Raw genomic sequence first — 72089 nt, forward strand, 5'->3', positions numbered from 1 at the left:
CTTCCTGAATGTAATTTATAACAACGTAACATTTGTTTCATGAATGTTCTGTTGAATAAACTAAAAATCCTCAGTTTATTACAACTGCATAAGCTGATGAGATTCATAACACTCACCTAAAAGTTTATTTTTCACATAGAATGTCTTTTTAAAAATACTGGTAAATAAGAAAAGGGACTAAATTTCAGAAAGAAATAAACTTAAAGAATCCCAGTTACTTGAGTGTGTTCGTCTTCGTACATCACATTTCAGCGTTATTTTTGTTCGAGGAACATTTTTCTTATTATTTCGACAACATGGAAAATAGCGCTGAATCAATTTCACACAAGTATGAAATACCGACTGAGATCATATGGTATCAAAATCTTCTATCACAACTTATATATCTTCTACACTGACCGATTACCACGTCAAATTCCACGATTTAAGAATGGCCGTAGCCTATATCAATACCACGGTGTCCTTCATTTCATTTAACGTTACCGCGGCGCATAGTTTACGGACAACCTATTCTACTTATCAATAATATAATAATAATAACAAACGATTTATTTGTAGTCTATTTTTCTAATATTTCTCCAGAGCGAGAACATACCTAGTTTCTTTATTAAAAGGCAATTAATCAACGACCTTGCTTTTACAATCACCGTCTCGAGTAAAAATTAGACAATAATGTACGAAATATACTAATATTTATGTTGAGTAACCGTTTGAGTAATACTGAGAATGCTCATTTTTACAGTACTGTATGTTAGATTACTATTATTTTCTAGCGTGGAGAACACAAAAAAGAGGGATATACAAATCTGGAGCGGTCAACTGCTTTATCAACGTAGTGCAGGAATAAACCATAATGGCGGTAGAACATACCTAGTCTTTAGAGAGTCCTAGGTCTTACTTATGTCTTTCATATTTGATTTTTAGGGTGTTATTTTACATGTATTCGGTTATAAAGACTTAGTTCCGCTTAGTTAAAGGTATGTCCGGCTCCATGGCTAAATGGTTAGCGTGCTGGCCTTTGGTCACAGGGGTCCGGGGTTCGATTCCCGGCAGGGTCGGGAATTTTAACCTTCATCATCACTTCATCCTCATCACGACGCGCAGGTTGCCTACGGGAGTCACATCAAAAGACATGCATCTGGCGAGCCGAACTTTTCCTCGGACACTCCCGGCACTAAAAGTCATACGCCATTTCATTTCAGTTAAAGGTATGATGGGTGGAAGTGCTTGTATCCTCAGTCCCTTAACTCAGTTACTTTACTTGGAGTATAGGCGCCTTTGCAATGAAACGGTCAATTTAAGCAAGGAACTTAGGACACTCGTATTTACACATATGCATAAACTGAATGAGGTAGATCAGACAGAAGTCGTGGGTTTTTCAACGAAAAATCTCAGTCATTATCCCGGGAAGCAAACGAAGTAATGGAAAGAGACAAGAACTGACCATAATAGAGAAACTCTAAAAGAGAGTAGTAGAATTAAACACAAGGGTGCTGGAATGCAAAGATAAATCGGAAGATATACGGCGGGCGAGGGTGCAAGAGGAAGCACGGATGGAAAGATATATTTTACTGACTTCAATTAATACCAAAAACTCCACTCCATAGTATAGGATATAAAAGCGAATAGAGGACGGTCCGCCTTTTATCGGACTAGGCTGTGCTGTGAGGTTTTGTTGCGGTGGCTGGCTTACGTTGAAAGGGCCGGACGCCGCGGTACAGACATGAATGGGCGTCGGCCCTGCCCAGCCTAGCTCTCTTCGTCTGCAAAAAGCCCTCCCAGAAGAAATACGCCAGACCCAGCACAGCTCACAGATGTGCTTTAATTTAGACGAGTAGCAGCATTATCGGCCTTCCCAGATCCTACATCTCATGTGGACAACAATGAGAGAAGGGCTATATTACGAGTACTTTCATTAACAGGGTAATTTGTCAGTGACATGAGATAATTTAGTGTGCTTGTTTAGTTATGTGAAGTCCGTTTGTTTTTCATAGCATATACCACTCATCTATACTAATAAATGTAAGCCGAAGTGTAGCGGTGTATCAAACTAAATATGACTTCCTATGGAACTCCCAGGCATGCTAGAAACTGTAAAAACATTGTGCCTGAAAATCTGATAACTCAAATTTTCACAGAAAAATGGAAAATCCGTGGAACTGCCCGAACAGTCCCATTTGCGGAATTTTGAAACTGGAACCCATAAGCAAAACAGTATAAACACAAGGACGTAATCCGCCTGGTTGAGTAGCTCAGATGGCAGAGCTGAAGTTGGCAGGTTCGATCCCTGTTTAATCCGGTGGTAGAAGGTGCTCAAAACGCCAGCCTTGTGTCGGTAGATTTACTGCCAGGTAAACTAACTTCGGAAGGACAAAATTATGGCACCATTGCATCGCTGTGAATCTGTAAAATTAGTTTGTGTGACATACAAGCAGTAATATTGTGACAGTGAAGATCGAGAGGGCGAGGGGTTAGAGGCAGTGGAAGGCCACATTACCAGTGGAGCGGTGGCATTGTAAGTGGTGAGCAAAACAATAGCCGCGATGAACTGTAAGCCGAGCTCCTTAGAAGGAGCTAGAAGCTGGCTAGAAATGGAGAAGGTGCGAGAATAATCGGGATGTTGAATCTGTTAGAATCTTCCAATGGCCTATGTACAGTAAATAGCTATACCGGTGAGATTCAGTTTCTTATGGGGATCACAGTAAGTACCTATGTGGCACAAGGAAAGATCTTTATTGGAGTAATCACATAAACGGTATTATAAATAAATAGTCCAGATCACTGCACATGGTTATGCGGGTATTTAGGAGTTGTAGTAAGGATGTAAAGGAGAGGGCATATAAGTATCTGGTAAGACCCTTCCTAGAGTACGGTTCATGTGTATGGGACCCTCACAAGAATTACCTGATTCGAGAACTAGAAAAAAGCCATATGAAAACAGCTCGATTTGTTCTGGATGATTCCCGACAAAAGAGTATCGTTACGAAAATGTTGCAAAGTTTGTGCTGAGAAGACTTTTGAGAAATGACACGAGCTGCTCGACTAAGTGGTATGTTACGAGCTGTCAGTGGAGAGATGGCGTGGAATGGTATTAGTACACGAATAAGTTTGAATGATATTTTAAAGAGTAAGAAATATGACATTATGAAGATGAAGTTGGAATTCAAGAGGATAAATTGGGGCAAATTTTCGTTTATAGGAAGGGAAGTTAGGGACTGGAATAATTTACCAAGGGAGATGTTCAATAAATATCAAAATTCTTTGCGAATATTTTAGAAAAGACTAGGTAAGCAACAGATAGGGAATCTGCCACCTGGGTGACTGCCCTAAATGTAGGTCAGTGATTGATTGATTGATTGATTGATTGATTGATTGATTGATTGATTGATTGATTGATTGATTGATTGATTGATTGACTGATAATCAATCAGCCGCGAGTTGTTCGGGAGTGCGTCAGCGAGTAGCAAATCACTCGACTACGGCAAGTTCAGCGCGCGGGTGAGTCGAGATGTGAACTGCTGCGGGGATAATACTGGGCTGTGGGAGGCCATGTTGAATGGCAGGAGTGTGAAGCGCTGGAGTTAAATAAATTAAGTCGATGGTAAATACACGCGGCTTCTCTGAATACATATTTTAGTTTTAAGGAGTCTAAAATCATGCCACAATATTATTATTATTAACAATAATAACGATATAATGTTATCACTTTTTAATCCACTGGGAAACTCATTTTGAGAATCGATGGCTTACTATTTTAGTGGGTTGGATTGTTTCTTGAAATTCCAAATCAATTTTTAACATCAAACTTTGAGAAAATTTAGTGGGAAATTTTCGAACATTAAGGAAATGTATTTTTCAGTCTGCGTAACAATTACAGGTATATCATAGTGTTCCAAGTTATGTTACGACGGACTAGAAATCTTATAAGCCATATTGACTGGGTCGAAACTGAAAAGGAATTGCCTCCTTCTTTTAAAAAAATGTTAAGGGGGGTAAGGATAGAGAATTAATCAACAAAGGAAGCTTCGTTAAAGTGATCGCGTTGATCATCATTTGATGAGTTGTCCTGCTACACATTCAGTAGATCTAAAGATTCTTCTTTTCCTTCTTCTGCTTCTTATTTCTAATGCTTTCTCACAGGTGTAGGGTCCGTATCTGTTATCATCGAAGGCCACTTCGATCTATAAAAATCATAAGCCCAGTTGTAAGTTGACGCACTTTAGATCAGAATTTTATCCAACCATCGTTGCTTACGTCTTCACTGGGGCATGGACTGTCGAATTAAAATTTATAATTCTATACAGGCGACAGTTTCCATTCGCTGCATTTTGTGTGTAAATGCGGCATTGTCGTGTAATTTCCATGTTTCATCGAAGCAGTCACATGTCCATGACTTGGAAATGGTGTTCTATGCTTTTCAATTACTATTATTATTATTATTATTATTATTATTATTATTATTATTATTATTATTATTATTATTATTATTATTATTATTATTATTATTATTATTATTATTATTTACACAATTGGTTTTACGTCGCACAGATAGGTCTTATGGCGGCGATTGGATAGGAAATGACTAGGAATAGGAAGGAAGCTGCCGTGTCCTTACTGTACTTACGGCATAGCCCCAGCACTTGCTTAATGTGAATATAGGAAACCACGGTGAACCATCTTCAGGGCTGCCGACCGTGGGGTTCAATCTCACTCACTATCTCACGAATGCAAACTCTTAGCTGCGCGCTCCTATCCTCACGGCCATTTCGCTCGGTACGCTGTTCGTTGCTGGCCAAAATTCTGATGCATATAAGAAGGACTGGTATGTGGCAGTCACAGAGCACATTTATGAGTACAGTCTCTCTCTTCGTAGCAACTAAGTTGCGTTCATTCTAACCCGTACAAACGGCCATTTCTCTGCAAACGGGATCCCAGGTATCTGTAGGTAGAGCTGTAGAGCAAATCACTATCAATTACTACTGATTAGAGATCGTTGTTGTCTGGATCACTGATTGTCAGGATTAATTAAAAGAAAAGTGCTTGGTATAAAGTACATTACAATTTGGTATACGTCGCCCCTACACAGATAGGTCTTATGGCGACAAAGGAATAGGAAAGAGCTAGGAGTGGGAAGGATACAGCCGTGGCCTTAATTAAGGTACACACCGAGCTCGATACCTGCAGTCGCTTAAGTGCGGCCAGTATCCAGTATTCGGGAGATAGTAGGCTCGAACCCCACTGTCGACAGCCCTGAAGATGGTTTTCCGTGGTTTCCCATTTTTACACCAGGCAAATGCTGGGGCTGTACCTTAGTAACGGCCACGGCCGCTTCCTTCCCACTCCTAGCCCTTCCCTCTCCCATCGTCGCCATAAGACCTATCTGTGTCGGTGCTACGCAAATCCACCAGCAAAAAAAAAAAGAAATAAAAAATTAGGTACAGCCTGGTGTGAAAATGGGAAACCACGCAAAACAATTTTCAGGGCTGCCGACAGAGGGGTTCTAATCCACTACCTGAAATAATGTGATAGGGAACAAACCACATGTACCGGCACACTGCCAAATAAGTAAAAAACAAAGAAATAATACACAGTACAAGCACATTTTCATTAATACATTTTTGTTCTACTTTGAATAACATTGTGGAACTGGTTAATCTGTTTTAATATTATTATGTGACATGCCCTATTGCATTTGTAATTTTGTTTATAGTTGTATATTTTTTCTATAACTGGCAGCATAATAATCAATCGTTCAAACCTGACTTAGGAGGTTTCGGAACCTACTCCCACAATTGCGATGTATACGTGTTGTAAAGCACGAGGTACCGCTAGTATTTATTGTATGCTATGTTTTTAGCGTTCTTTGAACTGTAATTTGCAAAGTTATGTTCTACCCATGGATATATACGAAATTACGTAGATCCATTCACACGTTTAATAGAACATGTTAAACTACTGTATTTCTCCGGAAGGGTCAGGTAGTGATGTGAGTTATGATAAAGCTTTTACCAAATCGAGACAGAATGAGGACGATTACAAATTCGTGTGAAACTCCCTCTGCTCTTCAGTTGCACACTGTAAATCGTCTTACCGCGTGGCGCTGCCACTGAAAACTCACGAAGCCCATGTGACGTACCCACTTGGCCCACAGATGTTTGACAAAATTATAACGTGGCGGGTCACTTTAATATTAAAATAAATAAAAGATATCTCCTTTTTTCTCCATAAACAATATACCATGGGCGCCAGTCTTCAAGCTTATGGCTTGAAAACAAAAGTTGATAATTACTAATAATAATAATAATAATAATAATAATAATAATAATAATAATAATAATAATAATAATAATAATAATATTAATAATAATAATAATAATAATACGTAATGAGACTCAAAAACTCCCAGGGATAGGGTGACGGGACACAAATTCATTAAGTACACTAACTTGGAATTTAAGGATCATTAATAATAATTTCAGAACATACAAATTAAAACAGCTATTCATTAGGATGAAAAACGTGACGTAACGGCGTATTAACGAAATCTAAACTTACGGAAGCAAAAGAAAAATTGAATGAAATTAACTCCAAGAAAATTAACTGTTACGCGAAGACTTGCAGTAACTTATGCCATAAGCTCACCATATGTAGACTCTGTTGTCTTGAAGCTGATGATGGGTGGATACCTCGTACTGGCTGCCTCATCTGTTGTTTGATTCCAGTCCTACTTATGCATTCCTGCCTGTAACACTTCCTACTTTACTCCTTACATAAAGTCGTAATGAGTCCTACTTTTAAGTGCAAAACCACCATGGGTTTTGTTCATGGAGAGAATACACTTGTATTCTTCCGTATTACGGAACAGTAGCGTAGCTAAATTCATAATAAAAGCTCTCCTCCCCTAACTAGTCAAAACCGGTCTCCTGTTGACTACCTTTCGTCATTGAGTTAACAAGTCCCAATGAGAGTAACTTTTGAGTAGTATCCCACGGTACTACTGAGATGCGAAGTGAACTAATTAAAATCTTCTCCGATGTGCAGACGTAGAATCGTAGTAAGAGTGTCTTCCAAGAGTGTCTCAGTGTCTCAGAATGAGAATAAGAATGCTCTTCCCCAGCTCTTGTCTACGACGTATATAGGTTCAAAAGTCTCCTTCCATCAGCCATATCACATGGTCCAGTAAGATTCGAGGTCTCATCCCTGCTCCTATGTATTGCTGTGAATCCATCACGTTGCTTCATTACGTTCATTCACATAGGCTGAACTTTCCCGCTGAAATAAAGCGTTAGGTAGCGCAGTTTGAAAAGTGGGCCTTTATAATGTATCAACTGTCTCTTCATGAGGTGGAGAGGGTGAGGTCTCCCGTAACCTAGATGACGTACATTTCCAGGAAATGGGCTGAAATTAGCCTGCTGACTCTGGTCACCTCACAACGGCTACTGGAAAATTTACTGCAAGTTATTAATATGAATGATGTTGAAATACTTTACCCAATAATTTGTTCGTTCAGAATACGTTATAGCCGCGATACAAAGAAATTAAATGATGATTGAAATGGATGATAAAAACCCAATATATATACATAGTAATTTAAACATGACCTATCAGTGATTAAATATATACCTCTTATCAATTAATTATATAGTTCAATAATTGAAAACATGCAGTGATGTCCCAAACATCACACCCATTGTTGATAATAGTTTCCACCCATACACGTGGCAAAAGTGTGAAGTATGGCAAAGCTGAACCAAATACAGTCGTAATGAGTAAGATTTCTAAATGTATAGTAAGGTACAGTTTATTGTCCAGACTTGAGCGGAATTGCTTCTGCTTCTCACTTACAGAATGTAGTCTCAAGGGACTAAAAATACTATTTCGTAAATGTCTCCGTTATCCGTCGTAGAATAAATACGGCATAAACGATCATAAGTTTTATTCTAGCGCTTTAGTTACATGATCTATATATTTTGATGGGCCTATTATTGGCGAAGATATTTAAGAACAATCGTTTTGATATTATTTTAAATCTCTGCTCCAAGCGATAATTCAAGTCATACGTTCCTGACGAACACAACCCAGAATAGGTAGATTCCAAATGCAGAGTTTGGTTGGCATATTTTCAGCCGTTTTCCAGCAGTTTTGGGAACATAACCAGTCAAACAGACACCAAAGTGATCAGTATTATGTATGAAATGAATAATTGTCAAGACATTTTGCCGGAATTACAAATGTACAGACACACGACTCTTACCATTTTATTTATATGGTTACTGTATATCAGTTAAAGGCTAAAAGTGACTTCTTTCATTTATCCGTTTCGGATAGTTTTGTTTGACGTGAGCGAAGTTCTGCAACTACAAGTGAGGGAAGTAAAGTTAACTCTCCATGTCTGGATGTATGACAGTATATATCAAGTTCTTTTGACACTTATCAATCTTTATTTTCTTAATACTCACAGTTCTATTTTCCTCATTAATTCAGTACAGTATATTTTTTCAACCAGTCATATAAGACTTATTTGTAAATGAACTATAATATATTATTACTTCTCACAAAAGAAAGCAAGTTTTTCTTCACACCAAACGTCATTAAGCACCACTTTGCTCTCATCAAAGAGCATTGCGACATCTCTGGACAAAGCACCACAATGCTGTCCTCCACTAGGCTGACCTCGGCCCCATTTCATGTAGCCAGTCTCTGACAACGGCTGACCTAGAACAGAGATCGGAATATTATGCAGAAAAAAAACAGTTTAATTCTAGTAAAGTATTCCCTGAGAGAATGTGAAAGCAGAATCATTCACAGCGGCTCCATTATCAGTATCTTATTTTGAAGTGCAACTCTTTATGCTAATTTAACACTCAGACCAACTGGAAACATGGGGTCGCGTCTAAGGAAACAATGAATACAATGAACGTATGTTTCAATTTATTTCATACTAATCCTATAAACATTATATTAAATTAGTGGTTCCCAAAGGGTGCGCCGCAGCTCCAAAGGGCGTCGCCAAACTTTGGCAAGGACACCGCGTCTTAGAATACGCGTATAGTTTCGGAACAGTACTTGGATCGGTGAGCGTTACAAAATAAAATAACTTTTCTCTTTGCGTAAATCAATGATCATAACTATGTCTCTCGGTCATGGCCATCCATCAACCGTTATTAATTTAGGATGACCACCAACCTTAGAACACGGTTGCTAGGTAACCTTGTATGGCCGTCCATCCATACCTACCGTTGCTAGGGTTACACTACCGTCACACATTTTGTGACGCAAGCTTCCGCAACGCAAATTTTGAGATGAACCCAATAATAATATATATATTTATCTCTAAACATGAAAGTTTTCAAAACGAAGCCATTTCTAGACAACACAGCATTTTAAAGAGGAAGGGTCAATGCAGTTATCTAGCAACAAGAGTCTGACATCGGTATGCAATAGTGCTACCATCTTCAGGTACTAAAATCTCATGCCGCGCGAGAAATAGTGCAGGTATGCATTGCGGCGTAGTATGAGGTGTTGTTTGAATTGTCTCAGAAGGTTATACATATATACATAAAAATAAAAAAGAAATAGTGTAAATTTGAGATAATTGTGGTGCCATGAAGTGCGAAACAATTCTTTCTTTCGTAAAATGTCGTGACAAATGGATAACAAATAGCTTCAATATGATCGAAAGCGCACTAAGTGGGACAGAGCAGTTTGTCATAATTCTGAAGAGTCCAAAATCACCAATCTGTTGCGTCGTGACCGAGTGTCGTGAGGTGAGTTTCGCGCCGAGCACATCTACTCCCGGGCGGTGGAAAATAATTTAGAGCCAACGGCCGTGAACCTATGTAAATTTGTTTAAGAAATAACATGTCTACACCACCATTTCAAACACATACTATGCACCTTATTTCGACAATACCTTGCAGGTGGTACATATTGTACGTCAAAACTTACAATCGCAACCCCGATACAGCCCCTTTCGAATTGTGTCTTTTTGAATTATCGGGGTGGACACTCCATTAAGTCAAGTTTCAAGTATTGATGCCCTTCCTTACGCCAGCCCTCAGTGAAGGGATGCATTCGTCTTTGCGTGTTTCTGTGGTATTTGGTAGTGTAAAGTGTTTAATGTAAATGAAGAAGCGACATACTACGGGCCTCGAATGGATGACCCACGCATAAGAATGCCTCCACGTAACGGGATAAACACCTACGGATGAGATTGGATTGAAGAGCGGGGGCGCTCCCCTTCCTACTTTCTGTGCTTGCCCGGCAGCCTGAGCACTTGGGGAGTGGTACGTTCGAAAGAAAGAAGAAAAACAAATACTTAAGATGGAGCCTTATGTATATAATATGAAAGTAGGATCTCTGGGTTCAAATGCCTACTGGATACTGCTTAGCACTGCTACAAATGACAAGAATCATAAAATAGGGGTTACGAATACTAATTTATTCAAATATGACATATTAAAGAAATTGATACAGCTCTATACAATGAACTCTCCGCATATGGGAGGAAAAGAAAATAATGATCACTTTAAACAAATGAATCGCCCATGGGCGTCGTCTGCATAACGGTGTGATTGAGGTTTCGCGATTGCTATCGTTCATCTTTCCTCATTAGTTCAGACCGTTCATGACATTTTTATATTATTCTGTCGATCACACCGTGAGATGATCTGATGTCCCTACTCACATATTACTTCCTGTTCTTAGCACGAAAATAACCGGGGCCTACGCTACATAATTACCATATTAAAAGAAACATTTGCATGATACACAAACACACATACCATTTAGCTAAACCCCGGACTCCTTCATCTGTCACCAAGACCAGTCAACGCTGAACAAAGGTTCTGTTTGAACTTAAAAAAAAATATATACACATAATTACGAAACATACACAGATATATATATATATATATCTATATATATATAAAATAGCTTGTCCTGACTGACTGACTGATTCATCATCGCCGAGCCAAAACTACTGGACATAATGAAATGAATTTTTGGGGATATGTTCATATTAAGATGTAGGTGCTCGTAAGAGAGGATTTTTGGATATTCCTTTGCTAAGGGGGTGAAAAGGGGGGGTGAAATTTTAAAATGAGTGCACCTATATCTCAAAACTTTAAAAGTTTACAAATGTAAAAATTGGTATTTAGAATCATCTTTGAAAATAAGGAAACACGTATTTTTTTGTTTTCAGAAAATCCCAATAGGAGGGGTGAAAAAGGGTGAAAATGGGGGGAAAATGTGTTCAATGCCTTTAATCAGGATACCGGTAGTTATATCTAAGAAACTGAAGATATTACAGACCTGAATATTGGTACTTTTGATCTCTTTTAAAAATAAAGAAACACGTATTTTTTTGTTTTTGGAAAATCTAATTAATGGGAGGGTGAAAAGGGGGTGAATTTTTAAAATTAGTGAATCTATATCTCCAAACTTTTAAAGTTTGCAGATGTAAAAATTGGTATTTAGAATCTTCATTAAAAATAAAGAAACACGTATTTTTTTGTTTTCGGAAAATCGCAATAGGAGGTGTGAAAAGGGGTGAAAAAGGGGTTGAATGCCTTTAATGAGGCTACTTATATCTCAGAAACTGAAGATATTATAGACCTGAAAATTGGTGTTTGGGATCTCCTTTAAAAATAAAGAAACACGTATTTTTTTGTTTCTGGAAAACCCAATTAAGGGGGGTAAAAAAGGGGTAATATTTTAAAATGAGTGTATCTATATCTCAAAACTTTTAAAGGTTATAGGTGTAAAAATAGGTATTTAGAATCTCCATTAAAGATAAAGAAACACGTATATTTTGTTTTCGGAAAATCCTAATAGGAAGGGTGGAAAAGGTTGAAAAAGGGGTCGAATGCATTTCATAAGTCTACTTATATTTCAGAACCTGAAGATATTACAGACCTGAAAATTGGTGTTTGGGATCTCCTTTAAAAATAAACACGTATTTTTTGTTTGTGGAAAATACAATTATGGGGGGGGGGGTTGAAAAGGGGGTGATTTTTTTAAAATGAGTGTATCTATATCTCAAAACTTTTTAAGTTTATAGATGTAAAATTGGTATTTAGAATCTCCTTTAAAAATAAAGAAACACGTATTCTTTTGTTTTCGGAAAATCCCAATAGGAAGGGTGTAAAAGGGTGAATAATGGGTTGAATGCCTTTCATGAGGATACTTATATTTCAGAACCTGAAGATATTACAGACCTGAAAATTGGTATTTTGGATCTACTTTAAAAGTAAAGAAACAGGTATTTTTTCGTTTTTGGAAAATCCAAATATTGGGGGGTGAAAACGGGGGTGAATTTTTTAAAATGAGTGTGTCTACATCTTAAAACTTTAAAATTTACAGATGTAACAATTGGTGGTTAGAATCTCCTCTAAAAATATAGGAACACGTATTTTTTGTTTCCAGTAAGTCCTAATAGGAGGGGTGTAAAAGGGTGAAAAATGGGTTGAATGCCTTTAATGAGGATACACATACCTCAGAAACGAAAGATATTACAGAACTGATAATTCGCATATGGGATTACCTTTAAAAATAAAGAAACACGTATTTTTTAGTTTTTGGAAAAGCCAATTAATGGCGGTTAAACAGGAGTGACAAATTGGGGTGAATTTTTTGAAAGACTATATCTACAGAATATCTTGGAATCGTAAAATGTTACAGACGTAAAAAGTGGGTGTAAATCTCCTGTAAATGTAAAGAAATATAGGTTATTTGTTTTTGGAAACTCTACTTAAGGGGAACCCAAAAGGGGTGAAATTTTAAAATGAGAATTTTTACGGATATCTAAAAAACTTAACATGTTACAGAAGTGAAAAATGGCATTTTTTTATCTCTATTAAACATAAAGAAAAGCGTATTTTTAGTTTTCGGAAATACCACTTGGGTGGAGGGCGGGGGGGGGGGTAAAAGTGACTGAAAATGGTGATGAATTCTTTTAATTAGGCTACTGATATCTCAAAAATGAAGATGTTACAGACGTGAAATTTGATATTTGCAATCTGCTTTAAAAGTAAAGAAACACGTATTCTCGGAAAATCCAATGAAGGGGGGGGGGGAAGAATTGAAACATTAGTTGACTTAATTGTATGAGAATACATAAATCTAATACTAAAGTTATTACAGACGTGAAAATTCGTATTTGGTTCTCCTTTAAAAACAAAGAAAAAGGCGTTTTGGTGGGGAAACCATCTTGGAGGGCGGGAGTGTAAAGGAGTTGAATTCCTTTCATGAGGACACATAAATCAAAAACTGAAGAAGTTAGAGTCGTGATAATTTGTATTTAGAAGATCCTTTGCTATTAAAGAAACAAGTACTTTTTTGCGGGAAAATTCATTTAGGGGGAGGAGAGATTATTGTGAAATGAAATGAAAAAAAGTAAATTATTTTTATGTGGATACTTATATCTCAAAACTGAAGGTAATAGACGTGAACATTGGTGTTTGGAATCTCCCTTAAACATAAAGAAACAAGCATCCTTTTAATTCTTTTTCAGGGGGGGGGGGTGGCTGTAAATAAACTTAACGGCGGTTGGGTGTAGAAGGAGGTGAGACCAATTGATTTTACTGTTATTAATGTACTTATAAGGATCCTCCGTTGCTCAGGCGGCAGCGCGCCGGCCTCTCACAGCTGGGTTCCGTGGTTCAAATCTCGGTCACTCCATGTGGCATTCGTGCTGGACAAAACGGAGGCGGGACAGGTTTTTCTCCGGATACTCCGGTTTTCCCTGTCATCAGCCATTCCAGCAACACATAATAGTAATAATAATAATAATAATAATAATAATAATAATAATAATAATAATAATAATAATAATAATAATAATAATAATATTCCGGACCGTCGTCAAATTGCGGACCGCGATGGAAACGGCTCCTGGGCGGGTAATGACTAAGAATGCAGTCCGGTCGCGGGTTCAGTGCCGCCAAGGCACCCAGTATGACAGCACGCCGGATCTCCTGAAGGATTATATCCGTATTAAAAATATCATAGGAAAAGATGGCAAAGATGTACGGACCCAACTGACCTGGAGGAATACCTGAGCCTAACTCGGGAAGTACGAAATCGATTGCTGGAAAGGAAGATTTAAAAATGGGAGGAAACGTGCCGTAAAATAATAGATCGGGAATTTTGGTGGATTCTCGCAGAGAACGTGTCAGATCGCGAATTTCGGCGGATTATATATCTAAAACAATAAGCATTCAATTATAAATTTCAGTATAATACCGTAGCGAAGCACGGGTATCTTGCTAGTATATATATACACTTCATGCATAACGGAGAGCCATTCCTAGAAAGAAACAGCATGGTTATCACTGTCTCCGGCCCTAGGCACAAGCTTGGAGCAGCTCGCTCAAGGGCGCCATCATAATCCAGGGTCGAACTGGCCGACTCCCGACCGAGAGGTACTGTGGATTTCTGAAAATCCGTAGACTAACTACAGTCTCATATCACCGGATATCTGGGGGAGATCCCTACTCATTTATTAAATACCTTCAAAATCAGCGTGATAATATCATTATATAAGTATTCTTCGCTAAGCCATTTAAACCAAACAGAAGAGCACGGTGAAGACCCAGAGCCCCAAGTCTTAATACAATAGTACAGCGGGATCCCTCTGTCAGCAGGGCGAGAGCCAAACTCTCATACAAAAAAAGAAGGGCGGCCATTCACCTCGCACGACCATTTCTCATTCATTGGCCACGCCAGATTCTTCTCTCCCTCACACGTCCACCCTTCTCATCTCGGGGACATATATCCATGGCCCACTTCATTTGTTTATTCATTTTATCGTAGAATTCCCATGAAATACTCTTTTATTCTCTCCCTTCTCATTATTACCGCTGAACGCCGACTGTGGGCACCATCACTTCTAACTCATCTCATCGTAAATTCCTCGGGCATTCGGCCCTCTCATGACGTCTCATATAGCGTATCTTATTCCCTTGGGCATAGGGCTCTCATGACTCCTCAGTACACTTTTTCCATACTCCTCGTTCCTCGCACAGGAAATATACATCTGACCAAAGATTAGGGACTCCTGCCTCTATGTCTCACCCCGGCTATAGATTAAAAAAAACACTCCAAACCATTCTGGCCAATTAATCAAAAAAAATCACGGGAGACTTGCACATGGTCCCTCACACCTACCTAAATACACAGCATATACCTCTCCCGGTCGGGATATCTTCTCTCTTGCTGTACATGCACTGATTATATGTGTAAGCTAGGCATGCATTGTCTGACTGACCCATGAGTTTCCCCGGCATATACGACAGCCACGTGGGACAGTAACTACCAACATTTTGACATGGTTTTCCCTGCTCGCCAGCATTATTGTTCCAGCCACCCCTAAGGGGAACTCAAATATTCTCCTAACCTTGTTCCCATATTTGCTAGGACATTCTACATATTACTAAAAATATAACCCTCACGATAAGCTAATCATTAAGAAAAAGATGAGTCGTCCGGGAATTTCAGCTTCCTTGAATTTTACTTCAACATTATAAAGATCAATAAAATTTCCATATTTGGACATGCATTATCTTACAACATTTAGATATTTACAAAAGAAAGCTAACCCTATCCCCGGTTACATTATCATGCTTAGGAAATTAGATTTGGACATCACTCATCTGTTTGGTGGCCGTTGTTTTTCCTTCCACGGGAGACCCATGGTGGAGTTTACTCCTGCATGACCTCGGCGCTGGTGGCGGGCGTGCAGTCCTTCATCCCTGGTCCATACAAGTCCGACATCCTGGGGAACTCGTTCACAGCTGAAATCTTACAGTAATCCAAAATGGGTAACACTTCACCACTCGTCACACGGCCTCTATTTCCAGAGTTTACACCACGAATAAGCCGGTCTTTCAAATCACGGCGGGCGCGTTCACAGCAGGGATCGGGTGGCTCACGAGACTCGAGCACCCTGATTCAGAGTAACACTTTGGGTGATACCAAATTATGAATTTCACTGACTCATTACAGCCGGCACTGTCCCAGCCGTCTTCCGCTACTCGTTTGTAAATTATGCTCGCGGGTTAACTAGTTTGACACGCGGCACAGAGACAATTCACCTAGGCTCGTTTGGCCTCCCGTTACACTTCACAGAGGCTTTGTACTTCACAGCGGCGATGGACACAATAACACTCTTAGTAAGCGGTCAATGGGTTCGGACTGTAAAACTGGAGCACCGCGGGACACAGTGTCCCTTCTCAACGACCCGCAAAGAACTGTCCTCTGCGATGGCCAGCCCAGCCTATATTATTTTCCCCGCCGGAAGCCTGGGGGCGTAAACGTTCACGGTTCATTAAGAACAAGAGCTCCTTTCATACCAAGAATTGAAGACATTTAAATAGTGCATCTTGTAGCCCTCTATCTCCTCTTTCATTTGAGCAAGGCGTGCTGGACCTACGATCGGCAGTTTTTATGCAATTTGCTTCCCGCCTTTGATTAATTCATTAGCGTCCCTTGGGGGGTGGAGTCATCTTTGAGCGCGACTCTTAGCTTGGGTGACGCTGTTGTATTCACATGTGTTAGCAATATGTTACATCTGGACAACAGGTGACCTCATTTCTTCCCCTGAATAAATTATTACATATTTTTAGTCTGGGAAACGCAGAAAATTCAGCTCTATTCATTGGTGTGTCTCACATAATTTTCCTATGTCTGGATCAAAATATCATCCCATTTTTACGCGCCAAAATCCGACGTTGGCACCCGTAACAAGTGCATAAAAAACCGGAAGTTCCTTATGTTAGTTTGGAACTCTGGGAAGCTAAGCCACACCTCGGGGCGTATCTGACTACTCCAGCATCGCGTCCTCTTCTAGCTCCCTCTGCAAGTTGAGAGGGTATTTCCGCGGGGGCTTGGCTCATGCTCTGTCTTCCCTTTGTTTTCCAGGCGCTCTTTCGCGGGTTCCATTGTGGCCGGACGCCGCTCGATCCCCATCGCCCATACTGCTACCAATGACGAGACCTTCAGGAGTGATTTTAATGAAGTAGAAAGGCACCTATAATTCCAATGAGCTGTACAGGACACTGTACGGTTTCAATACTGACACCTAAATCTAAATTCGTCAATATCTCCCTGTCCTACGAAGACTTAAGACTCTTCCCGAATTCCTTTACGCCAAATGTTTTAGCCTGCACCCATACCGACAGACCAAATTGTACGATGTTATCACGTCATAATATGCAAAGATTTTGACCCTATAGTAAATATGAAAATCATTCTGTCTACCCTCCTACAAAGTTTAAATACAGCAGTGTCACTTTCCAAGGCCAAGAAGAATGGACTGAAGGAAATATTGATTTCTAAATGAACAGAGAAACATAATTAATGCAAGAGTAAAATTTTGAAAGGCGCTGGCCTTCTAACCCCAACTTGGCAGGTTCGATCCTGGCTCAGTCCGGTGGTATTTGAAGGTGCTCAAATACGACAGCCCCGTGTCGGTAGATTTACTGGCACGTAAAAGAACTCCTGCGGGACTAAATTCCGGCAGCTCGGCGTCTCCGAAAACCTTAAAATGTAGTTAGTGGGACGTAAAGCAAATAACATTATTATTATTATTATTATTATTATTATTATTATTATTATTATTGTTATTATTATTATTAAAATTTTGAAATGCTGTGAGCTTGCATCCGGGAGATAGTAGGTTCGAATCCCACTATCGGCAGCCCTGAAGATGGTTTTCCGTGGTTTCCCATTTTCACACCAGGCAAATGCTGGGGCTGTACCTTAATTAAGGCCACGGCCGCTTCCTTCCAACTCATAGGCCTTTCCTATCCCATCGTCGCCATAAGACCTATCTGTGTCGGTGCGACGTAAAGCAACTAGCAAAAAAAAAAAACATTGAAATATTGTTTTAATGTTAATTTTAACACTTTTATATTTTTGAGGCAAATGTGAATATATGTGTACAACCATCTGAGGCATTAGTTATGAGCAGCAACAATTAAATACTGTTTAAAATATTATCTATCGGTTAAAGTTTCTGATATAAAGTACAAAACTCACAGTAATAAATATGTTTGACCTAAATTTGGAAGTGATATGAAGCCGTAGAATGAGTTGCGTTGTAAGATATCACTCTAGCATTTTGGACTTAGCTCTTTTAGAAGTATGATTAACGAATGAGTTCGCTCTTCGCCAAATAATGTATATTTTTACAGGTTTGATATCAATCAATCAATCAATCAATCAATCAATCAATCAATCAATCAATCAATCAATCAATCAATCAATCAATCAATCAATCAATCAATCAGTCAATCAATCAATCAATCAATCAATCAATCAATCCATCAATCAATCAATCAATCAATCAATCAATCAATCAATCAATCAATCAATCAATCAATCAATCAATCAATCAAAGGGGACATTAAAATTACTTAAATCTACAAGGAAAAATATAAACTGTTATATTTTGGAACTTTAAATTATGATGTTATTGAATATCCACAACAAAAGCTTGACTCTTAAGCTTTACCAAGCAAAATCTATTCAACATCATCCAAAGATTTCACGAATCTTTATGATTTTAACGAGAAGAGTGGTCCTGAATTTGTTGTAACCATACTAACTTGTAAGCATGAAGCTCGAGTACGTTGTAGAGTAATTATAATTTCTCTCTCATGAGCTGAACTTTACGGTGACGAAAGATTTAATACTCACCAAAAATTGTGGCGAATGATCCCGTTTTAGCAAAATCGTTGAATCCCAAATATGCAATGTAGTTGTAACTAGCCCCTGGTATGGTGGGATGCTGGGCAAATAATTTTGCTAGAGCTTCTGCCTCAAGTTCGGAATTGATTATGGCCAGGTGTGCTCCTTCTTTCTGGCAGGCCAACAGAGCTTGGTTCCATTTCACAGGCGTTATATGAAGTTTGTAGTGGCCGATCTGTGGAAACCAGACGTACCCATCATCCGTGGCTAGGAATGGTGCTGAAATGTTCACAAAAAGAATCCATGTGTTACACTCTAAAATAGGTAAATTAGCCTGTGGGTTTGGGTTAATTCGAGCTGTTTGTTCACTGCTTTGTCTAGCTCGGTCTATGCAAGACTTACTTTTTGACAGGGATTCAAATTAATGGACTGCCTTACCAAGTTATTATTCTATTTTCTTCATTCGTACATGATGTACATTTTTTATTTTCGTAAATTATAGTGGAAAGTAAATAACTGTCCTTTTATCATATTTAATACTAATTGTTACTGGAATTGTAGATATGCTTTGAAAACTGGACATAGAGGCAATTCTTGTGTAAAGGGTACCTTATGCTCAAACACTGCTTCCACTCACAGTCTTCTTTTTGTACAGCTTTTCCCACATCTGTGGGGTCGCGTGTGAGAACTGTGTCGAACATGTGGATTTGGCCCTGTTTTACAGTCGTATGCCCTTCCTGACGCAACCTTATATGGAGGGATGTAATCACAATTCTGGGGGTGGTTGGTAGTGTAGTGTGTTGTCTGAATATGAAGAGGATAATGTTGGGACGAACACAAATACCCAGTCCCCGGGCCGGAAGAATTAATCAGACGCGAGTAACATACCCGACCCTGCGAGGAATCAAACCCGTGACCCTCTGAACCGGAAGCCTCACAGCTGACCATTCAGCCAATGAGTTAGACTCTGCTTCCACTCACGGTGTATGTACTGGTTTGATGATGTAAATTTCAATTAGTATGCCGTGACAATAAATAATAATAATAATAATAATAATAATAATAATAATAATAATAATAATAATAATATAATAGTAATAATAATACAATATATTCAGAAACTAATTGTAAAATACATCATTGTAAAAACGAAAATACGCATCTGCATTGAATTAACTCAATCAAAAATATTTTTTTCTTGGTTTATGCATACGTCAGTTAGTGAACACACGAAAAGGAAATTAATAAAGATTGGAAACAGGGAAACTGATAATAACCGAAAGGGCTAAAGATTGAGTTGAAAGTCCAGGTAAGCGACTAGGTATTCGATTGCTGTTGAACTACAGTAGAGCAGGCTGACATTCAGAAATGACACTCGTTTGTCCGTAAACACATCTGCTTCATTTCTAAGCGGGTCTAATTACTCATTCTTGTAGCCTAAACAAATCTATGCATCTGTGGCGGAGTGTCTACTCCAGATCCTAAGTTCCCGAGTTCAAACCCGACAGACGTAGTCGGACACGTGAAGGACGGAAACAAGTCCACTAAGCTCTTTACGTCTTTTGGTGTCAAGGCATAAAAGATATTTAGATTTTCACCCGATAAAAATTAAAACTCGGCCATTAGTCACCCATTAAAGTTCTAGTTATTGATCTGGTAGAGTATAACGCAACTTTGACAATGATTATTATTATTATTATTATTATTATTATTATTATTATTATTATTATTATTATTATTATTATTATATTATTATTATTATTATTATTATTATTATTATTATTATTATATTATTATTATTATTATTATTATTATTATTATTATTATTATTATTATTATTATTATTATTATTATTATTATTATTAATTAATATTCACAGTGAAAGGAATATTCTTAATGTTTTCAGCTCTTACGTAGTGCAGTTTACAATACGCAAAGTGCATGAGGTGCAAATATTTAGTACAGAGCTACTGTAGATCAGTGAAACGTCGGAATTCGGATCTCAAGGATGCGGGTTCAATTCCTGTTTTCTGAAGGAAAAAATACGTGGTGACCTAACGACATTAAATAAGCTATTTTCTTAAGCTTTCATGGGATCACAGAGAAGTAATTATTTAAACTTAAATAATGATAATAATAATAATAAATATAATGATACTCTATTTTTAGTTGTAGTTGTTGACCAAATCAACAGTTCACAATATGAAAATGACGTTTATGGGTCCAACAACTATTGCTGAATAGATAATTGCGATCTCTTTGTTGTAAAAGACCATTAATGACTGATAACGTACGACTGAGAATAATTCTGTTATGGTTCATGTTTAGCTTTCTGCAATATTATTGACCAGTGTGACAGTATGTTTATTAAGTCATGCGTATCAACGCATGCAGCATCATTCTGGATTGATCTTGAGAAAGAACATCTCACCTATTTCTACGAAGCCTTTGAAAGTTCTCCTTCCATTTTCTACAACCTATGTAAACAGAGCATGATTTTCTGCAATGAACACAATGAAGTGTTAAAACAAGTCACCCAGATGCATCAAGTTATTCAGATGTGATAGTTTCGCGAACATACAAACGCATAGGATTTCAAAACAAAAATATTAAAGCAGTGGGTCAATTAAATTCATTAGAGTGTACAGCTATCATAATTTACTTGGATATATTCTTCCCAACAAACATTTTAGTAAATTAATTTTGGCAGAAAGATCCATACATGCAAAAATCATCCATTATACCTGTACCGGGCGGTACACCTCCACACCGCTAATTTAAAATGTGCGCCTGTTGAAACTCCTCTGCTGGAGGAAGTCTGAACTTTATCTACGCTATTAATTCTTTACCTTCTCAGAAGATGCCACCACGTGGAAAATTTTGAGTTTTTGAACTGTGTCATTTTTGATGTGTTTTTGTTTCGCTTGAAGTAAGAAGTGTGAACTTTCTCTTCTAGAGGACACTACTGAAGATCAACAATAGTGCACCCTAGTGCGGAGTCAAAGAACTATTTTGTTGAAGAAATTTTTATTTCAAAAGTTTGTTTCTTGTTAAATTTCTTTCTGTTATTGTTTAAGTTGGCTGTATACCCCTCTTTTTTCCCCTTGTTTTAGATTTATCCAATCCCGAATTTCTTTTAGTAATTTCCGACCAATCCGATGTATCTTCCCCCAACTTGGATATGTTTCTGTACCCTAGCCAATAAAGTAATTGTGGGCGGGTGTTTTCGTTCCCCTAACGCCTAGAACCTTCCGCGAGAGTATATAAACTGCTGATTTTTGGGTCTCTGCGCCACTTCTGTTCCATCTTTCAGTGTGTAAAGTACATAGCAGGGGGCGGGAAGCGCCTCTTTCCTCGGCAGCGGTCAACAACACGGTAATGGCCGATTAATAACTTCTTTCTTTGCTAGCTCAGCAGTTTAACTCTCGGGGCGGGTTCGAAGCGTTCCACCATGTAACCTTTTCCTAAAATGTAACTACTCTTTTCATCTATTCTCTTTTAAAGCTCATACTGGGATAGAGAGTGCTAACCCTCTCGAGCTCCCACTCATATTGTTGTGAGGTGAACTCAGTTTTCTCAACCTATTCTTCGTTAACGTAAAACAATTGTTCTCTTCTTAAGTCACCTCTTTAGTATGGGATTAGCCCTTGTATTAACGGCCTAGTGCCAAGTAGGTCTTAATCAAAGTGTATTAGGAGTGCAAGTTTGCCTCCTCTCAAATTGTTATTTTAGAGGTCATTTAATTAACCTTCTTTTCATTTAATAGACCTCAGTAGATTGGGTATTTTACCCCTGTGTTTACGTCCGTTGAGGACAACTTGAAGGTGGAGTTTGGTGTGGCCTGGGAGAGGCTTAAATTTGAGAGCGGGTGGCTCTTTTGAAAATTGAGTGTTGTATGCCTCGTGGAGGCTTTTCTGTGTAAATTGGAGCAAGGGCTCCTAGGCATGAATGGGGTTTTCTGCCCCTCTGTTGAAGCTTGTGTTCGGGGTAAAACTGAGCTGATTGCCCTAGCATTGTGGGCGCGAAGCCCAAATCCTGTAAATATTGTAACTACCCTTTTGGACTTGCTACTTTGTACCTGCCATGCTTGTTATTTCTTTGTTTTTTTGAAAAGAAAATATAACCTTGTTAAATTTTAAATTAATTTTACTTTAGTAGCTTGAGACCTGTTCACCACCCCGCACCTTCTTTCACGCATAACTACCACAAAAACTCGGTAACAAGTGGTAGCAGAGCGTGGTTGAATGGGTCTCAATTTAGCCCCTTTTGACGGCTAAACATTGTTTGTCCCGAACTCTAACAATTTTCTCAGTTGCTGGAATTTTCTGATTTTATTTAAAAATTGTTCTGTCATCATGCCCGGCCCTCGCGATGTTCTCCATCTTAACTATTCGCGCAAAGAGGAGTTGATATATGAATTAACTATTAGAAATGTGCAATCTGGAGGCACGGTTGCAGTAGACACCAACAAGCTTAGAGAGTCCCTTGATTTGCCCATTTCCATCCCCACCTTGGGAGACAAAGAAATTGATGACTCTCTTTCCACGATCACGGAGAATATTACTGGGCTAGCTTCTGTAGTTAGTTTTTTTTGATGAAAATGATCCTTCTCCTAATCAAATTAAGCGTGTGCAAGCTAGGCTGTTTCATTTTTCAAATAGAGTTAACGATCTGTTGTCTCTAAAGTTGAATGACGTTCAGAAGAAGGAAGCTAGTACGCTGCTTGAAAATATGTCGGAATTATCTAGCAAGATCACTCAATTGTTAACTGGGGAGGTTCCTCCCAAAACTGATCAACCCGTCACGGTGAATGTAGGTAGCGAGGAAGAGCCTCATAAGGGAGAAGTCAATAGGAAAACCATTGCTGCTCAAACAACCTCTGCCCCATTGGACGAGTCTGAACGCCGTAACTCATTAAATAATGTACGTTCTGAATTAACTACCTTGCCATTGAAACCTTTACCTACTATGTCACCCGGGTTTAGTAGCTTGCCTCATCCCTTGGCAATGTTGCTCAGAGGTATCTCTAAGTTTTCCGTTAATACCACCAGTGACGTAATTTCATTTTTAAGATTTCTAGTTGAATTTCAGGATCATGCCCTTGTTTTTTTCTCTTTCTCCATGTCAAATTTTGCAAATTATCTATCCGTATGCTATTGGTATTCTCTCTGATAAAATAGTAAGAGCCATAGCTGAACAGTCATCTATTGAAGATTTTCATGCACACTTGCTTGCAAATTTTATTCCCGCCCGCGCGAGGTCATCTCTGATTCAGAAGTACTATTACCGTGTACAACGCTTGGATGAAAACTTGGCTGATTTCATACAGGACATTAAGTTTTATACTAGGGTGTTTGCTCTTCATTTCCCTGAGGATCAGATTGTACAAGCTATTGTAGAAGGGATTTCGCCACCCTACAGGTCATATTTGTGTTTCGCGGCGTGTCCGCAAACTTTCTCGGAACTTGAAGCATTGGCCATCTCAGCGGAAGGAGTTAGATACGCCGATTCTTTGCGTGTAGCGAAAGAACCCCCGCCTTCCTTTAGTAATACTCGGCCTCCACCTCGCCGATCAGTCACCCCTCGTAAATGTTATGCTTGTGGGTCGCCTGACCACCTGCGCAATAAGTGTCCACTGATCAAGTCGAGTGGGACAAGTAATGGGGCTGGTTCATCACAAGGCTGTTTTAAATGTGGGGCTTTCTCACATATCGCCAAGAATTGCCCAAATTCGAATAGCACCCCCTCCTGCTCAACTTCTGGTGCAAATTCCACCTATGCCAATAATAAAAAGTGACTAGTGGCTTCGGCTGAGTCGACTAATCCATCTTCCCGAGACTCAGCCCCTAGTAAACAGGTTGTAAATTCAGGGAACGAGCAATTTTCAAATGCATCTTTTGAATGTCCCAAAGAGTGTCTTAGGATTGCGGCGGATTTCCCCGCACCTGTTCCTTTTCTTAAGATTGAGCTAAATAACGAGCCTATAACAGCTCTCTTAGATTCAGGCAGTGTTTGTTCGATTATTTCGGCTGAATGGTATTCTAAATTGAAATCTATTTGTAAACTACCTGACTATGCCTCATCTCCTGTTCAATATGTTTCGGCTAATTCATCCCCAGTAGAAATTCTAGGTTCCTTATTGGTCAAGATTCGTATTTTTAAATTCACATGGAAAACCAAACTGTTTGTGGCTAAGCACTTGTCTTGCCCCATCATACTGGGAGCGGACTTCATTTCTCACACTGGTCTTGTGCTCGACCTTCAGAGTAAGTCGTGCACATTCAAATTTGCGTCCAATTGTAACATTCCCTTGTTAAAGTGTAATTCTGTATCATGTTCATCTATTTCGCCTACCCAGGATGAGATGTTGTTAGACCTTAGACATCTACCTAAGGAGCAGGCTGATAGTATTCGTAAGCTGTGTCAGTCGTTTCCAGAGGTATTTTCTGATACTCTTGGTGTTACTGACCTTATTGAATACAAAATTGAGGTCACGGATTCGATTCCGGTCCGTTTTCTACCGTATAGGCTATCTCCACCTAAAATGAAGGCACTGAGAGAAATTATCGATCAGATGTTGAAGGATGGTATTATTAGGCCCTCTAAGTCGGCGTATTCTTCGCCTATTTTTCTAGTTCCGAAACCCCAAGGAGGCTTCAGGCCTGTCATTGATTATAGGGCTCTCAATCGGAAGGTGGTGTTGCAATCTGTGCCCCTTCCTGACCTTCATTCTTGTTTTTCATGGTTTCGTAAGGCCAAGTTCTTTACTATCTTGGACTTGAATCAGGCCTATAATCAAATTCCCCTCGCCGAAGAGTCTAAACATCTTACAGCGTTTGCCACGGACTGGAATTTATATGAATACAACCGCGTGCCTTTCGGGCTCCCCACGGGAGCAGCTGTACTCACTAGGCTGCTAGATAGGGTCTTCTCCGACATCAAATTTGAATACTTGTACCACTACTTGGATGATGTCGTCGTATTTTCGGAAAACTTCGAAGAACATCTAGATCATTTGCGAGAAGTCCTCAATCGCCTTCGTAAGGCTGGGTTAACTGTTAAGTTGTCCAAGGTTGCCTTTGCTAAGCCCTCGATGTCTTTCCTAGGGCATATTGTGTCACCTGATGGTGTAGCCGTCGATAATTCTAGAACACAGGCCATCCGTGATTTTAAACCTCCCAAGGACATCAAAGGCATCGCCAGGTTCATTGGTATGGTGAATTTCTTCAGGAAGTTTATTCCTAACTTCGCTAATAGAGCGGCGCCCTTAAACCTTCTTCGTAGGAAAGGCATCAAATTCGAGTGGGGACCTTCTCAACAAGCCGCTTTTGAATATCTTAAATTGGCTCTCTGTAATGCCCCTGTACTTGCTATGCCTGATTTCTCGAAGAAATTCATCGTCCAAACTGACGCGTCGTCGTCAGCAGTAGCTGCAGTCCTTCTTCAAGAGACTGAACTAGGGAGGCGACCCATCGCCTATGCATCTAGGACCTTGTCGGCTCAAGAAGCCAAGTATTCCATCTATGAGCTCGAAGGTTTGGCAGTCTTATTCGCCTTAGAAAAGTTCCGTCTCTATCTGGAACACGTCAAATTCGACCTGGAGACAGATAATCAAGCCTTAAGCTGGGTCTTAGGTAGGCCGCGTCGTACTGGTCGCATAGCCCGTTGGGCCATCCGTATTTCTGCCTTCCAATTCGATGTCAGGCATATCAGAGGTACTGAAAATGTTGTTGCTGATGGACTCAGTCGTATGTTTTCTAACGACGTCGAGACCCATGAACCGGTCGACAGTTCATCACCTCCCGAGTCCATACTATCTGATGTTAATGCCATCTTAACAGATGCTCCCATGCTTTTTAGGGATATCGAGAAATACCAACATGAAGATCCGACGCTGGCTCCGATAATGGAAACCCTTTCTTCTGGGGAACATGTTGTCCCTTATGTTCTGAGGAATGGTGTTTTATGTTGCCCTTCGAGGCATGACAAGATGATGAAAGTTGTCGTTCCAGCTGTACTTGTACCTATGATCTTCAAGTACTATCATGAGATCCCATTGGGCGGACATCTAGGAATCTTTAAAACTCGTGAAAAGATTCGTGAAATGTTCATCTGGAAAGGTATGGACGGTGAAATCCGTGAACTTGTAAAAGCTTGTAAATCTTGTTTGCTTAGTAAACCCACAATGTCCACCAAGGTAGGCCTTTTGTCTTGCCATCAAGCGTCGCGCCCCATGGAACGCCTGTACATTGATTATGTAGGACCCTTCCCCCAGTCAAAGGGTAATGCTAACAAGTTCATCTTTGTATGCGTAGATGGTTTTACCAGATTTTCTTGGTTATTTCCGACTAAGCTGGCTACCGCTCAGTCCACTATTACTTGCCTAAATTCTATTTTTGCTTCTTTTGGTCCGTGCCAATATATTTTGTCTGATAACGCTAAGGCGTTTACATCAAATCTTTTTCGTAAATTCTGTTTTGACTTATCCATCTCTCATGTAACTACTTCTGCTTATTACCCTCAACCATCTCTGGCTGAACGGGTTAATCGTAATCTCAGGTCCGCACTTATTGCCTATCATCATGAAGATCATTCCAGGTGGGACACGTCCCTGCATTGGTTAGCTTTTGCTTTGAATTCGGCGGTTCATGAATCCCATAAATTCACTCCAGCTTCTTTGATGTTCAAGTTTGTTCCCAACTCGTCGCTCTCTAACCTCTGGTCTTTGAGTGACATTCTACCCGAGACAATAGATCCGGATAATATTAAAGATCTTTGGAAGAAGGCTAAAGCCAATCTTAAAGTGTCTTATGAAAAGGTTAGGGAAAGGTATGATCGTGGACGGAGACCCACCCCTTTGAAGGTAGGTGACCAAGTTATGGTCAAGAACTTTGTTCCCGCGGGCAAGCTTGCCCCCAGATTTCATGGGCCTTGTATCATTCTCGATTTTCTTACGCCGGTTACATTGTTAGTAAGCAATCCAGCCACCGAGAGGATATTTAGGGTTCACCTGTCACAGGTGAAACCGGTGTAATTTCTGTGTTAACTTGCTTCATATTATCGTGAAAGGGGATATGAAGGTTATATTTTTTTTGAGTTTTCAATTTCTAGGCATTCTGCCCCTTCTATAATATTTTGTTTTATATGTAAGCATTTGTGTGAAACCTCCCCCGATTTGTTAAACTGCCATCCTGTCCTTGCCTCGGCCATTACCACGCTCCCGTCTCCTGCTCCAATACACACTGTGGCTTGATTAGATTAAATGCCATGGATATTTGCACGCCGCTGGCCCCTCTACCTCTCCAACAAGACTGTGCCCTCAAAAAAAATGATGATGGTCCAACAATATTCTGCCGCCTAGCTTTTATGTTTCAGTGCCCCCGCAGCCGCGCGGCGCTGTGCCGCGACTGGGTTCGAGGACGGGCCCCCTCGGCCCCAGCGAGGACGACGTGTGCACGGCGAGCCGGAGCTCTCCTCCCGGCCAAGGCAGATGTGCGGCGCACGACCTGCTACTTGCCCGCAGCCTGTATATCTTCACCGCGGGCGCGGCGTGTTTCAACACCACTGCTCCCCTCATAGTGCGGGTGAGCGGTATCTCAGGGTACTTGAGGGGTCCGAGCGGCCTCCTTTGGACGCAAGCTGCAACGGCCGGTCTGGCCATCCAACTTCATCAACATCAACTACATGAACAGTTCCTATAAGCATTGACTACACTTGGGAATTCAACAGCAATATTTGGTGGACATTGCAAAACTTTTCTTCACTTTCAAGTATTAAAAGTTTATCTTCAGAATTCAACATCTACAAACATAAAGACTGTACTTCACCTGCAACAACAATATTTTGAAACTGAATCAAACCAAATTAAGAAAATCTTATAAATTTTTTTGGCAATTAATCTCCTTATCTACATCAAAACTCGGACCTTGTTTTCAAACAATTTCATGTGTCACCCCTGGAGGAACTTTTGGGGGGGGAGGTCTGTACCGGGCGGTACACCTCCACACCGCTAATTTAAAATGTGCGCCTGTTGAAACTCCTCTGCTGGAAGAAGTCTGAACTTTATCTACGCTATTAATTCTTTACCTTCTCAGAAGATGCCACCACGTGGAAAATTTTGAGTTTTTGAACTGTGTCATTTTTGATGTGTTTTTGTTTCGCTTGAAGTAAGAAGTGTGAACTTTCTCTTCTAGAGGACACTACTGAAGATCAACAATAGTGCACCCTAGTGCGGAGTCAAAGAACTATTTTGTTGAAGAAATTTTTATTTCAAAAGTTTGTTTCTTGTTAAATTTCTTTCTGTTATTGTTTAAGTTGGCTGTATACCCCTCTTTTTCCCCTTGTTTTAGATTTATCCAATCCCGAATTTCTTTTAGTAATTTCCGACCAATCCGATGTATCTTCCCCCAACTTGGATATGTTTCTGTACCCTAGCCAATAAAGTAATTGTGGGCGGGTGTTTTCGTTCCCCTAACGCCTAGAACCTTCCGCGAGAGTATATAAACTGCTGATTTTTGGGTCTCTGCGCCACTTCTGTTCCATCTTTCAGTGTGTAAAGTACATAGCAGGGGGCGGGAAGCGCCTCTTTCCTCGGCAGCGGTCAACAACACGGTAATGGCCGATTAATAACTTCTTTCTTTGCTAGCTCAGCAGTTTAACTCTCGGGGCGGGTTCGAAGCGTTCCACCATGTAACCTTTTCCTAAAATGTAACTACTCTTTTCATCTATTCTCTTTTAAAGCTCATACTGGGATAGAGAGTGCTAACCCTCTCGAGCTCCCACTCATATTGTTGTGAGGTGAACTCAGTTTTCTCAACCTATTCTTCGTTAACGTAAAACAATTGTTCTCTTCTTAAGTCACCTCTTTAGTATGGGATTAGCCCTTGTATTAACGGCCTAGTGCCAAGTAGGTCTTAATCAAAGTGTATTAGGAGTGCAAGTTTGCCTCCTCTCAAATTGTTATTTTAGAGGTCATTTAATTAACCTTCTTTTCATTTAATAGACCTCAGTAGATTGGGTATTTTACCCCTGTGTTTACGTCCGTTGAGGACAACTTGAAGGTGGAGTTTGGTGTGGCCTGGGAGAGGCTTAAATTTGAGAGCGGGTGGCTCTTTTGAAAATTGAGTGTTGTATGCCTCGTGGAGGCTTTTCTGTGTAAATTGGAGCAAGGGCTCCTAGGCATGAATGGGGTTTTCTGCCCCTCTGTTGAAGCTTGTGTTCGGGGTAAAACTGAGCTGATTGCCCTAGCATTGTGGGCGCGAAGCCCAAATCCTGTAAATATTGTAACTACCCTTTTGGACTTGCTACTTTGTACCTGCCATGCTTGTTATTTCTTTGTTTTTTTGAAAAGAAAATATAACCTTGTTAAATTTTAAATTAATTTTACTTTAGTAGCTTGAGACCTGTTCACCACCCCGCACCTTCTTTCACGCATAACTACCACAAAAACTCGGTAACAATACCGATCAGTAAATATGCAATAGCTACATCATTTTCTTACCTGTAATGGTGGCTACTATGTATTTGGACCTCTGTAAACCACAGATCCTCTCAGCTTGTTGCATGTCCATTGCCCACCGTTTACTGTCCGATTCTTTCTCCATTTCAATCTATAAAAACAATAAATCCATCTCCACTTAGGTCACAGAATCTAAAAGAAGGGAAGAGTGAAAGAAACAAGGAAGAGGACGTGTATAAATTTTTGTATAATTGCATTCTTCCTTTTGTGTTTTCTCTGCAAGCTTCTGCAAATATGTCCTGTTATTGTTCCTCACCTTAGGTACTAACAACCATTCTTAGGCCTAGTCTGTTGTCTATCACCATCTACGTATACCTGATTTATCCTGAGTCTAAGAAGACTTTACAACGTTACATTAAAGGAGACTGGAAGACAGGATGATCTGCGTATACTTACGACTGTGAAATCACCACTTTAAAACATACCTCTGTAAACTCTGAATTCATAACGTTAATTTTCCAAACCCTCATTAACCAACCTTAGAATACGGCTCGTAGGTATTTGAAACGGTCTACTTGCTCTCATTTTGTATATCCTACCTGATATTCAGTTTTCTCAGATATTTTTCCATTGTGATATCACCCCTGTATTTTCTTATCATGGTCGCTTCACTTCTTTTCAGTCAGAAGTAGCCCAAATTATACACGTATTATAATAATAATAATAATAATAATAATAATAATAATAATCATAATAATAATAATAATAATAATAATAATAATAATAATAATAATAATAATAATAATAATGTTATTTCCCGTGTGGGGATTTACCGGTTACCTCCTTCGGGCGCGTCCCATTGGAATTGGGGAAGCTCGCTGGCTCTGCCGCCAGCAGAGTCAGAGGGTAGTAGGGAAATAAAATACCACCGTGAAAAAAATACTGGTCCCTTGCCAGGGTTACGGCGAAGACTGGTAAATGACCAGAAGCCAGAAAACATCTTGAGGCAACCTCTAGGGCTAACAACCCTGGTTGTAGAAGTATGGGTACCCGTCCAAAGCAAAGTCAAGTCAAAAAGCATGATGGCACAAAATTTCAAGAAACATACCCCAGGGGGTAAATCTTCGGATAAATCATTCGTCGTGAACGCCACGGCGCACGAGTCTCGTTCGGATTCTGGGGGAGACTCGACATCATGAAAGAGACGAGTCGGAGCGTCTCGGTGCAACCCGAAGTGCCAAAACTCAGGCCAAAATCTAAAACCATTCTAGCAACTTTCAACATAAATTCACTTACACAAACTGGCAAGCTGAAAACCCTCACCAAAGCTCTTCACGAAAATCAGATATCCATAATGGCCCTACAGGAAACAAGGTACCCAGATGAAGAGATTTTTGAATCCGAAGGCTACCGATTTTTCAAGAGCAAAGCGCAAAGAGGAATCCTCAATGGAGCTGTGATGCTTGGAACCGCGTTTGCTGTTAGAACCAAGATCCTTAAATCGGTTGCAAATTTCGAATCTGTGAATGACAGATTGTCTATACTCACAATTAAATGCTCGAACAAAACCTACGCCCTAGTTAACGCACATGCTCCTACAAACGATAAGAACAAGTCTGATCCAGATGAAGTTGATAATTTCTGGGACCTACTGGATGAAAAATTAAACAAAATACCCAAACACCATGTCAAGCTTCTTTTGGGTGACTTCAATGCCCAACTAGGTCGTGAACAGAAGTACAAGAAAGTTATAGGAAATTACCCTGCTCACAAAAGAACCAATCCCAACGGCAAAAGACTGGTGTCCATTTGCGAAAATCACAACCTGCAGGACATGTCGGCCCACTTTCGCCATCTACCCAGAAAGCAAATGACTTGGCGTTCTTCCGTCCAAGCTCTCGGAGAGTTCCAAATTGATCATGTTGCAATCTCCAGGAGAAACAGCCCTGAGATTATGAATGTCAAGGTAAAGAAAGGCATCAATGTGGCCTCAGATCATTATATGTCTCTTATCAAATTCAAACCAACTTCCGCAAACACAAGGAAGACAACCAAACAGATCACACGCTTCGACAATGATAAACTTCGGCAAAGGGTCTAGGAGTTCCAGGAGAAGGCTAGACCAAATGACTGTGACTTTAACAACGCCAAAAGTCTCCTTGTTGAGGCCACCAAAGACGTTGCAGAAATCAAGAGAAGCAAAAAGCATGCCTGGTGGAATGGTACCTGCGAATCAGTCCACCAAGAAAGACTCAGTGCGTGGAAACAGTACTACTCTACGAAATCAGAAAATGATTGGGAAACCTACAAAACCCAACGTGCCCAAGCAGCTAGGGTGTTCAGAACTGAGAAACGTAAATACGAAAAATCTCTGATTGAAAAGATAGAACAAAACTTTAGGAAGAATGAAAGCAGAGAGCACTACAGAGCCTTCAAACGCAAACTCACTAGCTATAAACCACCATCTCTATGCTTTGAGCAAAAGGACGGCACACTGGCGACGTCAAATGAAGGAAATTGCAGCATTATGGCAGATTACTTCAAGAATTTACTTAATTGCTCTAAACCGCAAAGCGCCATTGAGAACAAGGAACCCTTACTCAGGTACTCGGATTCCAGACCACCCGACAGAGATGAAATCAAGCGCCACATTGCCCGCCTCAAAAATAACAAAGCGCCGGGGGAAGACTCAGTAGCAGCAGAACTATGGAAATATGCCTCAGAGGAATCACTTGATATCTTGCAAAAGCAAATAGAAGAAATTTGGAACAAGGAGACCCTACCCGAAGATTGGAAAATAGCTTTGATCCATCCATTACACAAAAAAGGCAGCATGAAGAACATCAACAACTACAGAGGAATATCTTTGCTACCCGTGACTTACAAAATTCTATCACTTGCCATCCAGGAGCGTTTGGAAGCACAAGTCGAACATCAAATAGGTGAATACCAAGAAGGGTTCAGAAAAGGTCGCTCAACAGCTGAACAGATCCAAAATCTCAAAACGATCATCAGATATTGTACACTAAGGTCCAAGCAGTATGTGTCTGTCTTTGTGGACTTTAAGAAAGCGTACGACTCCATTGACCGGAAAGTCCTGCTAAACATGTTAAATGAATTTGGAGTTGATTTGAAACTGCTGGCATTAATTAGAGCCACCCTGACCGATACAAAATCCAAGGTGAAGTTCCACGGATGTCTCTCGCATTCCTTTGACATCAAAACAGGAGTCCGACAAGGTGATGGGCTATCCCCAATACTCTTCAACTGTGTTCTTGAAAAGATCATCAGAACCTGGCGGGTGAGATTACAGGAAACCAACTACAGTCCATTGAGAATAGGAACCAAATCCAAGGGGATCGCAACAGACTGCTTAGCATTTGCCGATGATATTGCTGTTCTCTCAAACGACATAGGAACCCCTAGAGCTCAAGTTGAAATTTTAAAGGAAATTGCCGAACAAACTGGTTTGCAGACATCGTTTGAGAAAACAGAAGTAATGACTAACATCAAAGAGGCTCCACCAAAACTCCATACAAAATACGGGGACATCACCCGAGTAGACAAATTCAAATACCTGGGTGTGACCATCATGAAAAATGGACGGGACAAAGAAGCACTTCAGGAGCGAGTACGCAAACTAGAAATAGCCTACCTAACATCCCGCACAATCTACAACAAAAAATGCCTTTCCCAAAACACCAAGATACGTCACTATGAAACAGTTCTGAAGCCAGTAGTTCTATATGCAGCCGAAACCCTGTTTCTAAATGCCAACAAAGGACTCCTTGAAGAACTGGAGAAAAGAGAACGCAAAATTGTGAGAGGAATCTTGGGATCAAAGTACAGGAATGGAATCCATCAAAAGAGATCCAACAAGGAAGTCTACAGCAAAATAGAGAAAATTAACGACACAATCAGAAACAGACGGGCACGATTTTACGGTTATCTGAAAATAATGGACGGAAGAAAGTTAACTAAAGAAATCTTTCACGTTTTTGATTCAACCCCCAAAACCACAATTCCCTGGTTTAGAAATACCAAAGAAGACCTGCATATGCTACATATCTCAGCTGAGGACGCCCTTAACAGAGATCTCTTCCGCAAGAAAATATTGACTAGCAACCGAAGAGAAGACACGGTGCCCCTTGGACAGAGGAGCGTAAGCAGGCCAACTCACAAAGAACGAGGGAAATTTGGGCTCTAAAGAAGGCCAAGTTCAGTGTCAAATGCGACAAGACTTAACGTGGTCCTTGATGGCCCCAGCGAATTATATATATATTGTTATTGGCTTAAATTCCCTCGTCTGGTCTCCTACGTTCTTCTCAACTTCCCTATATGACAAGTTATATGATTCTGTACTTCAGCATTTTGGTGGTCAGCGTGACTTATGCCTTCATTCCCAGTCGTTTCAACACCTTCGAATTCCACATTCTGATCGCCCATGAAATGTGAATAACCCTTCTGTACACCCACATTTCAAACGCTTACAGACCATTACAAAGAGTTTGGGTACGTCATAACAATATTATTGGTTTTACGTCCCACTAAGTACCTTCACGGTCCGAGACACCTGGGTAAGCGTCCATTCTTCCGTTCCATACCGTAACGTTGGAAAGATGTGGACGCAGACTGAACGGAGCCTATTTCGAGTTGACATCTTGTAGATGACCTGTGCGTCTGTGAGTATAGAGCCCTACCTAGGATGAACTCTGATGTTGAAGATGTAACAAACACCCAGCCTCCGAGCCCAGGAGAATAATGGACTTGGTCATTGAGGGTAAGAAAAGTAGAAGGAGACCAAGACGACGATGATTAGACTCACTTTCTAATGATTTAGAAATAAGAGATATTTATCTGCACGAGGCCATGAGCTTGTTAAAAACAGAGGAGTGTTGAGGCATTTTGTAAATTCACAGAGGCTTGCTGATCGAACACAAAAACCCATAACAGACTACAATGAAGGTGTATGTATGTTTGATATTAATCAACAGTCAATACGATATATGGCATTCATTTTTAATTCTTTAGATATACACAGCTTTTGAACTTCCCAGAAGTTTTAGAGTCAGACAAAAGTGGTGTCATAAAACCCTGATGATGATGATGATGATGATGCTTATTGTTTTAAGAGGCCTAACATCGAAGGTCATCAGCCCCTATATAAAACCCTGTCAGCAGTTTCAATAGCAAACACATTTTTTAACAAGATGTATACAAACTACACCATGGATAAACATTCCTTTCACAAATTATTTACCACTATGAGTAATATATATAAACAAGCGTTTTTCTCTTTTTTCCATTTATTTGCCAGATTCTGCATGTATTCCTCCATTCTACCTTGGCCTGTCAAATAAAATGGGGTACAATTCGATCTATTTATTTAGTGCTTACCTGAGTTAGTTGGTGGCCTGTTTCGTTAACGTAGTTGGTGATTGACACTTTGATTGCTCTTGTGATGGGTTCTCTACAGGTTTGCAGAAGCGTGGCCTCGGAACCAACAATAAGCAGGAGAAGAACCGATATCTCCCTAGTCAGCATCTTAAGAAAATGATAAAAAGTAGTTTTTCACAGCAATTATACCACTTCTCGTAACTAGGACTAGGTATATTAGAGTCTAAATGGGACTAATAGATCAACATGTACAAAACCAATATCACAGCAATTTGCATGACAATCAAATTATCAAGAATTAATTTCCAACAGGAATACGAAATTTCCCTGAAATATTATTGCTTTCCTCCACCATTACCAGCTTTGGCAGTTGTGCTATACAAATTATATAAAATGTTTGGCTGTCGAAAATTATTACAGCACAATTATCATAATTACAAGAGTAAATCTCCATTCCAATCAATATAAATAGGAGAAATGTTCGAAATACTGTCTTCTCAGTTTTACTCTAAAATATGTTTCTTTTTTTTTTTTTTTTTGCTAGGGGCTTTACGTCGCACCGACACAGATAGGTCTTATGACGACGGTGGGATAGGAAATGCCTAGGAGTTGGAAGGAAGTGGCCGTGGCCTTAATTAAGGTACAGCCCCAGCATTTGCCTGGTGTGAAAACCACGGAAAACCATTTTCAGGGCTGCCGATAGTGGGATTCGAACCTACTATCTCCCGGATGCAAGCTCACAGCCGCGCGCCTCTAGGCGCACGGCCAACTCGCCCGGTAAAATATTTTTTTTATAGTGCTGGGATGTAGACTATTCATGCCCCAGTTAGGAGGTGGACTCCTTCGAAATGTGGTGCTGGTCAAGGGAACTCTTCGTAAATTAGATTATATTTATTAACACCATGTATCTCACTGGATATCAGAAATGTGAACACCTGCGCGAATGAAACAACAAATTCTACAACTACAGAAGACGAGCAGTTTGGGGAGGACGTTCTCTTTATTGAAAACCACATTTTATTTGTATTTGTTAAGCTTTGCATTTAAAGTCATAAATTAAACGAAATAATGTCCTGATCCTTGACTGCGTACCAGCCTTCGGATCAGAGGGTCCTTGGTTTGCATCCCGGCCTGATTAGTATTTTAGCCGCGTCTGGCACGGAGGATTGAATAAGAGTGGTAACACCACTCTACCACTCTACCAACCACGATAGAAATATGCAATAATGAAAATATCCCTCCAGGTTGGAATGAGGTCACCTGGTCATAAAAGAGGACCAAATCTACATGTGTGACACTTCGCACCTGATGCTTCACCGAAGTGTGGGAAATAGAGGAAGAAGAAGAACCCATGTCCTCATATTTATAGTCAGTCTGTGCTAGTGGCTCCCAAACTATGCTCCATGGTGTACCAAATACTCTACGAGATGCCTCTTAGTGCTTCTGGTAGAGTATGAAAGGATAAGGAAGTAAAAGTCACCAGGTCTTAAAATTGTGAATTTTGTGTGACATTGAACCGTGTATCAGTGAGCAGAGTACTGTCGGTGCTGCCAACTGTAGGGACATTTCTCAACGTGTAGGGATGTTTGACTCATTTCGTTATAAATTATGGGCACGAGGACGGATGTCTGACTCTACTTCAAAACGTAGAGATTCTTCAGCCAAATACTCAGACAGCAAATAATGAATAGCTATTTATGAAACAGCCACATTAATTGTTGTTTTACGTTACGAGTGAGATGTCCGAGCAGCAGCCGAGGGTAGAATTTCGAAACTGCTTATTTTAAATTATACACACTATTACAGCATATCAACGCAGTTTATATCACACCACGCACTATGTACACTAGGGCGATGTTAAACGTCTCATCTAAAAGAACTAAATTTCTTCCTTGATCTAGCTGGTGACTGGCTGTGAGAGAAGGCCCAGTGTTTCTCAAACTTTGCTTCAAGTATACCACCCTAGGCTTCAAATGTATGTGACATACCCCCACAGTAAATCTAATTATAATAAAAAGATAATATTAAGGTGCATCAAACGTTATTAAAGACATTATTATGGCATCGTTAATGTATTTATGTTATTTCGTTTAGTCATGCACGGATCAACACGATGAATAGCAACATAAAAAATAAATTGGCACATGGTAAAAGGGCCTCTATCGAATCAACCCAGTTTTTAGAAAAAAACCGAAAAAACGGTGTCTAAGCAACCATATTTTTAAAACTAATTTACTGGAAGGTAGTACTTATGTCAACGTTACACATTTTTACTATTTTAACATATTTGTATGTTTAGTTCTAGGTTTAAAAGCTGTGAACTGAGGCCCTTGTAGAATACTGCAGAGTTTGAACAAAATAAAAACAGATCTGCTTTGCTTTTTAAAATATGTTTACTAACAGTCAAATATTATGAGTATCATATTTATATAAAGGTAACAACCACTCAATCCATCAGTACAAAATATCATTTAAGTTGAACTTAGTCATCGTTTAAATCAATCATCATTGCTGATTTCAGAACTGTGCCAGTCTATAATTTCAGTATAGAACTCCAGAAACTCATGATGAATGAATGGCCGTAAATTTTTAATGTCATTTACTTTGGCAGATTTTATAGGGACTTTGTTCAGCGGGTAAGCTACTTCATCTGTAAGCATAACTTCTGAACTCCGGGTTGTTAGGTGAAATGTGTGGGTTATCACAGAATCAAAGAAGAGTCGTGCGACAAAATGGAATTTAAACCTGGAGTCGTAGGTAAGGTACATGCATGTATTGATCATAAAATTAACTTTTTTGTCACTAGGAACAGTCTTGGGTTTAGTTTCTTGTGAGATACAGTTCCTTTCATTGTAGCGTGCCCACCAATTTTTGAACTCGACATTTTCTGCAGATTGAACTTCTTTTACTATGCACTAGTGACTTTTATTTGACTAGTTGATAATGTTAGTCATTTCATGGATACCATAAATGCTGTCGTGTATTTCAGTGCTTTTTTTATTATGGCGACATCCCTATCACATGGTAAAAAAGAATGTCCTCGGACAGGAAAAGTTTTTCAAATGTTTCAAAACGCCTTGTGTCCGTCAAAACCAAAAGCCCTCTATGTATAGCATGATTTTTATTTTGTTTTCCACAGTTGTCTGAATACACATGGAGCTCTGTGTATTGTGGGGGGACACTATTCAAAAAGTCATAAACAAGTGAGCTTACTTCATTCGACCCTTTTCTTCGCTACACCTTCATGATACAGATAAATAACTGCTTCATTTCTTTTAATGTCATGTATACAAAACACGCTGGTTTTCAGCTGCCGTAGGTAGAAGGTTTCTTGGTCAGGTATTTCAGGTAGTTGGACATTCTGCATGTAATCAAAACAGATAACGAGGATACGTGGTTGGTTTTTGGTTTACACTTCCCTTTTCAAACGAACATAAAACTTTTGGGCTTTTCTGTCATGAACTAAAAGCTCCGCAAATGCCACTCCTTTAGCTGCCACATTTAGGTGGTGGGGAGGACTTTTTAACTTGACTCTCAGTTCGTCACAAGTGCAACAAACAATCACTCTGTAGTACTCCAAAATGTAACATAATTTTCATCAAAAAATCTTGAAAAGAATGATTGGCTACTTTCGTTGTTTGGATTCTTCTTATTGCGAAGGGTGCACGATAGTTTTTAATCACTTTGCATCTAAGTATTTATAAGTATTTCATGCATAGCGGGTTTGTATCAGGCAAGTGGGTTTTTTCACGTGTTTTCCACGTTTGTCAAGAGGACTTTTTACGCAATACTTTCAAGGATTTCAGTCTCTTAACTCTGAATATGAATGGAGAGCTAATAAAGCTTTAAGACATACCTGTTGTTTGTTTGATCCTACCATCACCTGATAAAAGTGTTTCTCTGGCATATTCTCCTTTTCGAGGAAGTCTTCGTTGTGCCGCAAGAACATCAATGAAATGTTGCAGATGCAAATATTGCCAGTCTTTGGAGGACAAATCATAAAGCTTCGCCAAAATATCAGCTTCTTCATCTTCGGTTATGATTTCAAAACAATTCGTTCTCTTGCAATTGAAAGAGAACATCAACATTAACAACAGAGACTAAAAACACAAACAACAACACTTTGCGTATGTTGAGTTAGGCACGGATAGGATCAAACTTGGCTCTATTCTTTACATTATAAATGGTGTAGGTATCAAAGTATTTAGACCTGTGTTTCTCATTTTAAAAATTGATTCCAAGTTCAAAATAACAAATTTCTGTGTGTAGATTAGTTTTTATGATATCTAAGTCAGAATTTTTAAAAATTGGTTGCATTGTAATTACACTGATATATCTTACCTGCAGGCATATCCAGGTGTTTTCTTAGGTACAATAACACTTCCTTTTGTGTCGGCAAATTCTTCTTTGTAAACCATGGCTCTTTTAATTCTATTCCCCTTCCAATCTTTGTTGCCTTTACGCTTCTTACCAACAGACTCTTCACTATTCTCTACTAAATTTTCTATTGATATTATCAAGTACAATAAACTTAAATGTTTTATAAAACCACAGTAAAACAAACGTTTAATTATTTTTATAACACAATACTGACAGTGCGACAGTGTAGGCTTCCTAAGTAAAGGCAGGTTAGAAATAAGAACACCAAACATGTATGAGAGGTGTACAAGCGCGCGAAACAGTCAGGCAGTGTTGCCACCCGTGTATGCTAGATGGGCCCCAGTCATGGACTGAGAAACTTTTAGCGCATGTTAAGGATTTCCCTAGCTAATATTAGATAACCCGCGCGTGTGACTCAATCCCTTTTTAGCATAGACAGTTGAAGCTATCCTATAACATGCGATTTTCATGCTTATCTCAGTTTGCCATATCTTGTGGCAGAGGCCCTTTCAGCATGTGCCGATTCAAAGGTGAAATTGACAAAGTTATTTCACCAATTCAAAACTACAGAAAAGTAATAATTATTGAATTTAAAAACAAAAAAGTAACTTCAGAGCTTTGCCTGTTAAAAATTCAAACGTGCAAATGTAAGGGTGTTCATGAAAAGTTGACTTAATGGGAAATCTGAGTCCGTTTTCGTGATATAATTTGAGCCATGTTTGGCACACTGTACTAGTAGTTACAATGATGTAATTTTCTGGGTTTAAACGGCGTCAGATCTTATTTTTAATTGTAGTTTGATATGAAAACTGGACTCTTAAATATGTAGCGGCAAAGGGAAGAAGTTCTGTCAAAGCGATATCGTGGAGCTGCTCCAGTCTACAGCTATTAGGAATGTCGTAGACAAAAAGTACCCTTTCAGTCCTCTAAAGTAACATCAGTGGTACGTGAATCCTCAGTTGATAAACAAAGCCGTAAAGACAATGCTCACGAAATGGTTCCATTCTATTTTTTTGCTACTTGCCTTACGTCGCACCGACACAGATAGGTCTTATGGCGACGATGGGACAGGAAAGGCCTGCGAGTGGGAAGGAAGCGGCCGTGGCCTTAATTAAGGTTCCATTCTTTAGATTGGTGCTAACCCTTGGCGTCGCTGATGTTAAGACGGTGACTCTTCATATCGTCCTTGATGTTCTTAAGCCATTTTTTTTTTGGAGTAGGTCGGTGGATTTTCCACTGGGTTGGTCGTTGTCACCAGAAGAGTTGATAGAGTTGGTGCGGTGGTCGAGTGATATTCATTCGACCGAACCGTTTCAATCGCCGTCTATGAATGTATTAATTAACATGTGCCTGCTGGTCGCATCTTTCAATAATTCTTCGTTTGGATCACTCTCGCTTATAGAAATACCCAGTACCTGACGTGGGCACCGCAATTTTCTTCTTGTTCCAGAGGCACCATTAAGAGAGGCAAACTCTACCACTGTCTAACTCTGCTGTTAATATTCGCCGAAGTTGCCACTTCCGTGTCATTACATACAGATGACAGCAATAGCTCTGGTATAACATCCAAGATCAGTAATTAATTTATATAATAGTAAAACCCTTTAAAAGCTGGGACTTACATTTGAGAAGACATAAACGCTATGGAATTTTGTTATCATTGCCGACGTTGACTAATTTTACAAAATACGGACACTTTGGTCATGAGACTCCGTGGAGGATTCTGGAGGAGTTTAAGATGAAAGCTTCAGCTGTCACCTCAATGCCCAACCACTTATTATATACTACCATGTTATTCATGAAGTTGCATTTCGCAGCGTGTAGTAGTGTAATAATAATAATAATAATAATAATAATAATAATAATAATAATAATAATAATAATAAAATTAATAATAATAATAATAATAATAATAATAATAATAATAATAATAATAATAATAATGTTAGTTGTTTTACGTCCCATTAACTACTTTTACGGTTTTACGGAGACGCCGAGATGCCGGAATGTTGTCCCGCAGGAATTCTTTCACTGCCAACAAATCTACCGACACGAGGATGACGTATTTGAGAATTTGAGCACCTTCAAATACCACCGGACTGAGCCAGGATCGAACTTGCCAGGCTGGGGTCAGAAGGCCAGCGCCTCAACCATCTGAGCCACTGAGAATAAATTAAACTGAAGGCTAAAGAGACAATTATTATATGTAATTCTTAATTACTAAAAGTCTGTTTCCTTGGCTGAACGGTCAGCGCAGTGCTCTTCGGTTCAGAGGGCCCCGATTTAAATTCCCGGCCGGGTCGGAGATTTTAACCTTAAATGGTTAATTCCCTTGGCTCGGGGACTGGGTGTTTGTACTGTCCCCTTCAATCCCTGCAAATCACACACCATACATAACATTATCCTCCACCACATAACACGCAGTTACCTACATATGGCAGATGCCTTCCATACTGATCGGAGGGTCTGCCTTACAAGGGCTGCACCTGACCAGAAATGGCCACAAGAAATTATAATAAATTACAGCCCGGCTGAAAAAGCAATTTCGATGCAGAATCCGGCATCATCTATGCTTAAACCACTGAAACTCTCTTCAAAGTGACATTCTGATTCTGAGTTAGAGAACAGTTCTGTCGGTGAGTCACACATTAATTGAGATATTTACATATTACATTACTGAACAAATACTCGTGTAGCTGTAAACCGTTTTTATACACGAAGAGAATATTGTCAGTTCTGTTTCAGTTCTAACGACTATAACAAAACACAAACCAGCAATAGCTGAACAAGTGGGTTGGTAGTGAAAATACCTTTCGTCAACTGAGTTTTAAAAGTTTGATAACGTTAGCGATATACAGTACCTTGGTCATCTCGAGTGACTGATGGAAATTAGTGCTGTCTTTGTCATTGAGATCCATTCGGGTCTCAGATTAATATACTTCTTGAATCTAAGAGGGAAATACCCGCACATCACAGATAGCTTGTGTGATCTTGACTGAATGAGGGTCACGATAAGGTTTATCAAGTCTCAATAACGTAACCATAATATACAAGCACACTAGGACAGTCATTGATCTTGGCTTTATTCATTAATAATCTTTTAGCAGTCTTCCCCAGTCTTTTAACACATGCGCGCCCGTTTCCGAACCGATTTATTTATACCGTAGTTTGTCTTTTCGTTTTTAGAACAGTACCTTTTATTCTACTGCTATATCTTTTCACTAGTCTTTCTTAATGCAAGGTTGTATAAAATAGTGAGTGGGGAAACGAAATTTCCACACTAACAAAGGAAATACCCCAGGTAGAATGGCTAATACCGACTTGGAACGTGTTTAAAATATAATGTTGTAGGCCTACTTGCTCCAACATCAAGTCAGACTATTCGTTTGTAAAATTACATGTGCACCCGCTGGTGCTATCTTAAAATCCGCATACCTGCTTCGCTGCTTCAAAAGTGTTCAGGCAGTTCGAGTTAGACCTTTGCAGAGCTTATCAGTTAAGTACAGGTGATTATGGCAGACATTAGTTGAATGGAGCCAATTGACCCTGTATAGGTTGTCAAACTGCTAGGGGAAAATATACGTACGACTTATGCACCTGAATGTGAAAATATAATTGCAGAAACAGTTTACATGCACGATATGTGAAACCTTAATGGAGACGTAACAGAAATGCATACCGACACATTGGGCAATATTATTGTAAGGAAAGAGAAGAAACTGCACTTGGTTATGATAGTACCAACAATTCCGAAATTACCGAGCTCGATAGCTGCAGTCGCTTAAGTGCGGCCAGTATCCCGTATTCGGGAAATAGTTGGTTCGAGCCTCACTGTCGGCAGCCCTGAAGATGGTTTTCCGTGGTTTCCCATTTTCATACCAGGAAAATGCTGGGATTGTACCTTAAATAAGGTCACGGCCGCTTACTTGCCACTTCTAGTCCTTTTCTCTCCCATCGTTGTCTTAAGACATATCTGTGTCGGTGCGACGAAAAGCAATTTGCTTACAATTCCGAAAGTGAAACTTCAACTCATGCAAAAGAAGGATTTACAAGTCAGAGTGAATACGAACAATTACCTCCAAACGTATCAAGATCGAGTGTGTATTGATGACGTAGTACGAGAAGATATTTGTTAAGATTCTTATAATCACGGTTGCAATTTTTACAGGAGACTAGTGGAATACTATAGCTTCTGTCTGTCTGTCTGTCTGTCTGTCTGTCTGTCTGTCTGTCTGTCTGTCTGTCTGTCTGTCTGTCTGTCTGTCTGTCTGTCTGTCTGTCTGTCTGTCTGTCTGTCTGTCTGTCTGTCTGTCTGTTAGGTCATCAGCCCAGAGGCTGGTTGGATCCTCAAATAGCACCACCAAAGGTTATGCGGTTATAAGGAAACCCTTAAAACCAATGGCAGCACCAAAATGAGGCGTACTAGGCAAGAAGAGGAGTGAGGCAGTTTGCCATTACTTTCCTCACTGGGTCAGAAAGTACTATTGCAGCACGACTGACCCTATGAGCAGCACCTTTCGTAACACTCAGATGCACTAGTCGTGCTCTGAATGTCATTACTCAGCACTACCAATACCCCAGCAACTTCCATATTGTCACAGCCATGGATGATGACTGGGACTTCAGTGGAAGCTACACTTTACTCTGGCCTGTGCCAAGAGATGGATGCAAAAGTACTGCATCCATCAAGAAATGGCAGCAGGCAGACTATAGCTTCATGCGTTAGAATTATTGTAAGTTAATGTTACAGTAGGTTGTCTGACTCGCAGACGGAAAGAACGAGGCTACTTCGAGGAAAACAAAATTGAAGGCTGCAATAGCATACATTGATAGGGTAAAACACTATAATTCAGTGGTATACTTCTGGCGCTGTAAGGGGTGGATTCTAGAAGCTGCTATAACAGTTGGTCTGGTGAATTTTGAAGTTTCTCTGCATTTTGTCAATGAATTAAAAATTGTACATAAAATTCCGTCCAGGCACATGTGGAAAATGTGTATTAACACCTTAAGTGCCACGTATGCAGTAAAAAAAATTTCCATCCAGGCCATTCTTTCTTTTTTTACTATATAGTATACAATGGTGCACCTTATGACAGAAATGTACCTTTTAGTCACCTTGGGCAAAAATTGTAGTCATAACATTGTGTTGAAATTGTGGTGACACATTGGTCTCACGCGGCCACTGACACCTTCCAGCTGTATATGCCGCGTGAGACCAATGTGTCACCACGTATCCTAGCACAGTTCTCACCTTCCTGACACACTGGTATACGTCTGTCTCATTAGCTCATGAATTACTAAAGAATAAAACTCTTATCTTTCGAACACTGAAATCTATTCGGAAGTATAATCCAACCGATGTTATTAAAAGGAAGTTAGCAAGAGGAAAGACAAGAGCCCGGGAAAGTAACACTGATGTGGTTGTTCAGAAATGGCACGATAAAAGAGACGTCTTAATTTTGACAACTAAACACACTGGTGAGTTGGTCACTATTCAGAGGAGGGATGGTGAAGAGCAAAAACCACGGAGTGTTATAGAGTATAACAAATACAAACCGTACATTGATTTATCAGATCATAAAAAGAGCTATAGTACTCCCCCGAGACGGAGTAAAATGGTACAAAAAATAGCTATAGAGATATTGATCGGCACAAGTATAGTAAATGCCATCTATATTTCCAATCAACTTGGGAATGAGAGTATATCTGTTACCCAGTTCAAAGAGGACATTGTTGAACAGTTAACAGGTACCGGTATCAAAAATTTTCACATTCCCCCACAAGCACCAAAGAAACAGGTATTACCCCACCGACTGGAGGATGTAGGCCGGCAGGGAAGACAGAGATGCAGTAAATGTTATGAAGAGATCCATCAGGAATCAAGAAGGCCATAAGCCATGAGGAAGACTCTACAGTCTAAGTTCAAATGACCAACCTGTGAAAATTTCTTCTGTTTGGACTGTTTCTTCAAAGTACACAGATTTGTAGTGTGATTGTGATTGTAAAACACAGTTTGAATCATATTTCTTAAGAAAGTCTCATTTGTTATACTTTGAATTCATATGCAAAAAGTGTACCAATTTTGTGATGTGATTGCGAATGAGACAAAGTTACAAATTATTTTTTCTAGAAAGTTCTTGTATTTTTTTTGTCCTATGTTTTCAATTTGTCTATAGGCCTAGACCCTGATATGAGATAATGAACAATGAGTACACTATACAGTACAATATTTTGTTATTTGTACACATGACACGATCAGAAAACAATAAATAATGTAATAATTTATTTATTGTGGGTGATATATTACAGTGACGTACAGGCTACGTGGTGCCACATCGGACTCGCAAATGGATAGGCCAAGAATAGATTCATGACGTACTGGCCACCTATTTTCATTTAACATACGTTTACATGTCAAATGTGATTACAGTATGGCACCACGGGGCCTGAGACTTTGAGAGTGCGCGCGAGTCCACAGCGGACTCACGCGGCCCGAATGGCATTAAGCTCTGTGAGTCAACGTTGGTCTCACGTGGCACTCAAGGTGTTAAAGACGAAAACCGTGTTAAGGAACGTGGGTGGAATAATGAACAAAGCAAATTTATTCTGAACTGTCGTGTTCTCCAATACTATCATAGACAGGGATAAATCAACAGTTTGTGTGTTACAGTCTGTTCATAGCTCCACACGTACACAATGCTGTAGATGTTATTGTACCCGTGGATAGTAGATTGGTAGCAAACAAGCTTTTACATCGATTTTCAAGAAACTTTTTTTTAAAAATATTTGCTTTACGTCGCACCGACACAGATAGGTCTTACGGCGACGATGGGATAGGAAAGACCTAGGAATGGGAAAGAATCGGCCGTGGCCTTAATTAAAGTACAGCCCCAGCATTTGCCTGGTGTGAAAATGGGAAACCACGGAATACCATCTTCAGGCCTGCCGACAGTGGGATTCGAACCCACTATATCCCGGATGCAAGCTCACAGCTGTGCGCTCGTAACCTCATGCCCAACTCGCCCGGTGTTTTCAAGAAACACAAGACAATTTTGGTCCACATGCTTCAAAGCAAATAGCAGCAATGCGTTACATTCGTATCGAAGCGAGTAAAAGTTGAAAAATGATAAAGTGGCTCATTAAAAGAAATTGTACAATAAATATTACGAATTAAAAACTTACACATTTCTTGTCGTATTCTTAATTCATGTAGTCACCTGTAATTTGAGGTAGATTATTAAGAAAGAGCGTCCCAATATGGATCCTGCTCCTTAGCTGAATGGTCAATGTATTGGCCTTGTGATCAAGGAGACCCAGGTTTGAATTCCAGTCGGCGGGGGATTTTACGCGTATCTAACAATTCCTCTGGCTCGAGGACTGAATGGTTTATGTTTATCTTAATACCGAGCTCTTTATTTACAGTGCGGATAAGGAGAATAGGTATGAGGTTATCCACTTTTCAATACTCTATAGGCTAAGTAAAATGACAAAACGATTTTAGATCATTTCACCATTTAGGGGACCGGTTTCAACCCAACCAGGGGCCATCCTCAACCTTATAATTCTAAACAACGGCAAGTTATGTACTGTGTGTAAAATAATTAAAATACCTTACGATATGCATTATCACAAGACATAAAACACACATTACAGTATATACCAGGTGGCTCACGGACGCCGTACTTTCTACTTATAAATGTCCCGCATGCATAACTGATGTGTGGGGTGTCCACCAACTGATTTTAACAGGGGAACTACTGCCAGCGGGCAGGTTACGTCAGAATATGAAGAGATAAGAAACAGAGTCACACTCGCAGCATGTTACTCAGCGCTGCCGGTCGAATGCACCTCTTGCATTAGCAAACATCGTTTTCGACCGCATAGTTCTAGGCTGGTGTATGCTACAGCCGCACTATATTTGCTGTCTGCATATCGGCAGTAGCTAGTGTGATCAGCAGCGGTGAATATACAGACATTATTTTAATCTGGACAATCTGGTCGGAATGCAACAGAAGCTCCAAACAGACGTATGCCTTCTACATACGTACTTCATCGAACAGTATTAGTTTTTGTTTCATACATGCAACTCTTCCATCGAGTGGAATGTCTACACGTGTATAAATACACTGACTGACAGAGCAAATGCAACACCAAGAAGGAGTGGTTCGAAAGGGATGAAAGTTGGGGAAAAACAGAGACGGCACGGACGAATAATTGATGTTTATTTCAAACCGATATGCAGGTTACACAATGCGCACGGCATCGACTCAGTAGGATGTAGGACCACCGCGAGCGGCGATGCACGCAGAAACACGTCGAGGTATAGAGTCAATAAGAGTGCGGATAGTGTCCTGAGGGATGGTTCTCCATTCTCTGTCAACCATTTGCCACAGTTGGTCGTCCGTATGAGGCTGGGGCAGAGTTTGCAAACGGCGTCCAATGAGATCCCACACGTGTTCGATTGGTGAGAGATCCGGAGAGTACGCTGGCCACGGAAGCATCTGTACACCTCGTAGAGCCTGTTGGGAGATGCGAGCAGTGTGTGGGCGGGCATTATCCTGCTGAAACAGAGCATTGGGCAGCCCCTGAAGGTACGGGAGTGCCACCGGCCGCAGCACATGCTGCACGTAGCGGTGGGCATTTAACGTGCCTTGAATACGCACTAGAGGTGACGTAGAATCATACGCAATAGCGCCCCAAGCCATGATGCCGCGTTGTCTAGCGGTAGGGCGCTCCACAGTTACTGCCGGATTTGACCTTTCTCCACGCCGACGCCACACTCGTCTGCGGTGACTATCACTGACAGAACAGAAGCGTGACTCATCGGAGAACACGACGTTCCGCCATTCCCTCATCCAAGTCGCTCTAGCCCGGCACCATGCCAGGCGTGCACGTCTAAGTTGTGGAGTCAATGGTAGTCTTCTGAGCGGACGCCGGGAGTGCAGGCCTCCTTCAACCAATCGACGGGAAATTGTTCTAGTCGATATTGGAACAGCCAGGGTGTCTTGCACATGCTGAAGAATGGCGGTTGACGTGGCGTGCGGGGCTGCCACCGCTTGGCGGCGGATGCGCCGATCCTAGCGTGTTGACGTCACTCGGGCTGCGCCTGGACCCCTCGCACGTGCCACATGTCCCTGCGCCAACCATCTTCGCCACAGGCGCTACACCGTGGACACATCCCTATGGGTATCGGCTGCGATTTGACGAAGCGACCAACCTGCCCTTCTCAGCCCGATCACCAAACCCCTCGTAAAGTCGTCTGTCTGCTGGAAATGCCTCCGTTGACGGCGGCCTGGCATTCTTAGCTATACACGTGTCCTGTGGCACACGACAACACGTTCTCCAATGACTGTCGGCTGAGAAATCACGGTACGAAGTGGGCCATTCGCCAACGCCGTGTCCCATTTATCGTTCGCTACGTGCGCAGTACAGCGGCGCATTTCACATCATGAGCATACCTCAGTGACGTCAGTCTACCCTGCAATTGGCATAAAGTTCTGACCACTCCTTCTTGGTGTTGCATTTGCTCTGTCAGTCAGTGTAAATAAGTTATTAGATTTCCTTTTCTACATCTTTGGCGTATCTACAAGCAGTAGCGGCGGTTAGGGGGTGGGGTGAGGAGGGACAGTCGCTCCCACCCGCACTTTGTAGAGTAAATATGACATTTATTCCATTTCTGTCAGCTGGAACTAGGAATTATTTTTAAAATGCTATTTGTACAAGCCTTGTTGTCTTATATGCTAAATCTTTCCTTTAATGTATAGCGGTACGGCAAGTAGTGGAGACGTTGCATGTGCTGTGAGGAAGGGTAGTAGGGGTACAAATTTTTGCCGAGGTCGTGACCACGGAGTTATAATTAACCCGCTTGTCGCGCGCATTCGTCAGTCTGGCAGTCTCTTTATTGTCTGTTAGTTTCTTAGTGTGTATTCAAATACTAAAAGATCATTAATTGCATAATCATGCCGTACATCTTTATTGTACAGGGCGATCTGGCCGTGGGGTTACTGGCGCGCAGTTGTGAGCTTGCACTCGGGAGATAGTGGTTTCGAATCCCATTGTCGACACCAGTGAAGATGGTTTTCCGTGGTATCCCATTTTCATACCAGACAAACGCTGAGGCTGTACCTTAATTAAGGCCACGGTTGCTTCCTTCCCATAAGTTCAACCTGTGTCCGTGCGACATAAAGTCAATTGTAAAAACAGATATATTTAATTGTAATTGTAATTTCAAGGCGAGAGAATACCAACTTTACATTCACCGGACTACATTATTTCGTTTGTATTATGCTTTTCTTTATACCGAGCTCGCTAGCTGCAGTCGCTTAAGTGCGGCCAGTATCCAGTATTCGGGAGATAGTAGGTTCGAACCCCACTGTCGGCAGCCCTGAAAATGGTTTTCCGTGGTTTCCCATTTTCACACCAGGCAAATGCTGGGGCTGTACCGTAATTAAGGCCACGGCCGCTTCCTTCCCACTCCTAGCCTTTCCCTGTCCCATCGTCGCCATAAGACCTATCTGTGTCGGTGCGACGTAAAGCAACTAGCTTTTCTTTATATAAGTAAATGTAATTAATTAATTTTTTGAGATTTTGATTCAATGCTATATAATAAAATTTTCACCAGGTCTTACGAACATACTACGGGGCATTTACTTAATAAATAACATAACAAGAAGAAATAACTTAGGAACGTTGGTATTAGCTCCTGCTGAAATACGATTACAACTGATTTTTTTTTTTTTTTTTTTTTTTTACGATTGGTTTTACGTCGCACCAACATAGATAAGGATTTATGGCGACGATGAGACAGAAAAAGGGCTACGCGGGAAAGGAAGCGACCCTGGCCTTCAATAAGGTACAGCCCCAGCACTTGCCTGGTGTGAAAATGGGAAACCACGGACAACCATCTTCAGGGCTGCTGACAGTGGGATTCAAAACTACTATCTCCCGAGTGCAAACTCAGAGCTGCACGCCCGTAACCCCACCGCCACCTCGCCCGGTATAATTACATAGAAGTACGGCATGATTATGCAATTTAAAAAATTAACCGAGCTCGATAGCTGCAGTCGCTTAAGTGCGGCCAGTATCCAGTATTCGGGAGATAGTAGGTTCGAACCCCACTGTCGGCAGCCCTGAAAACGGTTTTCCGTGGTTTCCCATTTTCACACCAGGCAAATGCTGGGGCTGTACCTTAATTAAGGCCACGGCCGCTTCCTTCCCACTCATAGCCCGTCCGTATCCCATCGTCGCCATAAGACCTATCTGTGTCGGTGCGACGTAAAGCAACTGGCAAAAAAAAATTTAAAAAAATATTTAGTATTTGAATACTCATTAAGAAACTAACAGACACTAAAGAGACTGCAAGACTGACGAATGCGCGCGGCAAGCGGGTTAATTATAACTCCGTGGCCACGACCTCGGCAAAAATTTGTACCCCTACTACCCTTCCTCACAGCACATGCAACGTCTCCACTACTTGCCGTAGCGCTATACATTAAAGGAAAGATTTAGCATATAAGACAACAAGGCTTGTACAAATAGCTTTTTTAAAATAATTCCAAGTTCCAGCTGGCTAAAATGTAATAAATGTCATATTTACTCCACAAATTGCGGGTGGGAGCGACTGTCCCTCCTCACCCCACCCCCTAACCGCCGCTACTGCTTGTAGATACGCCAAAGATGTAGAAAAGGAAATCTAATAACTTATTTATATATACACGTGTAGACATTCCACTCGATGGAAGAGTTGCATGCATGAAACAAAAACTAATACTGTTCGGTGAAGTACGTATGTAGAAGGCATACATCTATTTGGAGCTTCTGTTGCATTCCGACCAGATTGTCCAGATTAAAATAATGTCTGTGTATTCACCGCTGCTGATCACACTAGCTACTGCCGACATGCAGACAGCAAATATAGTGCGGCTGTAGCATACACCAGCCTAGAACTATGCGGTCGAAAACGATGTTTACTAATGCAAGAGGTGCATTCGACCGGCAGCGCTGAGTAACATGCTGCGAGTGTGACTCTGTTTCTTATCTCTTCATATTCTGACGTAACCTGCCCGCTGGCAGTAGTTCCCCTGTTAAAATCAGTTGGTAGGCACCCCACACATCAGTTATGCATGCGGGACATTTATAAGTAGAAAGTACGGCGTCCATGAGCCACCTGGTATATGTAACGACAAAATATAAGACATTTAAAACACCAGATGTGAAATTCAAATACATTTATGGTAAATTGACCACTTGTAAACTAGTTCTGTTAGACTGGAACTTTGAATTGCGTCACTGAGTCCACATTTTTTCCTTGTATGTGTCCCATTTTTTCGTAGTACCAGTTTACACAAAATTAAAATTTTATCTTCTTAAATAATGTTCAGAAATGTTGGCCGAAGTTATGTGGTTAATTTAACTTAGTGTGGATAAACCAGAAAAGATGTACGAGTGTGTCAAGACGTTGCCGGTATCAAATTCAGGATAATTTTACTATAGTAGATGTAACAACTCAAGTAATGGATATTTATTCTTGTCCTGTTTTCAAAGGAAAAGTCAATATTTAAGGTAAGGAAAGAGTTTAGGAAAGTTTCATCCACCCTCTATCGCAAGTTTTCTTTGTTTAATGCAAGAATATTCATTGGAGAATACCTTTTGTGCATGCAGTAATTTCTTAATGATCTAATTACCATACGAGGGTTTATACTGAAGTTAATTGCGTTTAATGTTAGTAAGCGACTTCTTCCAACTGAAGCGAGAGTTTCTTGGGCTGGAGTTGCCAAGTCTCTTCACTCGTGCAAAGGAACAAACTTGCTTAATATGGTGTATACGTAAGCTTCATACGAAGACCAACATGCTTTTAAGGACAATGTTTGTTAGAAGTGTTCTTTGCGACAGAAACATTTCGAATTGGATGGGAGATGTAGATTAACTTGAAGACGTGATTGAACCATCTTACACAGTTTTTACAGACGTCTATTAACCCAGGATAATCTCCATGTAATTCTAATTTAATATATATTTATGTTTTATTCCTAGAATGTTCTACACATTCGTTGATTAAAAAAATGATCAAGAATTATTGAATTTCAGTCTTAAATTACCTTTTTGTTTCGTTTTAGTGTTAGTTTTACCGTGACATAATGTAACGGTGACGATGGGATTGGAGAGGGCCTTAATTTAAAATACAGATACAGCATTCGCCTAATATGAAAATGGAGAAACCTGAAAATTATCTTGAGGTTTTGCCGACTGTGGAGTCCGAAAACACAATCTCACTAATGCAAGCAAATAGCTACACGGCCGAACCACTCAGCCTACTCGCTAGTCTTTAATTTCCTGATCGCATTCTAACCTCGAAGTATTAAATAATTAATTTCGGTAGACATTTGTATCAAAGGTGAAAACCAGGACACACAACAAACAAGAAAACAAACGAAAAGTCTGCAAATATTTGTAGAATTAGTTTCCTTATACCTTAAAGATTTACCTCCTGTGGCAATGGCAATTACTCTGCTATTTCTCCCGGTGATTAATAAAAGTGGTGTAACTGCTCCGCTTAACGTACCGTTTACATTCAGCTACTCCCTTCAGTTGGGGTTCGTCAAATTCGTACAGAATAATATCTCCGCTGGTGCATCAACTCTTCTAGAATACTTGATCATCTCTTCGCAAGATCCTTTCCTTTACCAGCTGGAAGTTGTTCAGTTCTCAAGGCTCGAAGGACCAGATGGTTTTCATTTCGTCGTTAACATGACCATATTGTTTTAGTTGGTCGGTATCCATTTTCTCAGTGATATCAGATACACCTATTGTCCCTCGCATCATTGAAGGTCACACCCACTGAATAACGCAGCATACGCATTTCAACAACATCCATTTGCTGACTGCGTCTGAATTCCGTTTACGGAATCTGTGAAGTAAGAGTAAGAAAACAATTCTTCTGCACAGGAAGTGATTCGGTATTTCATGCGAGCATCAGTTGTGACTTGGATGTTGATCACAGAAAAATAGTACCGGCATTTATATTCACCAGCTAATCTCAGGCGTTTACCAGAAAGTATAATTGTATGTTGTGAACTGATATGTAATGGAATTCTGAAGTCATTGAAAAAAAGCTCAATTTTCTCTCGTGCTCAATCTCAGTACATTGGTTTCAAGCATCAGTCTCCATCTCTCTGCTCGGTATTTCCTTTCAGAACCAAGTCCTCCGCATACAAAAGACTCCTTCAGAGATCATGTATCATTTGTGTGGTTAGATACGGAATGAACAATTGAATAACTACTGGCTGAGCAGTGAGCCTTGGTGCACTCTTTGTTGTTGAACTGGCATAGGCATTTTTGATGGAATCAATAACTCAGGAATATTTGGACTTTTCAGGTGTTACTGTAATTATGATATCCTTTTCCACCATTACGTCTCATAAACTACCGTACAGTTTTCGACTTTACCTTTGGTGAAGCAAGTAACAGTGGTTGAGTTTATGCCAGTATCATGTACCACGTGTATGTAATATCTAGGTTGTATTAATTCATAATAAACATTAGTACGTAGAGGGAGTCTTTGTTAAATCTGAAATATGAGAGCAAAATTTTAGGTATGACGTATTTTGATAATTATTATCAAAATAATATGTGTGCATCGGAACATCTGTAGTTATATAGTACTTGAAACAATATCATAATTGAATTCTTCAATGAATTCGCTTAATTTGAACTGTTAATACTTCGGCTAGATCTACAAAAATCTGGGAAATTCTGTAGCATGATATAGCTGAAAAAAAAATAAAAAATGAAATAGCATATGACTTTTAGTGCCGGGATGTGTCTTAGGACTTCTGTTACCGGGCGAGTTGGCCGTGCGTGTAGAGGCGCGCGGCTGTGAGCTTGCATCCGTGAGATAGTAGGTTCGAATCCCACTATCGGCAGCCCTGAAAATGGTTTTCCGTGGTTTCCCATTTTCACACCAGGCAAATGCTGGGGCTGTACCTTAATTAAGGCCACGGCCGCTTCTTTCCAACTCCTAGGCCTTTCCTATCCCATCGTCGCCATAAGACCTATCTGTGTCGGTGCGACGTAAAACCCCTAGCAAAAAAAAAAAAAAGGACTTCTGTTCGCCAGATGCAGGTCTTTTGATTTGACTCATGTAGGCGACCTGCGCGTCGTGATGAGGATGAAGATGATGATGAAGACGACACATACACCCAGTCTCCATGCCAGAGGAATTAACCAATTATGGTCAAAATTCTCGAACCTGCCGGGAACCGAACCTTTGACCACTGGGACCAAAGGCCAGCACGCTAACCATTTGGCCATGGAGCCCGACGTGGTATAGCTAATTCGGCAGTAGTCTGTGAATTAATTGTCAATAACACCGCATGAAAAAGTAATAAATATAGTAGTAGTAGAAGTCTTCCAAACACAATTAGAAGGGTAAGTACTGAAATTTCTTCTTGCTACCATCAAATGGATACACTGAACAATTTCCAACCCTTAACATCAGAATACAAGATGTTTTGAGGACGTAATAAGCCTCTCAGACCTTCTCCTCACGCTATGGCTAATCCGCAAGAAAGTTATCATTCAGTTACTGCGGAATTAACTGTACTGCGGATTTACCCGAGACTTCCATAGAATGTACATATTGTAATATTGTGACTTACAAGATAGCGATGATCATTAGCCTGCTAGGTTGCAAAGGACAAAATGTGTTGTGTAAGGGTAGTCCCTTTTGGAATTAAAATTCAGCCATAGACGTCCAAGGGACGTTCGGTTTAATCTGCCTTCTATTAGGGCCTAGACCTAGAGTAAAACGAAACGTGGAAATTTACGAGCAACCAGCTAGATGTCGTCAAAGTAATCTGTCTGCACACGGGAGCCGAGGCCATACGATTCTTCTTATTTTTCTTCTTTGTCGTTTAGGCCCACTTAGAACCACGGGACTCGTATCTACTCTTCGGTAAAGTTGTTGCTTTCTTCTTCTTCCAATACTCCTTCATTTGCTTGCTGACTCTGAGCCAGCTTTCTCTCATCCGTCCACTTAGTTCCTGTAGTCTTCTTACTTGTAAGGGACGTTGGGAAATTTCCGTGTCGGATGGCTTGACGGAACAGTAGTCGGTCATGCGTTTCTCCCAGTGGGATATCTAGTTGATCCATATCACACATAACTGACGTGATCCATTTGTTCTTAGAATACTTGCCTCTTCCTGTTATAGTGAATATCCTGTTGGTGAGTCTTTCGGAATCCAGACGGGCCAAGTGTCCATAAAAGATCAAGCGCCTTTTCCTTATAGACGTGCCGATGTCCTCCTGGTTTTCATACAGTTCATCATTATGGCGGATTCTGTAAATGCCTCCTTCCTCTCTGATTGGTCCTAATATCCTCCTCAGGATCTTCCTCGTTTTTAACTCCAGCTTTCTGAGTGTCCCCTTCCTGGCCATTACAAGGTACTCAGAAGTATACAGAACAGATGGTTTGACGACCAAGTTGTAGTGTCTGAGTTTGAGATTCTTGGAGAGGCACTTAGATGAATAGAAACTACGACACGAGTGATAAGCCCTTTCAAACTTGGTACATCTGGCATCTATGGCTAAGTTCTCGCTCTGATTCGCAGAGATCCATTCTCCCATGTACTTATCTGCATGTACTTTTCGTATGGTAGCGTCTGTGACAGGAATTGTAGAAGGGGCCTCCTTGATATTGGTCATAAATTCAGTCTTCTGGACGCTGATCTTCAGACTAGTCTTAACCGCTACACAATAAAAACTCTGTAAGTTGTAGGTAGCCTCCTCTATATTGTTTGCCAGTAGAATGAGGTCATCGGAAAGGGCTAGGTATGGGACAATGAGGTTGTCTCCTTTGTACCCAAGCTTCAGTCCAGCTCCCGGTGGTAACATTGTTCTCCATTCCGTAATGATTTTTTTCCAGGACACAGTTGAACAGAATGCAAGAGAGACCATCACCCTGTCTGACTCCTGTTCTGATTGGATAGCTTTCGGATACTTCACCTCTGAACCTGACCTTGGACGTCGTGTTCCTCAGAGTGTCTTGAACTAATCATAGGGCCTTCCCATCCAGAGCGACTTCCCATAGTATGGAGAAAAGGGTGTCTCTGGCCACAGAGTCATCAGCTTTCTGAAAATCTACTAGGAGCACCAGCCAGGGAAGTCCACCTCGGCTTTTGTAATTGAGAAATGTCTTAAGATTGTGTATCTGTTCTGGACAAGATCTAGTCTTACGGAAACCAGCTTGGTATTCACCTAATTGTAAGTCTAGCTGTGTGGTGACTCTATTGAGCAGAGCAACAGAGAGGATCTTGTAGGTTATTTGTAACAAGGAAATACCTCTATAATTGTTGAGGTCTGTCTTACTTCCCTTCTAGTGGAGGGGATGAGTCGTTATTATTATTATTATTATTATTATTATTATTATTATTATTATTATTATTATTATTATTATTATTATTCGCTTTTGTTAATATTCCGCTAGTCTTGGAAATGATGAGGAACAAATTGTAGTGTTAACACGTTTTTTTCAGGACTTCATGCAAATGTGTTACGTCTCCACTAAATAGATTCTAGTGCTCACTGTCAAGAAGATTTAGGATGGGCGTCGTTTTATGCTTTATAAACTGTTCTCTTGAGCATGCTCCTTCCCAATGATGTTTTGCTGGCCGCTTGGTGGCATACTGAAGAACTTCGTCATAAGGTTTATCATTTACGAGCTTTAGATTGCAACCTACTCATTTTACAGCAACGTTGGTGACTCAACGACTAACAGTAAAATGCAATGAAACTATATTTCACTTCAATAGAACCAGGTTTTTTTGTGAATAATGATTCTGTTTATATCAAGAAAAGTGTCTCTTATTCAGGGCTATCGCGGAGATACCAGTTTGTTACCTTTATTGATCTGTCTTAGTCTGATCGTTGGTTTCGACACCATGTAAGTACACCGACGCACACTGACCAACGAAATACGGATCTTTGCTGACAAATGTTCGGACGAAATAACACCATTGCCGTGACTTATAAAACGACATACGTGTTGTGTTGTGTGTGTTTGTGTGTATAAGTATGCTGATGTTCTGTTTGGATTAATGTGATGTGATTCTGCCTTCCTGCAATCATATGTCACGTTACTTAATTTCAAAATAATACCATTATTCTATATAACCAGTCCGTTCCTGCATTACTACTTTTGACCACTACACCACTTCAGCCGAACTTCACTGTTTATTCTCATTACTATCACCGCTCCGTTCTTATCTATTTTATACGCATTTCCTTCCTCAACTTCAAAGAAATACAAGCGTGACGGACGCCTGTTATGTCGCGCTTTAGCGAGGTTTATTTGGATGGGTACAAAATCAGTATCTTTTTAAACATCGTCTCGAATGGGATTTTCGAGATATTGGCGTTTCTATTTTCAAATACTAGTTATACACTGCCATATGAATAGGCTGTGGTAATTAAATCATCATTAAATTGTAAATGTACTGATCCAAATAACCCAACTAAATTGAGACAATCCCTAGCTAAATATGTCAATGGAGGGATTGGGTATTAGTCCTGTAGGCATCGCTCGAAATTCTGGAACTCCTCACGTGCAATTACCAATACTGGATTAACTACCCCATATCTTAAATTATCAATCCTTGAATTTACTAAACTAATGAATGGTCTTATGATGCATTAACTAACTACGGTCTTCCCCAAAATTAAGCAAATAAGCGAACCTTCTCCCGCATACAAATCTCTCAGAATTAACATTTCCCCTAATTACAATTAAAATCACTCAGACCTGTTATTAATCAAAATAAAATAAAAAACTACGTGCTCATCTTTGGGATTTCTACATTTAAATGAGATTACATCCCAAACATTATAGCGTCAGTTTATGACAAATAATTCCCGCCCCTTCTAGCCATGCCATTTAATTAGATTAAGTACTCATGATGACACCTTGTCAGCTGGGTTGGTCCATATCGGGGTTTAGTGCTGATCCATCAGCACCACAGCGATCACTGGTAGTTCCATTTCACCATGAAGCCGGAAGTCCATAGTCCTCGATTGATGATGTCACTTGTAGTTTCCTAGGCACAGAACACGTCACTATTTTATTTCCACAATACGCTCGATTGCATTCAGCGCGGGTGTCCGGCCACGACCTTGTCGTCCGCTGTTCAATATCGAATTATCTTATTCCTCTCAGCCACTGTTCATTTATTACTACCCGATACGGTCGTTGTGGAGTAATAATAATAAGAAGAAGAACTTTACAAGTCGAACTGAATGTTCGCGACTCGACACAGTTCAGATGTTAAATTACTAGCGTCACGTATGTTAACTTAATGTAGTATTCACACGAATTATTCTCCTGTGTTTGAATTTTAGGTTTCAAATCAGTAAATAAAAAAATACTACGAGCTCAGCTAAACATAGCTTCGCCCTTCGTGAGCTGAGAGTCCCGAATGAAAGGCTGCACCGTTGGCATTGCTTTTTACAAGAAGGCAGTTTCCCCCACCTAAAATCTGCATATGGCAAATCCACGGCCTACTAGAGGTCAAATAGCGCAACCATTAGGTGATCAGTATTCACCTGATGTGAATGAGACACATCCGTGCGATTATTTTTTGTAGGATCTTCTGTAATTAATTAAAGTTTTTCCTGTTCACCCCTCTACTCTGGAGTAACTCCCACATCAGTGAGGTGTCCTGAAGCTAACCATCTGTAAGTCATCAACCAAAAGGACATTATACACTATAAATAAATGCCCCAATTATAATTATCTCTTCTAAACCGAAACGCGACTCCAGAATTCAGATTTTATTAATTTTCCCATCGTAGACAATCAAGTTGGCCAAGCTGATTTAAAGATGGCTCCCATACTTCGCTTCAAAAAATTTGCCTCCCCTCACTTTCTTGATCATGAGGTAGGGATGACTTCTCTCAAATTACGTCACGGTGAACCACCGATTGCAGCCCCACCCATGACTTCACGGTCTTGGCTCTTCTGCGGGCTCACTGCTGGACAAAGGAAGATGTTGCGCAATAGATCGCAAATAATGAAATTGTATAGAATAAATTCTAAAAACTTATTCCATCTGTCTCAATGATATTGATCTTAATTAATTTCGAGATTTCTTTCCTCAAATAGCATTGCGTCTGCAATTTAAATGACAAGTCATAACCAGAGGTCCTTGGATCATGCCCCTGTCGGGTGCAGTATGTATGTTTGTATGTATGTATGTATGTATGTATGTATGTATTACACGTTTAAAATATGGTAACACTCAGCAATGCCACGAATTTTTTTTTACCTCCGGTACCCTGTCATCCGGTTCAGTAGCGCCCTAAATCTGTTACTGCTAAATTAGTTCTTGGTGGTACAGTGGCTCTTTTCGCATTGACGTTGGCAACACCTGAACGATCAACATGCATTCCATTCTGAATTCGTTGAATTGCTGTTGTTTTCTTTCTATTTTTACGTTCGTTGCACTCACAAATTCTTGTCTATAACACATCTGGTCCTGTCGGTAATGGAGTCATGTATTGGCAGTATTAAGTCCATTGATTGACCCGCAATTCACCCCACTGTCCCCTATCTATTTGTGATAATAAAAGCAGTTGTGTCACCTCGCACAAGTTCAATCGTTTTTGAATATATGTTCGTATTTAACCCATGATCTTTGTGGAGTCCTAAGTTACCACATGAGGCCCCATATTAATCGCAATGAGGAGCTCAGATACATTTTTCTCATCGGAATGACACGTGGCATGATGGGAGAATGGCTTTCTTTCTCACGGTAAGAAAAATTACATCACTCGCACGTGTAAATGGAGCATTGATATTATGAAAGTGTTGGTTTAGTAAATGAAAAATGAAATGGCGTATGGCTTTTAGTGCGGGGAGAGTCCGAGGACAATTTCGGTTCGCCAGATGCAGGTTTTTTGATTTGAACCCGTAGGTGACCTGCGCGTCGTGATGAGGATGAAATGACGATGAAGATGACACATACACCCAGCCCCCGTGCCAGCGAAATTAACCAATTAAGGTTAAAATTCCCGACCCTGCCGCGAATCGAATCAGCACGCTAAAAGGATAAATATATTGTTTAAAAGGAACTAGCAGCGAAACTTATATAATAAATGTCCTGTAAAATGTGTGTGAGACAATTGCTCATTAGTAACACAGATTTTAGATTGTAAGCTGTTTCCGAGGGAAATGGGAAAAAGACGTGCGTGTCTGTTCAACCTACGTCACGTCATCAGAATATTGTACCTATCAAACGAGGTCATTTAACCTGTCAATTTTTTAAAAGCTAATCTTAAATATTCATAAACAATGTCACTATTAGATTAGCAAGTACTGGCTTACTGTAAAACCTGCCTTCAATATATTTCCACAAAGTCGGAAAATATATGTAATATTCTTGGTGGCAAAAGAAAAATGCCTAAGAGGGGGTCTGAAGTCTATAAAAATAGGAGCGCCATCTTGAAGTCACCGGCACTGTGTCATTTGAGCTAGAGAAGGAACCTCGTACTGTCGTACAATGTATCGGGGATTATTAGATTAAGTAAACTGAGATTTTGGCCGATGTGGCTGGAATATCGTCTCCAAGTGGAGAAAGTTTTTTGTTGTAAAGTGTATTTAATAAACACGTAAAAGAATGGTCATTGTAGGCCGCAGTCTTATAAGTAAAATTTTAATAATATCGTGTTGAAAGTATTGCGTGTGCGATCGATATTACAACAGGCGTGTTCGGTCCGCGAAAATATCGAGTGAAGGGTATTTTTATGTGCCTTTATTCAGGTGAATCAAGATGAATAAAATTACCTGTGAAGCCAAAAGTGTAAAAATGGCGAAATAAATACCAGAGAGTTGCTGGTGAACTCACATGAAGGAAGCTGGCGTACGTCTAAGGTAGGTGAAAGATCACCATTACCACCTGTGTATTTGTTTCATGATGTCACCATTTATTTTGCATTTGTATTTGTGACGCAGATTGGTCACCCATTTATTTCTGTATTATGACGAAATTTCATTGGTTTTTAACGCTTGGATTAAATTAGGAATTTTTGCAAAGTACCGTGTGAAGTGTTGTAAAATAGTCAAGTGATGGTTATGAAACGATATAATGTCTGAAGTAGATTGTCATTTACGTGCGTTTATTTTTCTGTATTTTGTGGGGTCAAATTAAGATTTGTAATCTGATGTGAAATTTTTGTTTGAAATTATGACGAAAAATGTATAGGAAATTCGTGGTTACTCATTTTCAGTCGAATGAAGGCACGTTGTCGTGTGGAGGTGTGTATTTTTTATTAAGGAGAGTTACGAGGCGAGATCGATAAATATGTGTTTCGAAGGGATTGCTATTTCTGTGTCTGTTTTAAACTGTGTATAACTGACGATGAAAATAGCAGTAAATTTTGTCATTCATTTTTGTGAAATGCAGTTCAGAAATACGAGGTTACTTTTCATTATCAGAGTATTTGTGTGTGTACAACGTTGTGGATCCTAAGAGTTATATTACATTTTAATGTCGTCGACATTTTTGTCGTGTGTAAGCAAGTGGTTAAGTCTTGCTAAATGTGAGTTGAGGTAGGATTTTGTGAGTTAGGAGGTTGGTAGCCTGTAAATGATGCCGGAAGATTCTGTGTGAACCCGAGGGATTTATATGTCAGTGTTTTGAGATGGAAAGTGTGATGGATTCCACGTAAAAGTGTAGGTTCGTGATGTGTATGTATACTGAGTGACATCTTAAAGTAAATCTCTGTGTATGATCTGTTTGGGCCAGGAATGTCGTATTTGTAATTTTATCAGCGAGATCGATTATATAATTCCTTTAAGACCAGTTTAAACGTGAATATAGAACGTATGGAGCTTGTCAAGCGAAGACAAGAGGGGTGGCTCGCTCCGCTGGACAGCTGATCGGGTAGACCGCTGCTTGGAAGATAACAGTAATTTGCCGTTTCTTATAGTCAACGTGTCGAAAATCAGATTGTATTCTTTAGAATGGAGCTTGTAATTTTGAAGAAACTATTTGAAAATCTTATCATTGAGTAATGTGTATGTTATTAGATCGCATTGTTTAATATTAAGTTGTTTAACCTGTTTAATCGGGATTTGAACGTATATTTGAACCGACGGAAATGACATAATAATGAGCAGATTTAACCATTTCCAGGGATGTCCAGAATAGAGTATTGGTGGTAGTTACTGATTTTATTTTTGAGGGATGCACAAAGCCTTATTTTAAATGTCATGTTGGGATGTGACAATGTGTTGTCTTATTTTATGTTGAGTTTACTTGTGCAGTTTTGAGTAGTTAATAATTAGGGTTATCCAAGCGAGTGTCAATAATTGTTAGTGTTAAATTAAATTTGTGGTGTGACGTCATGAAATAAATAATACTGGAAATAAAAGTGTATGTTTCCGGCTTCCACGAAGTGATGATAAATGTTATAATAAAACGTAAATAAATTTGAGTAGGGACTTGTTAAAGAAACTATTCGTCCGCGGAGATAGAATTTGTTGTTAATTAGGATTTATACAAATCATTTCAATTTATTAAATTATTAAACTCAGTTAATTTAATTAATTTCGTGTGGCTATTTCTAGCCGAGTGCAGCCCTTGTAAGGCAGAACTTCTGATGAGGGTGGGCGGCATCTGCCATGTGTATGTAAGTGCGTGTTATTGTGGTAGAGGATAGTGTTATGTGTGATATGTGATTTGCAGGGACGTTGGGGACTGCACAAAGACCCAGCCCCCGGGCCATTGGAATAATAACCAATGAAGGTTAAAATCCCCGACCCGGCCGGGGATCGACCCCGGGACCCTCTGAACCGAAGTCCAGTACGCTGATCATTCAGCCAACAAGTCGGACATTAAACTCAGTGGAAACCGTATTTGAGAAATAACTTAAAAGCAAGTGATTAACTTAAAATGTGTTCTGAAATCTTAGTTTATTTTGCTGGGAAAATTAAATTGATAACGTAACGATTAAGGGGACGTGTCCGAATGTAAAAGATTTTACTGCCCTCATGCTGATTGCTAATGGATAAGGAAGGTAGGTATTCTTTATGGACCGTAAAGGGTTCGGTATGCGGGTATGTATTTTGTGGATGTATTTATGCATTTATTTAGGCTCATGTATGTTGAGTTCCCTGCAGGAAGATTGGCTGGATCCCCAAAAGCTCTATCAACACCAATTTTGTGTGTTAAAGACCTCTAATCACTTGAGTTCACGGCGTATTGACATCTGTTATGTGAATTCGATAGCTTCTCACTTAGCAGAGAACACTCATGTTATAGATGTTCCTGTCAACAGACCAATACATAAACTTTGCACACAGCTTGCGGGCTGCTCGGCCAACATTTAGTCTGTACGCTGCTCGTCCACCGTAGTAATCCACAGAAGTAAGAGGGGTGGGGAGGAAGCCAGATCGAAAACGAAGCAGCCCTTCTAATGGGAATATTATGCAAAGTGTTTTGGGGAGACTGTCTGTGCTGAAAGGGAAAAGGACATAGGCGGAATAGCAAGGGAAAAATAAATATATATGTGGCTGTAGACTTTCTATGTTGGTCTAGCTAGGGGATGGTTTAAATAGAGACATGGAGGAATGTGATGAAGTATAGGATGAGAGAGTAGGGGGACTGATAAAAGGTGAAGGGGAGGAAGTTACAGTAGCAGGTTGCACTGCTGTGGGGCTGATCCAGTCTCGTGCTACGATACTTCAAGCTTTGATTAGAACCTGGTGTATATGTTTCTCATTGACTGCTAAATTGTCTCTAAATATTGTCGAAGAATGGTACGAGTACATAATAATAATAATAATAATAATAATAATAATAATAATAATAATAATAATAATAATAATAATAATAATATAAATTATACCTACTTCGAACAGAGCTACGTCTTGGGCACAGCTGCAAGTTTTGCCTAAAATACGTACCCCATGGTATGTACTTTCCAAATAATGATTTCGTGTGCCTGTTGCTAACCATGTGCATACTCTGTAAGGCAGACCCTCCAAAGAGGGTGGGCGGTATCTGCAGTGTGTAGGAAACTGCGTGTAATTGTGGTGGAGGAAAGTGTTATGTGTGGTGCATGAGTTGTAGGGATGTTGGGGACGGCACAAACACCCAGCCTCAGAGCCAAGGGAATTAACTATTTAAGATTAACAACTCCAGCAAGCAGAAAATCGAACCCGGGGCCCATTGGACCGAAAGCCACTACAGTTACCCTTTAGCCAAGGAGCCGGATATTGCTGTAATGAAGGATCCATTCAGTTGGATGAAATGGGATAGGAAGTGGCTAGGAGTGGGAAGGAAGTGACCGTGGCCTTAATTAACGCACATCCCCAGCATTTTCCTGGTGTGAAAATGGGAAATCACGGAAAACCATCTTCAGGACTGCCGACAGTTTGTTTCGAACCCACTATCTCCCGGATTCAAGCTCACAGCTGCGCCCCCCTGACCGCACGGCCAACTCGCCCGGTGGTTTGAAATTGTGTTGTTGACATTTTATTTCGTATTTTTTAACAAATTTACACATTTTTAAGACCATGAGTTCCAAATCATTTTCTCTCGCTGGAGCAGTAAATGTGCTCGGGCGGGGCTCCACCAGTGCTATTCTTGCCCCACCACGATCGGACACCTCAACCTTGAAATAATCCCGATAAGATTTTTGTGCTCGATACTGACCATTTTGGACATTATAAAATTGTGACAAGACACTTTATTCTCTCGAATACGTTTTCGATCATTTTGAAGCCTTTTATTGTCCACAAGCCCCGATATTTTACGGAAGAAGGGAATAATTCGCACCTCCCCGCACCATAATTTTCTCAAATGTTCACTAATTGATTCTTCTCTGCCGTATACCTGTAGAACCAACTGACATGAATCAAATGACACCTCAAACAATGTGCTACTACGACGGAAACCTGAGCTACGCTAATTGCTGGTTGCGTGGCTTGGCGATTTCAGTATCTCAAGAAGTCAACACTGTTATATCTCTCGATGACGTCATACTGATATCGGACTCCTGTTGCCAGATACAATGATCATTCTTCTAAAAAGAAACGTAATAATGTCGTACGGCTTTTAGTGCCGGGATATCCCAGGACGGGTTCGACTCGCCAGGTGCAGGTCTTTCTATTTGACTCCCGTTGGCAACCTGCGCGTTGTGATGAGGATGAAGTGATGATGAAGACAACACATACATCCAGGCCCCGTGTCGTAGGAATGAAACAATTAAGGTTAAAATCCCCGACCCGGCCGGGAATCGAACCCGGGACCCTGTGAACCGAAGGCCAGTACGCTGACCGTTCAGCCAACGAGTCGGACAAAGAAACGTAGAACACTGTCGTCACACGTGTTGTCTGGGAATTATTTCGATTTTAAAACTTTCATGTTTTTGTAACCATTGCCCTTCTTCTTTATCTGTTTATCCTAAAGAGTAGGTTTCTCCCTCGGACTCAGCGAGGGATCCCACCTATACCGCCTCAAGGGCAGTGTCCTGGAGCTTCAGACTCTGGGTCGGGGATACAACTAGGGAGGATGACCAGTACCTCGCCCAGGTGGCCTCACCTGCTATGCTGAACAGGGACCTTGCGGGGGAATGGAAAGATTTGAAGGGATAGACAAGGAAGAGGGAAGGAAGCGGCCGTGGCCTTAAGTTAGGTACCATCCCAGCATTTGCCTGGAGGAGAAGTAGGCAACCACGGAAAACCACTTCGAGGATGGCTGAGGTGGGAATCGAACCTACCTCTAGTCAGTTGACCTCCCTAGGCTGAGTAGACCCCGTTCCAGCCCTCGTACCACTTTTCAAATTTCGTGGCAGAGCCGAGAATCGAATCCAGGCCTCCTGGGGTGGCAGATAATCACGCTAACCACTACACCGCCGAGGCGGACCATACACACATTCTACGTCAGTAAATAATCTTCTTCTACCACTTTTTCCACACCTGTGGGGTAGTGGGTGTAAACTGGCTCGTACATGAGGATTTGGTCCTCTATTACTCCCGAATGCCCTTTCTGACGCCAACCCTAAATCGGGGGATGTAATGACTATTGCATGTCTCTATAGTGGTTGGTAGTGTGGTGTGCTACCTGAATATGAAGGGAAAAGTGTTGGGACAGACACAAATACCAACTTTGTGAGTCAGACAATTAATCAGAAGGGATTAAAATCACCAACCCGGCCGGGAATCAAAGCCCGGACTGGACATTCATCCAGGGAGTAACACACTTAATTAAACAATAATAATGATAATAATAATAATAATAATAATCATTCATCATCATCATTCTGTATAGGTCCAAGGCTACCACCACGAGAGCTCGCTGCAGAGCACATAACGGCATGAAGGATGTGCTCGCACAATGCTCGCAACTGTTGACGAAATTTCTTCGTGAAAGGGCAGAGGGCGCACGTCGTGGCTAGTGATAAAACTCATTAGTCTACCATACTGCTTGGCATACTATACATTCTCTTGACTGGAGTGTGTCCCGCGGAGTGGGGCTACTGTTTCGTGCCAGACCATTCACTAACAGCAAATATATCGTTAGTAGTTTTTATTGTTTATTAGTTGGTAATGCAATCTATCTGTGCTGAATTCTGAGAGTGACGCCATGTTGAATAAATTTCAGCCATTAATTATGGTCGTTCAGCCAAATAATTTGGAAAATGTAACTCGACGTAAGTATTTCACTATAAATGTGAATATATTATCTCCTGGGACAGCCAAGTGTGTCCCCAACATTGGCAAAGAAAACATCCATATCACCAGCATGTAATACGAGGTAACATTTCGAAAGATTCACCTTCCTAAATTGTGCACTTTGGTCTTAGTTTTACCTAAGCCACCTTTATCCAATTCACCATCTACTTATATTGCCTAAACTATTTCTGCACCTTAATCTCAGTTATAGACACATTCTTGTATGTCGGTTTTAAAACATTTACAAAATATTCTCTACCGACTCGTATTTTACTCGTATACAACAACCACATTGACGAGAAAGTCTGGACTGAGAACTAAAATCTAGTGGAGGGGAAGTTAAATCCTGTGCATCACAAATGAGAATTTACAGGAAAACATTTGCAGCGCTGATTTATCTAAGTAGGTACTTCGTCATATGTCACACTGGCAAAGGGATAAGGTGGTTTTGGCCCTATCAAACTACAGTATGCCTCACCATTTACATGTAAGATCCAGTAGACTGCAATTATTAAATAATCGAGTCCTTTTAAAATAACCAAATAACAAACTAAGCAAATAAATAAATGCGCTTTCATCACGGATCAATTTCTTACCTTTATGATTAAATAGCGAATGTACCCGTGCTTCGCTACGGTATTCTACATTGTATTCGAATATCGAAGTAAATAGTGTACATGCAGTAAATAAGATAGTTTTAAAATTGCATGTCTCTTAGCGTTATCCGAGAAAGAGCATGGGGAGGTCCCCGTACGTTTCCAATGTAAAGTGTTTGTTACGGATTTGTGATATAACGGCAGGCTCACTTGCCTACTGGCATTCACAATCAGGTTGGGAAGTTTACATTATAATTGCAGGCCCCATTGCCTACTATGCGGACAGAATCGATTTGGGGAGTTTTCGTTAAAATGGCAGCCCCCCTTTCCTACCTCCAGACAGATTACAGTTTTTATTATAATGGCAGGCAATTACCCTACTATCACTCGAAATTGAGTTGTGCAGTTATCATTATAATGACAGGCCCCTTTTCCTACTGCCAGCCAGCGTACTGCCAGTCACACCAAGTTGGTGAGTTTCCATCAAAATAGCAGGCCACTATGCCTAATACCAGTCACATTTTACATGAGTACATTTCTTTATAATGGCGGGCACCCTTGCCTACTGCCAAACACAATCGGGTAGGGGAGTTTTAAACAAAACTGCATGCTCACTTACCTTCTGCAAGTCAAATCGAGAAGGGAACTATTCATTACAATTGTAGGCCTTCCTTACTAATGACAGTTACACAGGAGTTGGAGAAGGAACCCTTTCCTACTGCCAGTCAAAGTCGGTGTGGGGAGTACTGATTACAATAGCAGACCGACCCTTTCTCGATCGCTAAATCGACATCAGTGAATATATATAGATCGACATACGAAAGTATATGCGTGTTTACAATATTGAAGACCTTCATTTACAGATTAACTGCTACTAAACGTACGTCATATCGACAAAGGATTATACCATAAGACACGCCGGATTTAGTGGCCTAAATGGCTGGTCCAATGATATGTCATCTATTCTTGGGTCAGATTTAGAAACGTGGAACAGGGTAAAGGTTTTGTAAGATCATCTCACATTACATTACTTTTCGGATAATAATGTGACAGCTACATACGTAGCATTTGGCTCACATATGGCTACTGAGTGGGCCAATTTTCGTGAAGAGTTTGATGATTCTGTATTTCATATAAGTAATTGAAAGTATGAATAATGCATGTGAAAATTCCAAATTGACTTAACATCGATTAATAGAGAAAAATCAAACGTAAAAGGGATACAGATACGGCATAAAGTCATAAGACCAAGGTTGTAGATCATTCCAAATTGAACGGAGATTGTGCAATCCGTTACGTGATAGGAATTTCCGAAGGTCTGCACCATCATTAAAATTGCCTGCATATTTCGATATTCTTCGGGGATAAAAAATGAAAAATTTAATGATATAGGATTTTTCATTCGTTACGGGCTAAAACGTATAATTTTGTCAAATTTCAATTATCTTCTTATTCTTCTGGCAGATTATGCCACAATGTGGATTTTGGGCGAGGCGGGTAAAAATTAGGACTTTCAGGAAATCAAAAATTATGGAGATTGTTATTATTACCCCTTAAACGGAAAGCTGTACGAAAATTTCGCCAAAATAGTCAGTGTAGAGGTACACAGTCGTTACGATTTGATTTATATAGATAAGGAATCTGCTCCATGTAAAACACCTTTTGGGCTATGTCCGCTGGACTTAACCTGCAAAAGTGACCATTCATGATATCTCCCTTATTAATCCTCCTGACGAAAAAATGCACATGAAAAAAAAGGTTTAGAGGTGGAATTCCATCAGGTTTGGTCGATTTCCAGTCAGGTTGGTCTTGTTCTGTATATATTGTGGAAGAGTAAAATCACCATTTCGGTTCCTTATAAACCGCCAGTCCATTCCGGAACATGAAATGTTATTTACGTTTAAAACCTACCTTTGGACAGGTGGATGCTAAATATAAATTTTGTTTCGAATGTCTTCAGTAGTTTTCAAGTTGTAAGGAATACGCTTTACACGCACCCGCTCGTGAGTTAAGTCCGATGGGACTTGTACAGAAAAACGGTCCTTTAATGATATCTCCCTTATTGATCCTCGTATCGAAATGATGCACATGAGAAAAAAAGGTTTAGACATTAATTTCTACCAAGGTAGGTAGACTTCCATAAACTTTTGTTGTGTATATTTTTTGGAAGTGCAAAATCACTGTTTCGGTTTCGTATAAACCCCCAGTTAGTTCAGGGATTTAGAAACAATATTTGCCCTGAAACCTATCAAGGACAGGTGTATTCTAAATACGAATCTTGGTGGAAATGCATCCAGTAGTTTCTAGCATTCACGTACATACGGCGTAATTAAGGAAGAAAATAATACAGTTAAGAATGTTGAAACTAATAGAAAATGGATTATAACTGAGGACAGCCGGATAACGACAAATAAATAAATGCCGTGAGTTATGGATATAATAAAGCGCTAACAGAGGAGAAATTTAGGTTCAGTGATTCTTAGGTAAACAAATATGAAGATGACTAATGGTGTTATTACTTAATCTATTCGAGGGCGGTTATAACCTCCAACGATATTCCGCCAATATCCCGCAGATGAGCCGATTGATGCCTCTCTTGCCATCTACCCAAGGAACAACCACGAATTTAAAAGCATGATGAGGAAAATGGCAATACGTTACTTCCCTACTGGCATGCAGTCAGAGACGTTGCCATGGTAACCTGTAGGTTCGTTGTCGGTCTGTCGGTCACTAAATGCAGAGCATGATACCAGCAGAAAATTGTAAATTTCTCCGTCATGTGAAGAGTAAGGTAAATTATGAACATAACGAAAGTTGTTTATAATGAAGAGACGTTTCACGTACGGTAAACGAAGTTTACAGAAAATCAATAGTATAAGAGAAAATAGAGGAAAACCACTGTGGTTTTCCTATAAACACCCTGTCTATTCAAAGGTTTTAAAATTATATGCATATCGGAACCTTTCCTGGGATGAGTATACTCTAAATATGAAGTTTGGCTGAGATCTATCCAGCCGTTTCGACGTGATGGTGGGAAAACCACTCTGGTTTTCCTATAAACCCCCCGTCTATTCAAGGATTTTAAAATGATATGCATATCTAAACCTTCCCCGGGATTAGTATACTCTAAATACAATGTTTGGTTGAGATCCATCCAGCCGTTTCGACGTGATGGTGGAAAAAACCATTCTGATTTTCCTATAAACCCCCCATATATTCAAATATTTTAAAATGATATGCATATGGAAAACTTCCCCGCGATGAGTATCCTCTAAATATGAAGTTTGGTTGAGATCTATCCAGCCGTTTCGACGTGATGGTGGAAAAACCATTCTGGTTTTCCTATAAACCCCCTGTCTATTCAAGGATTTTAAAATGATATGCATATCAAAACCTTCTCCGGGATGAGTATACCCTAAATATGAAGTTTGGTTGAGATCTATCCAGCCGTTTCGACGTGATGGTGGAACAGACAAACAGACAGACAAACAGAAACAATTTTATTTATATAGATTTTTACACTCGTTCTTCACCCCCTTTCCATCCCCGCCCAAAGGAGTCCTATGAGTCCCTTACACAACAGTATATTTTTTTCCCAGATATTAAGTCTTATTTGTACCTATTTTGGTTGACAGCTATGCCCAAACGTACATGCATAATCTCACTGCTCTAGAATCCTGGAGCTGACGTTGCCATGGTTACGGCAGTTCATTTCTTTATCCGATTCCTAGAGCAGGGGTAGTGTGGTGCCAATATCTCCGTAACGGTTGGTTTTAGGGCCTTAAAACATGGTTTTCGGGCCCGTAGGGCTTACCGAGTTTTGTTCTTTGCGTCAAGAGGA

At 40.2% G+C, this 72089-nt stretch overlaps 1 protein-coding gene across 1 annotated transcript; it reads right to left on the bottom strand.

Annotated features, from left to right (window-relative positions):
* Positions 1 to 8424: 8424 nt before the first annotated feature.
* On the bottom strand, positions 8425 to 42910 carry LOC136867026 (hemolymph lipopolysaccharide-binding protein). The gene is made up of 5 exons (XM_067144126.2): positions 42787 to 42910; positions 35546 to 35692; positions 30191 to 30299; positions 18700 to 18969; positions 8425 to 8715 (listed from the first exon to the last, which is right to left on the bottom strand). Exons 1-5 carry the CDS (start codon positions 42841 to 42843, stop codon positions 8546 to 8548), a joined length of 753 nt encoding a protein of 250 aa, XP_067000227.2. The 5' UTR covers positions 42844 to 42910; the 3' UTR covers positions 8425 to 8545.
* Between the last annotated feature and the right edge of the window lie 29179 nt (positions 42911 to 72089).

The sequence above is a fragment of the Anabrus simplex genome, chromosome 1, assembly GCF_040414725.1.
Source record: "Anabrus simplex isolate iqAnaSimp1 chromosome 1, ASM4041472v1, whole genome shotgun sequence".
In the NCBI taxonomy this organism is placed as follows: domain Eukaryota; kingdom Metazoa; phylum Arthropoda; class Insecta; order Orthoptera; family Tettigoniidae; genus Anabrus; species Anabrus simplex.

Coding starts and splice junctions, on each gene's coding strand:
- LOC136867026 (XM_067144126.2), bottom strand. CDS start 42,843: ATGGATCTCAATGACAAAGACAGCACTAATTTCCATCAGTCACTCGAG. Junction 30,300..35,545: donor CAGGCCACCAACTAACTCAG/GTAAGCACTAAA, acceptor TTGTTTTTATAG/ATTGAAATGGAGAAAGAATC. Junction 8,716..18,699: donor ATCATTCGCCACAATTTTTG/GTGAGTATTAAA, acceptor TCTCTGTTCTAG/GTCAGCCGTTGTCAGAGACT.